Source organism: Cryptomeria japonica, chromosome 11 (genome assembly GCF_030272615.1).
Source record: "Cryptomeria japonica chromosome 11, Sugi_1.0, whole genome shotgun sequence".
Taxonomy (NCBI): Eukaryota; Viridiplantae; Streptophyta; class Pinopsida; order Cupressales; family Cupressaceae; genus Cryptomeria; species Cryptomeria japonica.
In genome coordinates, this window is record NC_081415.1 from 291,783,400 (window position 1) to 291,855,488 (window position 72,089).

The following is a 72,089-nucleotide window of genomic DNA, read 5'->3' on the forward strand; positions in this document are numbered from 1 at the left end:
AAGAATTAATGTAATTAACAGAATCAAAAACATCCACATGAAAAGAACACCATAACACAAGATGTTTGACGAGGAAACCCGGTGTGGGAAAAACCTCGGTGGGATTTGTGACCCACAATATTCACTTACTGGCCAATAAGAGAATATTACTTACAATAGGGGCTTGCACATGCAGAAAGGACAACTGCCTAGAGCACACTGCTCAATAAGAAGTCTCACTGACTTACAATGAGGATTATGCAAATCCAATGATCTGTACTACTTTATAATAGCATCTTCAATGCCAGATTCAGTACCGGTTCTTGCTCTATTCTTTACATATACCCTTGACCTATAATTCGCACATTAGGCCTGCCTTATAATTTTCTTCATGCTTCCTATCCATATCCTACAAATGTCTACAATGATCTCTTTTATATACAAGAGTCATTTTACAATTTGCCAAGTCAGCTTACAATAATAAACAAAATATTACATATCAAAAATCCTGTCGGCCTCTGTGCCAGTATACATCTTTTCTTCTGTGCCGGTGCCGGTGCTGGTGCCGGTGTAGAGTGATCTTGCTGATACCGATATAATGTCTTGCTTGAATAATGCTTTACCGGTAGAATGTCTTGCCGGTGCCATAGGATTGCAAGGTTGCCTGTGTAATGCTTTGCCGGTATAATGTCTTGCCGGTGCCATAGGATTGCAAGGTTGCCATCAATGACAAAACCTTCAATCACACACAATGTCTCATTGGAGTGTCCATATGCCAACAAATATATCAGAACAATATGCAACAACTAGGCTTTTTTGACTGCACATAAGAATACCTATAGAGTTGCAATGTTTTACAATATTCTGTATTTGCATGCATTCCATCCTCCCACTAAATCACTGAGACTATCCAACTGTTACCACATGTTTAGCACAGGTCTCATCTTCTTCCAGTGACAAAATCTCTGAAGGGATCTCAAGGGAAACATCTTTGAGGAGCACTGCCAGACAAGTAACTCCATACAAATACTTGCCTTCCAAAGAATATCCAGCATATCCCTGTCCTCCTGTCCATACAACCAGAGAACCCTGAAGTATTTAAAATATATTTTGGTGTTAGTATTGTATATAGTGAAAATGGATAACAATAATAACAATATTGAAAGGCTAAATGAATTCAACCACAAAACCCTAGCCTAACAATCAACAAAGATCCACCATAACATATGAAGATTACCTAAGACAATGCAAATCAAACGAAATCACAAAGATTATACCATCACATGTCCAATAGGGTTTGGATCTCCATTCTTCCTATCTCCATTGATCTTGTTTGATATATTTGCTCTCAGATTTTATGTGCACAAGAGCTCAACAAAGAACGGAATGTGGTTGCTAGTAGGATCATAATGTAGTCAAGTGCATAAAAGATGATTAGAATGCATAGAACGATTAGGGTTTGATAATGAAGGAATCATCTCCTTATATAGAAGACACTATATGAAATGGAGGGATAAGATTGAGAGGTGTAAAAGGAGGTCGGCTATGATTAGAGGGTAGGTAAAATAAATAATAAAATAATGAAAGGAGTAGGTAGTGTATGAATTAAGAGATGAATGGCATGTGTCATGGGTAGAAAAGGTTAATGACTTAATTAAATAAATAAAGATTTATTTAATTAATAGAGGAAGTGAGATCAATTAAATAAATAAAATATTTATTTAATTTAAGAAAATGATAATTTAAATAAATAAATGTATTTATTTAAATGAGAAATAAGGCTAGAAGAAGATAAATGAATTAATTAAATAAATAAAGATTTATTTAATTAATAGAAGAATTAGGCTAAAGTAATTAAATAAATAAAATATCTATTTAATTAGACATGACAATTTTGGTTGTCTACAAGCATGTATCCATAGTTAGAAAGAATAAAAGTAAGCAAAACAAAGATACAATAAATAAGTCCAAAGATAATTTATTAAATATATGTATGCGTTACTTAGTGCTTGACTAGAGCATCAAAGCTTCAATATCAATGCAAACCTGTAAAGCAAGTTGTGATACATTCCTAGCCATTTCAAAAACAGCTCTCCATGTGTACCTGTACCTTTTGGATCTTCTTGGTATTTCTAGATCCTCAGCATAGCAAATGCTAGGTATTTTTCTCAATCCAACTGTAATTTTAGAATATGAAAATATTTAGATGGTTAATGGGCAAACCAAATATGAGTAATCCAAAGCTAGTATCAATGAGAAGCAAAGTTAAAAACAAATATGGTAAGCACCTTGGCATCCAGCTCTCTGAGTTATAATGTAAGGTAAGAAATTCTGACAATGTGCTCAACCTAAGAGTCTGCAGCCTCTCCACCAGTCTACCCCAAATAAGGTGGCCTCCAGTGAAGCAGGATTTATTTTGTTAGCAGCTCCTTCTAGGGCATCCTCGCTTTGGTGTTTGGCCAGATACACTTACACTAATTTGACTAATGGAGACCCCAGGAGTAGCATCATTGACAGATTTAAACCAATTCACAATAATCTTTCTAGGGCATCCACGCTTTGGCGTTTGTGCAGCTACTTTTGCACTAATTTGGCTAGCAGAAGCACCAGAAGTGGCATTGTCCACAGTTTTACACCAATTCACAAGGTTCTTTCTAGGGCGTCCTTGCTTTGGTGTGTGGACATGTACACTTCCACTAACTTGACTAGTGGAGGCCCCAAAAGTGGCATCATTGACAGCTCTGGACCAATTCACAGAATTCCTTCTAGGGTGTCTTCGCTTTGGTGTTTTTCCAACTACACTTGCACTAATTTGACCAGTGGAGATACCAAGAGTGGCATCATCTACAGCTTTAAGCCAATTTGCTGAAAATGCAATGGGTTTAATACTCAATTCTAGCTGCCAAAAACAAAAGGAAAATGTAAATGAAACACCTACAGGTGTCATATAGCTTTTGTGCTTAAGGATAATGAAAGTGCTTCAAAGAATGTGCTCAAATCTATTTAAGGAAAAGATTCACACAATTAATTTTACAAAGGCACAGTGCCATGTCATAATGATCTTCAATCACAAAAAAGTAATCTCATCTGTTCTGACTTCCAATAGAGAATGCTTGACCTTAGCAATACTTGATGCCTACTCGAGATATTTATGCCAATATTTCCTGTACAATGGATTCTACCATGGACCATCAAGAAGACCATACAATTGATCCTCCATATATAGAATATAGGCAACAATGTCTGGAAAATGACCATCACCATTCTTTGTGGGAGAAAAAACGACTACCCCTCGTAGAGCCTTTGCTGCAACATTCTCAGAAGCCATATGTAATATATGCAACCACTAGGATTACTTGTAGAAGATTTACGAAAAAGGCACCATCCACATTTTTCTTTCTGCACTTCATTATATTTTTTGGTAAAACATGGCCAGGAAAATTGTGCAGTTGCCTTAAAAAATGCTTCATTTGTTCTCTGATTTTCCTTTGTTCTGTGATTGCAGTCAATAGAGACCTTTTTGAAGATCGTTGTACACTATTTTCCTTATCAGCAATATCAACTGCTAAATTTGCAGCAGTTGACACAACCACATCCCCTAAAACGTATTGATTTTCATAAGCATTTACTTGAAAAGCCACTTGTCTCTTAAGAGGGCTATCAACCAAAACCATTTGACCAGGTGCACACACGGTGCAAATCTCAGACTGTTCAACTTGTTGCTTCACCTGGAAAGTTGCATTGTTGGCATCCGCTTCAATTAGTTGTTGACCCTGAACTAAACAGTTTTTTATAAACTCAACACTACAAGGGGCATTGGAACAAATAATCTGTTGCTGATTGTTTTTCTCTGATACTTGTGCATCAACATTCAATGATGTTTCAAAAGAACTTTCAGAACTTACTATTAGAGCATCACCATTACTTTGATATGCATCCATCATTTCAACATCTTCTTTGCCTCCTGCAACAAAGTTCTCAACAGGTCTTCCTTTTAAAAAAGAATAATTCTTGAGGATAGCATTCTTTTGGGAAGTTACAGAAAGAATTAAAGGTGCACTCTCTTGTTCCTGGTGTACAAGAGAATGTGATACAAATATGATGGATGATTCTGAAGTGCACTTCTCAAAAAAATTATCTGCTTTGTCAAGGGATGCTTTACTCATTGTCCTACTTTTATCCCAGGATTGTATCATTGCATTATGTATAGTGCCATATAACGGATTTGATGAATCTAATATATTTAGAACCTTCATAGAATCATATTTGTTGTAATAATAGTAGGTAGTAACTGGATCTGTAGCAGAATCAGCCCTGCCACAATTATACATTTATCCAATAAGTATTGTTCTGAAAAAATTGACCTGTCACTCTACTACTCTAGATTTTTCCATTGCTGTTAGAGAATACAAATAATCAACTCCAAACATGTTGTTTACATTATTAAAGTGAACAAAGCATCCAACCTCATACCCAAACTAACACAGAAATATCTGCTTAGTCAAACTGAAACTAGGTATATATGATACAAGTAATTAAATGTTGAGCTTTGTGTGCTCTAGAGTATTGTTTACATTCAAAGATTCCTTTGAAACCCAAAAGACTACAAAAAAGGTGTTAAAAAGATGTTTTAGAACCCAATAAAGTGAAACACAAATAACAGGCATTTCCAAAACAAGCTCTAGGAAAATAAGCAACTAGTTAAGAACTAAAACATGACTTTGATACAACAAAAGCCGAAGAATGCCATAATAATCTTATCCGATGACAACAACAAGCATTGAAGTAGATCAGTAAAATAATCAATTAGTCAGGAACTAAAACTGAACTTTGATGCAACAAAAGCCAGAGAATACCACAATATCTTTATCGGATGGGAACAATGAGCATTGACGCAAATCTGGCTTGGCTCAATGGAGATATGAAGAACATATACCTTGATTAAAAAAAATCCCAACTAAAAGGGAAGGAGCAAGAACAATAAATGATTGAACATAACTTGTAGTCATCAAAAAAATGTTAACAAGACCTTAATAATGGGACTTGAGCAAGAATGTTTCATCTTAGCCAGTTAAAGAGCATGAATAGCATGTAGAACATATACCAGGATAAAAGAAAAAAAAATCCCAACTAAAAGGGAAGGACCAAGAACAATAAATGATTGAAAATAACTTTCAGTCATAAAAAAAACATTAACAAGACCTTAATAATGGGACTTGAGCAAGAATGTTTCATCTTAGCCAATTAAAGAGCATGAATAGCATGTCTAAATGCATCTTAGTCCATCGAAGTGTGACAATAATGTGTTTTGAGCCAGTGTACACACTACACCTTGAACCTTGAAATGTAACCAGTCTAACTCATACATTGAGCAAAAAAGTCATGAAGCTGAATTCAGTGTTTCATGCAATAGAAGAGGGCCAATATAACCATTTCATTATGTTGTCTCACAAGCCGAGTTATTGGAACTTTTAACTTACACTAGAAAGTAACCACAAATAGAGAAGTATATTCGCCCGTGTGGATCGATTCCCAGAAACTCAGCTCCTTGCAAGCCCTTCAATACCGCAAATCCTCTGGGGGCTTTTTTGACTAAACACTCCGGGCAATACCAATCTCCTTCAAGTAAAGAATTTTATGAGACCCCAACACACCTAGAATGGTATGCAACAGGACAACCATCACCACATATCAAAACCCCATCCATCCTGCAGAGACAACATTCATCACTGTTCAAATTTTCTACAACATTTCCCTCAGATCTTGCTATTTCACAATTTTTATTCTAGATGTGACCTGAATTACCCTGAAATTTTACCATGCTCATTGCATAACTTGTAGTAGCACATGTTCGTGGATTTGATATCGAGCTTTCCTAATCATTTGTTTTTGTTAGAATCTAATATCACACTTGCTTTAGAACAATGTTTGAGTATCCTCCTCCTCCCCCTCCTAGGCTTCTTTTCAACTGCACTAGCCGAAGCACTGATCAAGTTATCCTCTCCATCAATCTCCACATCTCCTAGATGGGTACTGATCTCTGGCCTTATTTCTTCAGTTTGCATCACTTCATTACAGAGAAACTCTTAAACTGTTAGCTTCATGGACACTGATGTAGTGTAGTACTCTCTATCGCAAAGCTTCAGGCAACCAAGTTTCTGGTCAGAAATTTTACTGAAACCTTGACTTATCAGCTATTCAACCAAATAAACAGGCCATGTTATGCTGTCTAGGAGATTCCAATCTGCGTGCCTACACAACAAGAACACATAAAAGTAAACTGTCAGTGTTTATTGATTATTTAAAGTTGAAAGTTGAAGCCTTAGATCATAGCAATCAAATTTTCTGTCAAGAAAATACAGAGACAGAGAAAAGGTAAATCTCATCTCAAAATTCACCTTAATTTCAAGATTATGGCAAGAAAGCAGCATAATTGCAGTGTCAAATGCCAAGACAGTCAAGGTCGAAAACAGTACGAGAAAAAAGGTTGATGTAAAGCAAACTGATAGGCCTACATAAAGGCAAATGCCAGATACTAACATCCTCGAGTTAATATAGAGACATATATGGTATCAGATAAGGATACGGAAAATCTAAAAGGACCCCCTAATATAGATACAATTAGATTTGGTAATTATGAAAATTCAAAATATACCTATGTTCAACTGTTTATACATCTAAAAACATAGAACACAAAATATTTATTTATATGCAGTTTTGTTCTTATATTATTTTTGTGATATCACACTGATATCTTTAGTTGTGTTTGTGTGTGTGTGTGTCTGTCTCAGTGAACAAATATTTGTTTATGTGGGTGTACATTCAATTATTTATACATTTAACCTTTAAAGCCATAGAACATAAAAAAAATTATTTAGATATATTTTTCTTTTTTAAGTTTTATTTTAAAATATTTATTTCTTAAATCGTATTGGTGTGTTCATTTGTCTATGTGTGCATCGCATGTGTTTGTATATCTATGATGTGCATGCACAAACATTATTTAATTTTTTCACGGAATTTTAAAGGTTTTTTCATAACCTTAAACCAGATACAGCACTGGATGATGCACCACTCTAACCAAACATATCACATATGCCTCAAATATGGACTCATATATGGATACATCTGGATTACAGTGTCTGGCAACTCTGTGTCATATCCATTGTGGAAAAGATGGCAGCAGACCTACCTGGGGCTGGTATTAACCGGTAGCCTGCCCAAATCATAAAACAGATATATTTTGTTTGATATTGTGGAAACGGATTTAAATCTCCATTAAACCTTGTGAATCATTGACATTATGTATACCAGACAGAGAGATGCAAGCATAATAAATAAAGAGAAATAATATTAATTCCAATAGGTGACATAAAGTAGGTCAATGGAACTTGAACACATCAATATATAAGCGAAAGTTCTAGGAAGAGAAAATGCTATAGACGCCCCAAAAGAGGAAGAGACAAAAACAAAAGTACAATACAGTTGTAGACCACTAAAGCAGAATCACTGGCAAAGTTGGCCAAAAAAGGAAAAAAACAAATACTAGACTTTCCATAGGCCTCTTCATGTAAATCTTCTCTGATCAATTTGAACTTAGGTAGATAAAATAGATAAAATAATGGCAATAGATCAAATAGCTAATACAATAGTCCATCGAGATAAAGAATGAATTTTGATCCAATTCAGATAATGTAACAAGATGTCAAAATGTGCTGAACTTTGTAATTAGGCAACCCAGGAAACTTCAGCATGGAAGATGAAAGACCAAGAGACATGAGTATAAAATTTCACTAGCAAATTTAGTTTGAAGAACAAAAATCAAATAACTAAACTTCTCATAGGCTTACTAAGAGGCAAGTACCTGATATTGTAAATCTACCAAGGGCATGTTCCTTGAAAAACCAAGCTACCAAAAACTCAAAAGCACGCACAATCTTGACATTTGGCAAGCAGTTGTTTAAAAAAGAAAATTAGAGTTAATGCAGTTTTAATAGCCTCATTTGATATTTGAAACTTGCCACTTGTAATTAAATAGTAAATATAGAAGTGACTGAAAGCTGATTGAAGGTCATTCACATGAGTTTAGAAAATCCAAAGAATTCGCTTGATTTAGTCTCATTGTTAATCAGTTTTATTATAATGATTAAAACCTTGTGACTTGAACTGCACATAACTAGATTTCAGAGATCAAGTCCTGAAGAGTGTTAAGAAATTCCACAGCAAGAATTCCGCGGAGGTCCTGCATTTGAAACTCTTTTGTTGCAATGCATTAAAGTATTGGATTGGAACAGAAGAGGAAAAGGCAATTAGCATGCGATTATAGCCTATGCAAGAAGTAAAACTCAGATCTGCTGTGTATGGAGATGGTGCATGATATAAAAAATTCAAACACTTTGTCACTTGTACGGCACAGTAAATAGAACTCACAACGTGACAGATTTCTGGGCAAACTCTATTTTTCTCAAACTAATCTATACTAGTACTTGCACCAAAACAAGGTGCAATGGTTCTAAGCTGAATTTCAGCTTTTTACTCTCCTTCCAACATAAGCCTGTGTTCTAAAGTTACAAAATTAAAAAATCATCATTATTTCTATCTATAATCTTTAATGAAAATTTTGAAAGTGAAATTTACCTTTATTCTTTCCACGCAATGAAACAAAACTGATCACTCAGATCATTATTCTACAATTTCTAATATTAAAAACGGTTCTTTAAGTATTCTAAAATAGACTTTAAAGACAAATTAATTTAAAAATATAAAACATCTACATAAATGCAAATAAATATATAGACTGGCTGATTATTATTAAATTCTAAAAGTTTTACAAACTAATCCCTCAATCTTTATATTTCGTTGTTTTGGAGTAATAGGTACTGCAGTTGACAAGTCTGAAATGTGTTTGGTGTTTGGAAGAGTCCCATTCAGAGATATGCAGTATTTTTTATCAAGGTGAGATTGAATACAGCAGCCCAAAGCTCAGCTGTAATTGTTTTGATGATCTTGTAATACCAAATTTCGATTATAGAGATGAGAGTACCAGAAGCAACAACCAAACTTACTCATCAAATCCTATTCCAGTGTAAAGAGGAACTTGTAGGTCATGCTAGTCAAAGGGTTGGCCATCTTTCAATCTCAAGGCAGCAAAATGTATTAGTTACTAAATGAAAATGAAAAAAAATAAGCCCACTGGTTACTTGAACTCATTAAGGAATTTCGAATAAGGGGGGAGCGTTTCTGTAAGAATCGTTCAGTATTAAGTATTACTAATTCAAAGACATCTTATGGAGTACATAATTTGATTGCCAATTAGGAAAATTCAAATCCAGAAGTACATAATTTGATTGCCAATTAGGAAAATTTAAATCCAGAAGTAACCCTTTGCAGTTAATAATAGATACAACATTACATACCATAGATGATGCAAAATTGGCAAATAATATATTGAATGCTGATGGTAGCATTGCTATCACCAATACTGGCTTAGACACAGATAAAAAGAGGATAGAAAAAAAAAGGTGCTTGATGCAAGCCATTTATCATGTGTAATGAAACAAGAAGCAACTAGATGCTTCTTAAAATAGCAGGAAGTAATGCAACATAGAACACTGGCTTCCTTATAGTTTCAGTAAAGTACAGGAAAGTAGTGATGGCAAAGCAGCAAAGGAAGACATACGTGCACATGCTAACAATGTTGGCGGTACTTCTGGCCCATCACATAATTCAAATGATCCTTAAATTCGTCAATTGAAAAAAACATTCAAACCTCTAGCTAAAGAGGTTGAGCTGAAGGACTATTTCAATAATATACGTAGGAAATGGGCATCTAATATGAAGAGGCAAAAAATTGTAAATACCATAGACTGCCAAAGGATTTCATAAAGGTTGAAAACTTTAATTTGTTTGAAAAAAATATGGGAAGTTCATAATCGAATGTCGTAAATAAACGAGGTTAGGGAGTTGTCCCATATCAAAAATAAAAATTGGAATGAGTAGAATTGCTCGCATTTGAGATGATTAAGAATTCTTATAAGGTCCCATTCTTTAGCATGCAGAACAAATTGCTTCTCATGCAATTATTTCTTCGTTGAATTTATCTCCCATTAACAAACCTACCTTCTTGGTTGGAAATAATGCTTGGATGTCAAGATTGAAACAGGCTATAATCTTAGTAATTTTATAAGAAAAATTATAGAGAGAAATGGACATTAACCTGTCAAATCTGCAAGCACAAATCCCCCTTTTCTCCAATTAGGTTACACATGATATATGAATAATCAATAACTCATTGTTGCTTGTTATTCAATGAAAAAAACAACACTAAAAAATGGTGAAAGAAAGAGGATGTGAAAACCAAACTTTCAGGTTGAATTTCACAAATCCAAACAATGTGTGACTTTTTTGGAAGTAGCAAAGAAAGAATTCTCCTCTTCCAAACAAGAGTTCACAAACCCAAAAGACTGCTAGAAATTTAATGCAACTGTGGCAGAATTTGTAAGCATAAGATTCTCCCAATCAAGCCTCAAAAAATCTAAATCTAGGCCATGAATATGCCAAACACAAAACTCTAGAAGGCCATATCATCACCATTAAATATGCTCAATGCTATATAAAATTATATTTAAAAAAAATTGATGTATGAAAATAACGAACAAAATGTAGAGAGAAAGAATGATTGAACAAACAAAATGGAAACATATGACAAGTATAAATGGATGATGATTTTTCATTGCCATCATATTAAAATTGTTATATATGAAGTAAAAAGCCTTTTTAATTATCATATTAAAAAATATGCAGCTACAGCTGAACTACAGTTCTGCTAATTTTGATTTTTTACATACATAAATTATGATTTCGCCTATGTCACAAGCTCTCTAGCTTCCAAAACTACGAGAAAGGATTAATAAACTATGTAAACTGCCCCCCTCCGATAAGTTAGTTATGGGTGGGAGGAATAAACCCCGTCAAACTCTTCCGAGAAGCGCACGGGTCAGACAATGATCAAGAGAGTATAATGGTTTGTTGGGGTGGGTTTTAATGTTTGATACTACTATCTCTCCAGAAGGGCAAAGTTTACAGCAAAAATATTACGAAACCCTACAAAACTATTATGATGGGCAAAGTTTACAATAAAAATAGAGCAAAAATATTACGAAACCCTATCTTTGATATAATAAAAAATCTGAGAAACCCTACAAGAGAAGATTTTTTTTGAAAATGAGACAAAAATTACCTAGGGGAAGAGCACCAGTAGCTGTCATAGCTAACTTCGTGCACCCACAGATCTTAAAGGGTACATTGGATTTTGATTTTTTTTTTTAGTTGTCTTCGTATGTGACTTAACTGCTTATAGCTATTGATCTGGCTTCTAGGTAGTAACGATGATTGATAAGGACTCTTACCATATTTATCATTCTACTTATGCTCGGATTTTGGTTAACACTGATGTTTCTAAAGGGCTCCCAACTGAGATTGAGATTGAATCTTCTTTGGGATCTTGGGTCCAACCGCTCGACTTTGAGGGTATTCCCTTCAGATGTCAAAATTGCTTCCAGATTGGGCATGTTGTTGCATGGTGTGAATCAGATGAAAAGAAAAAAAGATCTATTTCTTGGTGGAAGGGTGCCTCTTCTGAACACTACTTTTGTTCAAAAGAAAAGCTTCTCCCAGGTGGTTGTGCAGGTTCCTCAGGCCGATGGTATTGCGCCTTTGGTTGTTGCCCCTGGTTCAAGCGTTGCTTCGCCTCTGGTGTGTGTGGATGCTTGTGGTGGCATCCCGACTGATCATTTGAAGGATGCTGGATCTTCTTCTTTGGTGGATGACCTTCCCGCCTCCCAGATTGCTGCTGGATCTTTGTTCGATTCTCAGATTTCTGTTGTCCCTGCCTCTCCAAATGCTACCTCTGTTCCTCTTGGTGGTGGGAGGTCCTCTATTCTAGACCCGTCTTCTTGGCAAAGGTATGCTGCTAGGGTTGAGGAGGGATGGATTACCGTTAAAAGTAATAAATCTAAATTGTCTCAGTCCTCTTTTGATATGACCTTTTGATCCCACAAGGGTAGGTCAAATTCCTAATCCGTCCTGGTTGGGTTGGGGCTGCTGGTTTTTGCAGCTCGTTGGTTCTTGTTGGGGGCCCTTCTTGTGCTGTCCCCCATCTTTTGTTTGGTTGAGCCGAGTCTCATTTGTGTTCTGTTTCTTTGGGTGGACTTTCAGGCTTATCTTTCGGTTCGGGTTTCAGGGCCTTCCAAAACCTATTTTGTACACTGTTTTTGGTTCCTTCAAAACTTGTTTTCCCTTATTCAAAAATGATGCACATTGTGGAATCAGTTATGCGCACAAAGGTCAAAAAGTATACATTTCAAAGTGTCGCCTAATACCTAATTAAAGATGTTCCAGTAACCGTCAACTCAAAATCGCTAGTACTTGTTGACAAATGTCCCAATAGTGGTGCACAAATGTTCCAATAATGGTGCACAAATGGGCCAATTATGAACAAAAAATTCAAAAAATGAACGGCTATTCGTACAAAACAAATTTATTAATGGTGTTTTCACTATGATGGCTATTGGGGGGTCAACATGACAATAAGGTGATGGTTATTGGAACTATGTTATCTATTGGTGCTCTTCCCCTAGATTTGAATGAAGGCGATTGAGTGGTGGCTGTGAAGAAGTGGATATGTTGCCCAAATTAGACAGTGGAGACCCATGGATCAACAAATGCAATTTTATTATCACGATCCATACACAATGTCCAAAAATTATTTAGCATATACTTGTTTCAGATATCTGTACACAAAATAGATGTAATACCCAATTTTCAAGAAGATATGCAATTTCACTTCCCGACATTGTCTATTGAAAAATCCAAGTCTCTTTTGTCTTAATTTTTAATTTAAGACAATTAAAATGGTTTTAATTTTCAATTAAAAGAATAATATAAGTGTTTAAACAAAATATTGGTTTCATCTTAAAAACAACTGTTCTTTTATGTAGTAGTGAGAGAAAATGAATAAAACAAACAACAACAACAAAAAATTATTATAGATGTTGAGGAAAAATCAACTCTACAGCTCCCAAGGATCACCTGCATGCAAACCTGTCGTAGAAGGAGAGAAGCAAAAACAAAGCTATGGAGGCCAAAATTCAATGATCCAGAAAAGAGGAGTCATATTGATTGTGCAAGAATAATGCAATATAATTACTTAAATTACAAAGAGAGAATCCTTATAAAGGGATACTAGAAACCCTAAAGAATTATAAGATGCCTAAGTTTAGCTTAAGCATAGAGTATAATAGACTAATAATTAAATAAATAATTATTAGCCACAACATGATAACTCTAACACCCCCCCTTAAGATGAACTTAGGGAGTAGCTAAAAACAACTAAGCACTAAAAAATGCATGTAAACAAAATGCATGAAAGTAACAATTGGTCCCAACAACTAGGCCTGATGAGGTACCCAAGTACAAAAGATCTCTCACAACTGGAGAAAAGAAGAAAACCTCATGGGAAAAACTCCTCTCCTAAAGAGAAATACAAGTGAAGGACTGAAGAAGCCTCCAAACAAGAGAATGCCCTAGAAAAAAGGAACAAAGGAGGAATATGAAGAACACCACTGAAGCATGAAGTTGCAAACACTGTTGAAGAATAACTATCAATCTAAAGAACCTCCAATGAAATAGAAGATGATCAGGTAGAGAAGACTGCAATCTGCATGAGTGCCCTCAAATAACACTATTCAAATCAAATGGCAAACAAAGGCAAACAACTAAACTCGAATATACAAATAGCAAAAACAACAAAGTCTAAAGAGCTGATCAATCGAAGATGGAAGGTTGCCTCCAAAAATAGGAATGAAAGAGTGTCCATATGGTAAATGATCCATCTCACCGAAATGCATAGGTAACCAGCCACTGCATTCGCCTAGTACATAGGAACAAATACTGAATACATAGCTCACTCCGATGAACGAAGGAAGCATTAGAACCAACAACCAACAAGAGAAACCCCCCCATAATACTGACAAGGGAGGGGTGACAAGTACACTAAAACTGAATGCCAATAAAAACCACATGACGAAGAACCAGGAACATCGAGAGTGCAACAAAAAGTACAAACACATATAAAGGCTAGTGTCGTGGAAGGAACACTCACTTGACACACATCATGAGGCTAATGTCGTGGAAGGAACACTCATGTGACAAAGGTAGATGACAAACAAATACAAATATCAAACCCCCCCATGACACTTTATAATGGAGTGTGAGTACAATAAGGCACAAGATGTGCAAGATCCCAAGCATGTAAAGCATAGTGGCACTTTATCTTAGTGTGTTTGCAAAAAGGAAAATGTTTACAAAATGATGTATACAGTGCTCAAAGAAGACAAAAGGCTAGAAATACATAAATAATAGCCAAAGATGAGTCATCCCGCACAAAGAAAAGGATCCCAGGAGCCGAAACATCCAAGATATTTACCAGAGTGCATAAATGAAAAACGCTGAATAAAATGTACTTGGAGAAGAATCTGGAAAGAAGACCCATACCACTGGAAAGTGCACTGAACCAACTTTCCAACGATATCTCATGTGCCAAAAATGGAGTCTGGATGCTCAAGATATGCCTCCCGGAGTGCAAAAATGAACATCTGGCTTTGACGTAAAAAAAAGACATCAAAAGAGAAAAAGTAGAAGATCAAACCTCCAAACCTGAAGAGAGATAAGAGAGATCTTTCCAATGCCTATTCATTTGCCAAAATCCGACTCTGTTTGCCCAAGTTATGGCAAAAAAATGACCCCCTATCAAAAAGCATGCAAAGAAGTGCCAGGAGTGGTGACAAGGTGGAGGTGGTAGGTGGGCCAGGTTGAGCGACGGCAGAGGTGGCAGGTGGGCTAGGCTAAGCGGCAACGGAGGTGGCACTGTGGGAGGCTCTGCTATGTCGGCAACCATTGACGACGACGGGACCGCAAGCGGTTTACCTCTGTGATTACTGCTCGCTGTAGCGGTTTAAGAACTGTCGGCGGTAGCTGCTGTCTGCGACGGTCAATAAACCGCTGGCGGCAGTTGCTACAATGGTTGCAAAGAGAAGCAAAGAGATCCAGGAAAAAATGTGCGAGCATGTGAAGGGAAACAATCACTGCGAAATGCATATAGAGTTGCACTCGCCATTCCTCCATATATAGCATTGCCCATGAAATCCACCGCTAAAGCTTTTGTAGAATATCACCGTATTAAAAATCAAAAAAGAAAATGTGACAGGTTCTTGGAGTGATGAAGCTTCAGGAAACCCTAGGACAACACTCCTAGAGGAAGCTCACAGTTCTGGACGAAAACCCAGGACTTTACCTATCAAATCCACCACAGGGCACGACAACACTACATGAATCATTTCCAGAATTCACTACTGAACTTATCCACGGGTTTTGGAAATTAATACAGGAGGCCTTTGATAGATATGAGGGTTTTTTTTAAAGGAGATATTCATTTGATTGGGTTGTTTACTCATGGAGAACATGGCAAGATTGGTGTCGAACTGCAATATTATTATTTTGCCATAGAAATCTGGAGACATATTTGGGACTCGTTGCATACCAACTGAGGGATTGCATACACAAACAGTGTTGCAGCGATGCGGAGGTTATTTCCATTGAAAATGATCACTGCAAAGCACAGTAATAAATTTCTCATCCAGAACAGCCATACCAGGGTTTTGTGGGGAGAGCAAACTGTTCGTCTTTGTTTACCCTAGTAAAAACAGAGATAAGACTGCAATTTCTTGCTCGGTATGGATGAAACTAGGGTTATTGGTGAGTGGGCTGATGTGGGCTAGGATGATCTGCTGCATGTCCCACAGTTGGTCTTCATGAAGGGCAAATGGGTAGATATGGCAGCACATAATTGGTTGAGGGCAGACTTAAGAAATTTCAGACCGATCTCCAAGTATTTTCAGGGCTTTTTTAGAGGTCCAAGCAGTGGAAATTGGCGGAGTATGGCCAAATCTGGTGAAGGGCATCAACGATTTTTGGATCGTAGGCATTTTGGTCAGGGCCTGCGGCAAAAGTTTATCCCAAATCATTTAAAGGGGCTTCCGGGTAAATGATCTACAGAGTTGGGAGGAAAACCATCCTATGCGAAAGTTGTGAAGTTTTCATCTGTAAATGAGGCAATTAGGGTTTCTCAGTTGAACGTTGGTGAAAAGATGGTGGACAAACAGTCTAATAGTAACCCTCTTGAGTTATCTTCGTCACATCAAAGGGGGGATAAGGTAAGGGCATCTTCGACATTAGGAAAAGACAATAAGGTAAGTGAAAATCAAACCGGCTCTAATTTAGGAGGTGGGTCTTCACAGGTATGGGCTCATGTTCCATGCATTGATTTACTTGATTCTGTTGTGGATTTGAAAGCTCGTTGTTTGCATACACATGCTATTTCTGGGGAAATATGGGGGGATGCAACTAGTTTATCTAAATTTCATCATAAATTGCAGAAAAAGTGGTCTGATATGCATTATTTTCAATTACTCTCTGCAAATGCATTTATTATTTTTTTCAACTCTTCTTCTGTTAGGGATGAAATTTTAAAATCTTCACATTACTGGTTTGGTAAAAATTTAGTGTTTGTTTCGGCTTGGAAACCATTTTATGTCCCTGCTTGGTCAAGCTTTAAATTAGTTCCATTTTGGTTTGGCTTGCCCAAATTACCGTTTGAATTTATGGACCCAGAGGTTTTGGAACAAATTGGTAATACTTGTGGTTCTTTCTTATCATCAAGATTTGATTTTGTGGAGGGGGAGGTTTTGGTAAAAATATGTGTCCTGACTAACCCTAATAATGTTTGCCCTCAGACCTGTATCATTAAATCTCGTGAGGGTATATGGAAACAACCAATTAATAAGTTGGAGAAAGACTTTGGTAAAACTTCCTTGCAATTGGATGCTCCTTTTCTTATGGGTTTTTCGAAATCCTCTATTCTGGATAAGGCAAAACATTGCTTGGGTAGTAACGATAACCCATTTCTGGATAAACTATTAGTTAATGGTTCCACTGGGAAACATCCCGCTACTTTTGAGCTTAACCAGGCTACGAGGGATGTTGGGAAGTGAGGGGTTTATGTTGTGTCTCACAATCCAGAGTCTGTAGGGTTATTTTCAAGTAAGGATAAGCCAGTAGCTCACCAGAATATTGTGGTTTCAAGGGACAACGATGTGGATGATCTGCTTCCAAATCTCTCTACCTCGAATTCCTTGGATAAGTCACTAAATGATGGTGGTGGGAATCCTATCTGTCCTGTGAAGTCAAAAGAATACTTAGAAAGTTGTCAGGGGATTGGTCAGATTTTTGCGAAGAATGATGGGGTTGTCTCGGAGTCTAATGTTGGGGTTTCTGCTCTAGGGTTTCCTGATGATGCTATCCTTGCTCAACAAGTCAAAGAATTGGTGTCTAATTCTTCGTAGCATGTTGATGTGGATGTGGATAATAACGTTGGCTTAGGAAATAATATTCAGTTGGGAGACATTCCTGTTATTGTGCCAGATGAAAATCTGGTTCACCAAGTAAATGATCTTTTTAAAGATCACGAGCATCAAATGGATGAGGACATTACGAATAGGGTTATCTGTTCCATTAAGAATGACTTGGGGGGAATTAAATCGACCCTTCCTATTTCTGCATCTGCTAACCCTTTTGAGGTTTGGCCTCATCAAAAGTGGGCATCATAGATAATTTAGTCATGACTTCTCCTAAGTCAAGTAAGAGTTTACCAATTGTTCAAACTACTCTAATTAGGGCTTCATCTGTGGTTTCTCCTGGTAGGGGTAGGCCTCCAAAGAATCGAAAGACTCAATTGGAAATTGATGCTGGGATTCAGCAGATTTTGTCTCTTTCTCCTGGTGTTGGGAAAGGGAAGCATTCGGTTTCTCTTGGTGACATTATGAAAGGAAGTGGTACTCCTAAGGGTAAGAGGAGTAAGAGGTTTATTATCAGTCCTCCTGTGACTAGGTCGGGGGCTGTGAAGCGTAATCTTCAAAGTAGTTTTGGAGAAGGGAAGTCTTCTCCATCTAAAGGAAAGAGGGGAGCCTCGGTCTCCCCTTGAGAGCAATGAGAATTATATCTTGGAATGTTAGGGGCTTAAATGCCCCTAACAAGAGGCACTTAATTAAGTCCTAGATGGACTTAGTTAAGTGTGATATTTTTATGTTGCAAGAGACAAAATTGTCAAAGGAGTCTGCTGATTTGGTTTTTTCTTCTTGGAGAAAGTGGGAATTCCTCTCCTCTCCAACTTGTGGTGCGTCAGGGGGTTTGGCATTGCTTTGGAATAACTATAACATTGAGGTTGAGCTAGTTGCTTCTACTGTAAACTGGATGTTGGCCTTAGTTAAAAGCAAGCTTTCAAAGGTTAAGTTTTGGCTTTTTAACATTTATACTCCTTCTGGTATTCAAAGGAAGACTAAATTATGGGGAGATCTTAAGAGAATTTCCTCCCCTTTAAGGCATGGTCCCTTTATAATCTTTAGGGGGGATTTTAATGCTATCACCGACTTGGGAGAAAAGAAAGGAGGTATTCTTCCTAATAAAAAAATTATGGAAGACTTTGGGATGTTCATTAAGGACATGGGTCTTTTTGATTGTTAGTTTCAGAATGAGATTTTCACATGGACAAATATGCGAAGAGATTTTTCTCAGATTGCGGAAAGGTTAGACCGTTTATTGTTATCAGATGTTTGGATTGATTCAGAGTTCAAATTTTTTTCCTCTATTCTTCCAGTTTCAGGGTCAGATCATTTTCCAATTTCCCTATCAATTCTGGAAGATAAAGCTCCTTTTAAGTCACCCTTTAAATTTGAACCTATGTGGTTTAGAGATTCTTCCTTTTTACCTTTGCTCAAAAAATGGTGGAGTTCTACTCCTTATTGCTCTGGATCCCAAATGTTTTAGATTGCTAAGAAGTTAAGATTTTTGAAATTTAATATTAGAGAATGGAATATCTTGCATTTTAAGAACATCTTTTAGGAAAAACAGAGGATTCAAGATATGATTGAATGTCTTAATTCACATGTGATTCAACATGGTATGGTGCCTCTTGTTTTTGATGAACTAAAATTGCTAAAAGTAGAGCTTGAAGAAGTTTTGTCCAGAGAAGAAATCAATTGGAGACAAAAATCGAGGGAGATCTGGCTTTCAGATGGTGATAGAAATACAAAATTTTTTCACTCTTCAACAAAAATTAAGAGAATTAAAAATAGGATATCTTGTATTGAGTGTCCAAATGATAGACTTTTAACAGAATAGGAGGATATTGCTTCAGAGGCAGTTAGGTTTTTTAAGTCACTATTGTCTTCAAAGCATGGAGATCTTCATAATAACATTTCTTCTAATATTCCTTCTTTGGTATCTTCGGAAGATAATAAAATGTTGATGTCTCCTTTTTCTTTGGATGAAGTTAAGAATGTTGTTTTTTCAATGAACCCTGATAAGGCTCCAGGACCGGATGGCTTTACTCCTTTATTTTTTCAGAAATGCTGGGATTTTGTGGGAAATGATGTTTTATTGGCCCTTGAGGAAGCTGGAAGGAATAGGTCTGTTTTGAAAGAGCTTAATAATACAATGATTGCAATTATTCCTAAAAAAGAGGTTACCAAGACATTTGCTGATTTTCGCCCTATTGCTTTATGTAATACTTTGTACAAGATTTTTACCAAGGTTATTTCTTTAAGGTTGGCTAAAATTTTACCTAAGATCATTTCTTTAGAACAAGGTGGTTTTGTTCCAGGAAGGGAGACGACAGAAGGAGTTATAGTGGCACATGAGGTTCTGCATTCTATTTCTACTAAGAGAATCCCGACCATGATCCTCAAATCAGATATGATGAAAGCATATGATAGAGTAGAATGGGGTCGTTGTGTGTTGTTCTACTTAAATTGCGTTTTTCCAAGGCATGGGTCAAATGGATTCATGCTTGTATTTCTTCTGCAAGGTTCTCGGTTCTAATTAATGGCTCCCCTTGTGGTTTTTTCTCCTCTTCTAGGGGTTTGAGGCAGGGGGATCCTCTATCTCCTTTCTTGTTCATTCTTCTAGCTGAAACGTTCAGTTGGGCTATAAGAGCCGCTAAGCTGGGAGGGCTTTGGAAGGGAATTAGGATTCAGAATGTTCCACAAAGCATTTCACATTGCTTGTTTGCAGATGATACCTTGTTATTTGGTCAGGCCTCTATGGGTGAGGCAAGAGTGATAAAGGGGATAATACAGAATTATGCTTCCTTTTCTGGTCAGAGAATCAATGTTGATAAGTCAAAGAGTTTTTTCCTTCATGCTTCACAATTGGTTCAGGATAGATTGAAGATTTTTTGGGGATTTGCATTTGGAAATCTTCCTTGTTCTTATCTTGGTATACCTTTCTTCATTAAGTAGGATAGAGTTGAGTTTTGGGATAAGATCATTTCAATTATCTCTAGAAGGATCCTATCTTGGAATCATAGACGGTTATCTTTGGCTGGTAAGATTGTTCTTATTAAGTCTGTCCTAAATGTTGTTCCTATTTATCTCATGTCTGTTTTGCAGTCTCCGAAAGCGGCTCTTGTTAGTTTGCAAGATACTCTTAGGTCCTTCCTTTGGAGTAATAATAAAGATGGTAAGAAGAAACTCCCTCTGGTAGCATGGGATAAAGTTTGTTTGCCTAAAAACCTTGGGGGCACAGGCATTAGGAGTCTAGAAAGTCAAAATTTAGCCTTAGGTGCTAAGTTGGTTTGGAAATTGTATGAGAGACCATTCTCCTTCTGGGCACAAATTATGTTTGCTAAATATCTAAATAACGGACCAAGAGAATATGTTTTTCAAGTTTCTAATTTACCGTTTGGTTCAACTATTTGGAATTTTCTATGTAAATGTAGATTAGTAATTTTGCCTCATCTCTCATGGATTATTCATAATGGTAGAAAACTCAGGTTTTGGGAGGAAGTTTGGAATGGACATCCCCCTTTGGTGAACTTGAGGGATTGGTCTCCTTTAATTTCCACTCTTTCTTCCCTTTGGGGTGTCTTTGTGGCTGATTATTTTGAAATTGAGTATAGTGGGAATCTTAAGGTGGCAAAATGGAAATCAATTGAGTTTTTAGATATTGATCAAAATGTGAAATTGGAATATGAAAAGATGTTGGCAGAGAGAGTAATAATTCTTTCTGATGCTGACGATGAGCTTATCTGGACAAGGAATATCTCTGGTAAGTACACAGTTAAGGATGGCTATAATTCTCTCTTGGTTGCTAAAGATTTATCTACTTGGCCATACAAGCTCTTTTGGCATATGGCTTGCCTCCCAAAGGCCGGTGCGTTTGCTTGGTTAGCAGTGCAGGACAGGGTCCTTACAGGAATGAGGTTGGACAGGTTGGGTATTACTGCAGTATTTTCTTGTGCCTTTTGTAATAAAAATTTAGAATCCTTTGCACACTTGTTTCTTCATTGTGATTTTGCCTATGCTTGCTGGCAGTGGTTGTTTGAAAAGCTTAATCTTTCTTTTGTTATTGGTAAGGATCTCCTTTCCCACTTTAGAGCCTGGCCTCTCCTGTTTGCCTCGTCTTTCTATGCATGTCTTTGGATTATTTCTCCATCTATTGTGATTTGGAATATTTGGTTAGAACGTAATAATAGGATTTTCAAACAAACAAGTTCTTCATTGGCTGAGGTTTTATTGAGGATTGAATCTTCCATCTCTGAAGTTGCTTTGTCTTTTATCTATAAGAATTTGGAAACCCTTACCTCTTTTTCTCATTGGGATGGTAGGGTAACTTGAGTTTGGAGAATGTTATTAGTCTTACCTTCTCATGGATCTATTTGAAATAAGACTAATGCTAAAAGTAAGAGAAATTTTGCTTGCTGGAAACCTCCTCCGCAAGGGCACTTTAAATTGAATTTTGATGGTGCTTCTCGTGGGAACCCTGGTCTGGCAGGGGCAGGTATGGTAATTTATGATCATAAGGTAAGATTTATTCAGGGTCGTTGTCATGCGATTGGTTTCAAGTCTAACAATTGTGCAGAATTCTTTGCTTTGTCCTTTGGTTTGGATATGGCTATATCTTTGGGAATTAAGGACTTGATAATTGAGGGTGATTCTATGGTTATTATTCAAAGTGTCATGAAAAAGAAGTCGAATTGTTGGCAATTATAATATATACTTGATCATATTTTGCAAAAATTAGACTTTTTTTATTCCTTCTTGATTTCCCACTGTTATAGGGAAGTGAATAAGATTGCAGATTTCTTGGCTAATTTAGCCATTGACAGTGATGCTAATATGCGAGAGGTAAGTGTAGATGAGATCCCTTCCTCAGTTTTAGAATTTTTGAAGTAAAGAAGGGCATAGTTCTTGTCTTCATCTACCTCCTTATTTGTCGTGGCTTTTCTTTAGGGTGGGTTCTGTTATGCTAGATCACAATGTTTGTTTTGATAGGGTGTCTGATTATGGTTTCTTTTCTGCTATGTGGTATCATTCTAACTAGTGGTTGGAGAATTGTGTTTCATAGACAGGGGTGGTTCAGACTGGTGTTTTTTGGCAGCAATGGATATGCATCCTTTAGTGATCATACTTTAATCTTCCTTTTATATGCTTCTATTGGTGGCTTCTTTTATATCTATGGTGGCTTATGTAATTGGGATGAGTTTTTTGATGTACTATGCCAATGGGCATTTGGTATTGGGTAGGATAGGCTTGTGTCACTTAAGCAATACTAAAGGGTTTTCTTACTGGTTCTTTCCCTTCAGTGCTTTTTGAACCAGACACTAAAAAAAACTTTTAAAATTTAATATAGTTCAGTGGTTCTATCCACTTTTATCCATAAAAAATAAAAATAAAAGTCATTTATATTTGTGTGACTAAGAAGGAGATTTGCCAAGTAATTAAGCTGCTGTAAAAATTTGGGAGTGATTTGAAGTTTCGACGTAAGATTTTGAGAAGCGTGAATAGTTAGGGTGCACAACGTCTATTGGGTCCTCTCCCCTAAATATACATAGAATATTTCTATCATTTACACAAGTACCTATTATCTTTAAGATAAAGTCATAGAATATTATTGTATGTATGTATGTATGTATGTGTATGTATAATGTGTTGGGACTCATTAAATTTGAGTAATTTGAGAGGTCCATTTCAAAATTTTGCTATTTCATTTTCAGAAAGGCACCTAATCTCATTCAGGTGGCCTAGTTAGAGAGAGGGTAAAATGGAGCCAATTGATTTTCAAAGGGTAAGGCTTGGGAAATGTGTCCTACACCTTTCATTTGGCCTATGATGTGTTCTACAACTTTCAGATTTCAGCTTGGATTAGTTTATTAGGTACCCATTTCAAGGGGTGAGCTGAAAGTCCATCATAGGCGCAAATGCATATTTTATTAAGTAGCCTACTTTGAGCTCCTATAACTTTTTCTCTATTGATCATCATGTTAAAATTCAAGGTGTATTGAATTGTATGCATAATTTTGAGTCAACATGTCAAATTTCAAGTTTCTAGCAATCCTTTTGCTTAGTTTGGTAAGCTCAATCCGTTTGCAGTTTATTGTTTGCACAAGTCCCTGTTTCAGGAGCAAGTCAGAGCCTCGGTTTACACATTTGTAAAAGATGCCCCGATGAATGTCATGTTAGAATGTTTTTTCCGGGCCATTGCTAGTATAATGGACAAGCTATGTTTCAAATTTCAAGCTCCTGCCAATCTGTTTGATTAGTTTTCAAAAGGGTTTCTTGAGCCACCTTATTCAGTGTTCCGTACTTTCATTGCCGCATTAGTTAAAGTAGTTATTTTCATGAGTGCACCATTTGCACTCAGTCAACCTTTCGGTCAAACTGAGCATTCTAAGTTTTGATATGTACTTCAAAGTACCTATGCCTCAGATTTGAGGGTCTACGAAGATCGTTTGATATTTTTAAGAAAGGCATCATGTGTTGCCTACGCATTGACTTCATCAGGTCCACAGTACTGACAAAGCCAGTTGGTCATCTTTGACCATTAATATTTCTTCACTCAGGATTCGTCTGGAGAAACGGCTTGGCAGAGTTTATGTTTGTATATCAGAGTACACGCTTGTAAATTTGCAAAGTCTAGAAAGGTGTTTTGACCAGTTTGAAAATGACGTCTTTGCGATTAAATGCGAAAATGTGGAGCAGGTGCCTAAAAGTTGCAAAACTCAGTTTAATGATTCGAAAATGGTGTTGATCGATTCCAGAGGTATGTTTAAGGTTTGTGAGGCATTTCAAAGGTCAGTTGCATGAAAATGATTTTTTTTTTAGCCGGACCCACTTTGGGGCCTGACCTGACTTGCCACTTCATGCATTTTTTTCAGGCAAAGGTTAAATTGTTATTTTAAGCCATATGTTATATGATTTAAGTATTAAGAAGATGTTGAAATGATGGAGTTTAATATCCTTTCAGAATCAGAATATGTAAAATTCCCAAATTTACTCTTCCAGCAGAACTTGGGACTCTGGAGTTTAAAGCTTTCCATTCATTCCATCCAGAAGTTTATGTGCATTTTAAGATTGTATCATTAGCAATGGTCATGTTACTAGAGGAAGGATTTGACGATGGTGTCGTATATCAGGCTTTAGATGAATCTATGAAATCAGATCCATGTCCAAGTGATGAAATGACTGTTGATTCAGAGATAAGGTCACATGGGATATCTCTTTTAAATGCCTTAAAGAAATGGGATGAGGATATGAAAACGTGGTGTTTGAGACTGAAATTAAACCTTAGCAAATTCAATTTGTAGTTCATTGCTAGCAATGTCCTCTTTTGTGCAGTGATAATGGAGGGGGGCATTTAGAATTTCAAACAAATTCTTCTCTTCCCCGTTGTTCGTTGAAAACCCCTAGTGTTTGGAGAGAGGAAGCAATAAATTTTAATGCAAATGTTATTGGCAGGTGTAAGCCAAATTCCACAACTTTTCCAATTTCCTCCCTGCTGTGCAAACATAAGTAAATAGCAATGGTAGCCCTCCCTGCGTGGTTACCATTTGAGATTTTTTTAAAATGAAATGGGCTGCGTGGTTGTTGACTGGGGCATTAAAACCTTTCAACAAATTCAACGTGGCTACAGACCAAGACATGAAACCTTTAGGCAAACACTATTGGTGGGTGTTTGGCCTCTGTGGTTTTGTAAAGACCATAAAAACTTCAGCAGATGTATAATGGCATTTGGAGGAGTTTAAAAAAAAAAACTCAAGTAAATGCATTTGGTAAGTATGAAACTCATTGAAGCTCCCAAACAAATGCACATTGGCAGGCAATAAACCTTTGGCAAATGAAATTAATGCAGAAAATGTGGTGTTTGGAGAGGTATTTTAAAACCTCAAGCAAAGTATAATAAAGGCAACCAATGTAATTCCAACCAAATTCGTTGCTATGTCAAAGCAACAGGCCGTGGATGATTACAAAGGGCATTGAAACCCCCAGGCAAGGTGCCAAAGAAGAGAGCAGCTCCTCCTTGCCATTAAAACTTACAAAAAATGCATTTTCAGGCAAAACCGTTTATCCCACATTGGCTGGGGAGTGGATATTTTTGGTATTTATAAGCAAACACACACTCATCCATAGTGTCAAAGCCTCAAGGGCTTTTGATGGATGGTGCCGGTTGGGCGCCTAGGCGGACCCCATGTGAGCGGGCACGTTTCTTGAGGTGACCAAGGAGGTCAAATGGCGACCAGGTGGACCCCACTCGGGCACAGATCCCGAGGTAGGCAAATTTTGCAGTGAAAGGGCGACTTAACTAGTGAGCAAGTTTGACGCAAATCAACGATGCACGCTATTTCACGAAGTGAAAGTGCTTGCCCGTTAACCATCGTGAAGTAGCGAAAGGGTTAAATATCGCGCAGGTTCATCAAGATCCGACAACCGGCATGGTTTTGTAAGTCGAAGATGCACGCTTGTTACCCTTCATGAAATGGCGAAAGGTGACGTGGCAGGTCCAAGTGGCAGCCCCGCAGAGGTCCCGATGATGTGGCAGCTGAGGAGGTGACAAGCAAGCAGTCCAGTGGCGATCCAAGTGGCAGACAAATGGCAAAAGATGAGGTGTCATCCCAGGTGGCGCTCAGTGGACCCTCCTAGCGAATCCCAAGCTGCCACGTGGTAGGGCGTCAGGCCAAAAAATGAGAAAAATTAAAGTTAAATGTATAGTTTCAACTATAGGAGAAAATTCAAAAAATTTCAATGACAAAGGTGCATAAAAGATTAATTCGCTCAGGGGTTGTTTTTTGCTCGAAATAGCAAGTATTATATACTGTTGGAAAGCTCTCGGAACGAGGGGAACGAGGAATTTAGTTATGCAATTAGTTTCAACAGATCTCAAATATTTTGAGAGCGGTTTTCATGGGAAGGAAAGGAAATTTTTTTCAGTTAGGGAAGAAGGGACACTTGGCAAATTTTGATAAAATTTGATCTTTTTCCCTCTCCTTCATATTCTTAATTCTTTTCAATTGTAAGGGTTCCCAGTTTTTTTTGGAATTTTTCTCCAAGGGAGAAATCCGAAATTGCAGGTTCCAGTTTTATGCATTTTGATTTTCTTGGTTGTAATGGTTGATGTTCCTATTTTGTTGTCGTGGAGTAGATATATTTTGTAGGTTGTATCTTAGTTTCAGGTCACATATATGTAAGGCATATATGCAGTGTAGTAGATTGTCTTCAGACATTTCTTCAAATTCAATAAATTCAGTCTTCAAGGAAGTTTGGGTTTATCTTCTCAATGTGAGAGTGTAATTCTTGTTCTTAGGCATCCTTTACAGAAGGGATTTAAATTCTATGAGTAGAAATTGGGGATTTGGGTTAATGATGGGATTATGTATGATCCTTTGACGAATTTAGAATGTGTTAATGTCAGGCATTAATACAGGGAAACCTTTTTTAATAAATTTGACATGCAACTTGGATTTCCATCTGTAGTTATTTGTATTGACTCTATGCCCAAGATGAGGCACTGATTTGTTACAGCTAGAGGTCATTTACATCATTTTAAAATCAAATTAGAATTTAATATCTTTTCTTTCTGTTTTGTGGTAATGTCCCACCTATCTTAAGCTCCAATGTAGTTGAAAGTCAATTTGAAAGTAGCTAGTTTGCAGTACTTTCCTTATTGTTGAGCTATGTTTGAAATTTCTGCTTTAATGGTGATGTTGTGTGTGAGTTTAGACTGTATTTGAAGTGCATCATAGGTAAACCCGCCTAGGCCTTGCAGAGCGTGAAGCGAAGAAGGATTAAATATCCTTGTTAAGTTGGTCCAGTTAGTCCTTTGAAATCATAGTTGAGGTTGGCTACCTTTCAAAATTTGGCTGTAGATTATATTGGTTGTTGATTTTGTTGTTCAACATAAAAAAGAGCCAACATAATGCACGTATGAATTTATACACAAGTGTTTCCAAAGTGCTACCAAGTTAAGAGAGCATTAATGTGTTGAATACACCTATTGTTAAAGATTAATAATACCTATCATTTTTCTGAGTTATTTTTTTTCTTCAAAGGGTTTCTCAATGTAAATATTGTACTCATATTGTTTGTTAATTTTAATCTTATATTGATCGATTTTATGCAATCAAATAATCATCATTTGGTAAGAAAATTTAAATTTTAGATTTGCATACACTTGTAACATATATTATCTTAGTAGTTTCACTTTGTTTCCCAATAAACGTGTTATCAAATGAGGGATACCTCATGACTAATAGTATAGAGGAGTACTAGTAGTCATTTATTTAGTCATTTTTATTTATGTGACAAATCACTTAGTTGTGTTTCTTACCTAATGACCAAATTAGTCATTTATAGTTGTGTTTTCTTACCCAATGACCAAATTAGTCATTTATTTAGTCATTTATAGTTGTGTTGTAAAAAATGACTAAAATTTGGTCATTTTTACTTATTGTGACTAAAAATTTTAGTCACCTGGTCATTTATTGGCCATATTTCTACTAGTGTGTGTATCTGGCATTTCTTTCATTTCTTAACAAACTGATAAGTGTCCTTCTCCATAGTAGGCTAGTAGTAACTAGTATGCAAGAGTTTTGTAGCTAGGGTAGGACCGCTCAAATATGCCCCACATATACCTTCATGCACCTCTCACAAGGCAATGTTGGCTTCATCATGCTCAAGACATCGAAGTAAGGTACCATCAAGACCTCAACGATATAGGGTATCAAATAAAATGGTATAATGGGAGGCTGGACGAATAAAGGTTTTTTCGGGCTTTATTGGATAGATCAAGAGGTAAGGTATCATGTAAGTAGGCATAAATATCTCCATACCCTTGGGAATTAGGAACAACACACTACTATATTTGGCACCAATTTTCGATGCATGTTTGTTGAAATTTCGATGAACTATCATCGGATTACTGACGAAATACCCAACAAAATTTCGTTGCTTGTTTGATGTTCCCATTTTCATTGAACTCTCGACGAAGTGTTGTAGGACGATGTCGCAAAAAAATGCGAGCGGTTTTCGTCAGAATATCGACAAAAATTTCGTTAGTCTTGCGATGAACAATCAACACAAAACTTTGGTGATTATGACAAAAAAAATTGTCGCACATACAACTTCGTCGGATATTTAAGTGGTTTGTCACAATTGTGATGATGTGGAGCATGCCAATTCGACGAAAAATATCGTTGCACATACATCAACATCATTGGATGTTGATTTCGCAAGAGTCAAAAAATAAAGGATGAGAAATGGTAAATATTTCGTTGTTTCGCGTAGTCTAAATATGAAGGATGCGAAATAGCGAACCTGTCGCTGTTTCGCGAAGCTAAAATAACGATTTGCGAAATGGCGAATACATCGCCATTTCATAAAAGACAAAAGTGAGGATTGCGAAGGGCATCAACTACCACTTCAGAATTGGCAAAAAGGTCACCATTTCGAAAGGAGGAATAAAGTGGGTTTACGAAATGACGTCAAAACCTTTAATGAGACAGTGCACACATGTGGATCGGTCCGAAAAGAATTAAATGTTGTGAACTGTCTTGAATACATTTGAATGAATTGTCTTGTGTTATTGCCTTGTGGTGATCGAGAATACTGATATGAAGAGATATTGCCTTGTCGTATGCATTGAATGGATAATATTTAGATGACTTTAATGTCGACTTGTGCTGATGAACTAAAACATTCAGAGGAATGATGGTAGAGATTGTGATAAATGCCGATGGCAGATGGTTGTCATAATTGAGTGTGAGGTGTTTAAATATTGAGTGGACTCGATGGAGTGTTGTTGGAGTGCCATTTTCTTGGTATCATACTATAGCAGAGTCGTCTTGGGTGCCTTACGCAACATGGAAGCCAATTTATCCTTCCATACTGACAAGAAATTAATCCCATTTTTTGGACGATTCACAAATAGGAGGCTGAAAGGTTTGTTTTTGTTTAAGGATGAGCACTTGTACGAGGTTGTGAAGATGCTACTGGGAGAGGAAATTGTCCATGTAAGTCATCGCTACAGGACAAACATGGAGGCATATTCATTGATTGCAACTTGGGGTTTTTAGTTTGAGGCTGAGGTGGACAAGGTGAAAAATGCCTTGAGAGTTGTAATTGACTCAATGTATCTGTTAAACCTGTATAGTGTGTGTGCTTGTGTGGTCCCAATGGTGGGCATTGTTCCCAAGGTAGGGGTGGTTGGTCCAGTGTTGCCGCTACCACTCATTCGATGGGTTGATGATGATTTGAAGGTAAGACGAAAAGCTCTTGCTTTTCACGAGTGGCAGACATTCAAAACTTTCAAAAGGTTGAAGCAATGTGATGAGGTTTTAGGGATTCTTCATGAAGTGGCATGAGAAGAGGTGGGTCGAGAGTTGTGATCGAGACCCCAGACTTCCCAAGCAATGAAGCGGCTCTTACAATTTTATGAGGACCTGGAGGATAGGTCGCTTATGGGTTAATCTTGCCATGGCCAGTGGAGTTTGTGTTGTCTGTTTGTATCTTTTTGTTCTATGTCTGTTTTCTCCCCAATTCTGTATGTACGTGGGGATTTCTGTTAGTAGTTTTGGTAGGTCGATTTTGCATGTAGTAGGGTTTGGTTTTTGCTAGGATGGTGGTTTTGAGGGTGGTTTTGGGTTTTTTTTGGGGGGTGGCATAACTTTTGTGGTTTTTCAATACCACCTATACTTGCATATTTGTAATATTTTATTTCCAAGCAATACAATACACAAATTATCGATCAATATTTTTATTCCAAGCAATAAAATACATAGATTATCGATCAATTATGGATCAATATTTTATTTCCAAGCAATACAATAATGAATGCATTCTAACCAATAAGGGTCTAACAATGCGTATATTCATGTGTATACTTTGTGTATGCTCTATGTCTTCATATATTCATGTGTATGCCTTGTATTTTCAAGTGTATGCTCTGTGTTTGGCTCTATTAATTTAGTTAATCTAGAATATGAGAATAACAAGAGTGAACCAAAGAGGATATGAAGGTCATAGATGTGTCATGCTTCTCACCTTTGTTTGAGAAAGTTAAAATTAACATTGCTTGAGGAGAAGCAAATTTGGGAAGGGTGGACTGTAATTTCCCTACTTTGAAATATAATTTAATAATTTAATAATTTTAATAATAAATAATAATAAAATTAAGGATTAGAAGTTGTAAACTTATTTCTTGGATTAGAAGAATAAAGGTATTTCCTTTGCATAAATTTACACGATTTAGCATGAGGCTTATTGTACATGTGCTAAACAAATTTTGTACCTAGAGCTAAATTTATCACTGAGATGTTGTGAATACCCAATCCACCTTTAGACTTATCTAAACACATGTTTTCTAATGAGATTCGACGGATTTTTATTTTTTTATCTAGATTTACTTTCCAAATGAAATTTCTGATAACTCTCTAATTTTGAGACTACTGATTTAGGAGCTTTTAAAACAACCATGTAACAATTGGGAATGGTGTCAAGAGCTGATTTTATCATTTGTATTCTAGATGCCATTGATAACCATTTGCCTTTCCAATTAGAGATCCTACTTTGTAAGCTTTGAATGACTTTTTGATAGTCTAAAGGTTTATTTTGAACCATGAAGAAAGGAATGCCAAATTGCTTTCAAGGTAATTCTATCATTGGAAGCGTAGGACCCTAGTAATATTAGCTTTTACAAGACAATTAGAGTTAAGGATGTATACCTTGGATTTGGATGAATTTATCTTTTGACCAAAATCTAATGAGTATCTTGCCTTAAGAATTGAATAGGGAGAACTGCTATAAGGCAACCTACAAGATAGCATTGAATAGGGAGAACTGTTATAAGGCACCCTACATAAATATATTTTGACCACTATCTCATTGTATGAATCTTTCTTTAATAACTAATTTGACTATACTTGTTTATATGAGCAACCCTTAATATAATTATTAGTATCTTCCGAGTCTGTTTTGCAGTTGCAGATCAATAGAGGTTAAAGGTCTTTGCTTCCAAAATCTGACCAACATCTAAAATCATAACCTTATTTAGTCATTTACCTTAGGGGACATTACAAATTTGTAAAATCAGAACCTTATTTAGTCAGAACAAGATAGCGTTGAATAGGGAGAACTGCTATAAGGCACCCTACATAAATATATTTTCAACACTACTCATTGAATCTTTCTTTAATAACTAATTTGACTATACTTGTTTATGCTCTGTAGTACATCATTGGGTACTTTCTCTTGAACAAAATGCTGAAGTTTGAAGGAATGCAAAGTATGGTTGTACAATCTGATGACAAAAATTGACATAAAAAAAAATAAAAATGTAAGAACCATAAAATTTCTGGGCAAATTCTGAGAAAGAGAGAGTTGTATGCTCAAGCCCATACAAGTTAGGCAATCTCATGAAGGAGATGTATGCCTATGGACTCCATGAGAGCTAATACAAATTTTCTGCCCCAAAAAGCCTTACCCATTCAATGTAAAAAGCCATAGTACTTCAGTATGTGCATAAGTTGGCTCCTCGAGGCATTTATACAAGTGGTCATGGAAGTTTTGCAGTTGGTTTGATTGCTTATGTATCAAAGGATCCTGAAACTAGTGAAATAATTATAGAAAGTGGAGAACTAGTATTGAGTGATAGGGGTATTTGTTGCATAGACAAGTTTGACAAGATGTTGGATGATGCTCGTAGCATGTTACACGAAGTTATGGAACAACAAAAAGTGTCAATTGCAAAGGCTGGGATCACAACATCTCTTAATGCAAGTACATTAGTTTTAATTTGTACCAATCCTAGTGGTTCACGCTACAACCCTAGACTTTCATTTATTGATAATATCCAACTTCCTCCAACATTGCTTTCCAAGTTTGATGTGATCTACCTAGTGCTTGATAAAGTTGATGAACAAACAAATCGGTGCCTTGCAAGGCATCTTATTACATTGCATTATGATGAGCCCGAGGACCAAACATTGGATGCATTGGACCTCCCAACCCTCACTTCATATATCACTTATGCAAGACAACATATACATCCTAAAATATTTGATGAGGTTGCAGAGGATCTGATCCGTGGTTATGTTAAAATGCGTAGGAAGGGAAACTTCCCTGGCAGTGGAAAAAAGGTTATCACGACAACACCTTGTCAAATTGAAAGGTTGATAAGAATTAGTGAAGCACTAGCTCACATTTGATTCTCAGAGTGCGTCAAAAGGTATGATGTGGTAGAAGCATTCCGCCTACTTGAAGTTGCACTTCAACAATCTACCACCGATCATTCAACTGGGACCATTGACATGGATCTCATCACTATGGGAGTTTCAACCAGTGAAAGAATAAGACGAGCCAATCTTGTTTCATCAGTTAGGATTCTTATCATGGAAAAGATGTAGGCAAGGGGACCATAAAATTGACATTAAAAAAAATGTAAGAACCATAAATTTTTTGGGCAAACCGTGTGAAAGAGAGAGTTGTATGCCCGAGCCCATACAAGTTAGACAATCTCATGAAGGAGACGTATGCCTGTGGACTCCATGAGAGCTGATACAAATTTCCTGCCCCAAAAAGCCTTACCCACTCAATGTTAAAAAACACAGTACCATTTCAACCTTGTTTAGTAAATTGGAAGGATTTTATAGTAGATTTGATGATTAATGGGAGTTGACCAAAATATAGAATACAACACTTACAGTTGATTTGTTGGCACTTGCACTTGTTCGTCCTCTCTCTCTCTCCATTTTTCAATTTCCAGCAGGCTGGATGCTTTATGGGCGGCTAAGTATTTCAATTGATTCTTGCAGTCATTATGCCAATGGGGGTTCTGTTATGATTGCTTATAGAACTGGATTATGCCTTTTGTATCGTAGCCCCAACTCTCTTCTCCTACACGTGCAAGATTCAAATAAAAACGAGCCAAATAGACTAAAAGTTCATTTTTATACTTTCAAAATAAAATTTTATATTTCAAATTTAAAATACAAATTGGAACCAATTATTTTCCTTTGTTTAAATTATTATGTAAAGTTGAAGCACAAAATGTCTACAAAACACTTTATTTGAACACCTCCTAGAAGATATGAAGACCTAAAAATAATAATCTAATAATAATGCAAGTTTGGGTGCATTGTCATTAAAAACTATGGTATGTGGGAATTTAATAAGGTTAGCTTCAACTGATTTTTGAAATACTACTTTGATAAGCTCCCCCAACGAAGTGTACATATGTTTTGGATGATTTTGGATTATTGAATATCCTTGTGGTATAACAACATGTGTTAGTTGTTGGACATTTTGAAACATTAGGATATTTTTATTTAGGTACATGTTTGTGCTCTAAATGAATTTGGAGTTAGTTACCCCATCATTTGATAACATTTTATTTTATCCCAAGTGTGTTTTTTCATTGGTTTAGTTATTATGTTATCTTTGTCTTTATTATAGTTCTCAACCAAAATGTTGGTAACAAGGGATTTCTAGATGGTGACCCCCTTATCTATAATATCATCAAAAGTGGGAACACAATGGAATTGTAGATGAAAAGCCATTCTAGAATTAATATTTATGGTGAAAATATAGAGAATTTGTTTTTTGGTTAGGCCAATGAAACAACCTAGAAAGGTAACTCCATAATTTAAGGAAGGAAGAAAAAAATCCCCATTTTGTTGTATTACATTTGTATGCCCTTCCCATTTGTGGCTTGGAGATGTGTTGATCTCATTAACACATTATTCTAAGGTACTAAATATATCATTGATCTTCTTCATCATCCAACTCATTGTCGATATCATCTGATCCAAATTCGATATTGTAAGGATTGGTCATATCATCATCATTGTCATTGATATCAATCGGAATATCGTCGGAATAGCGATGATAATTATTATTCGTCAAAATTTCGATGAACATCGAGGACCAGTTTAAAAAAAAAAGTGAAAATCTCACATTAAATTGAAAGGTACTCGACGAAATAATAAGTTAATTCACTTTCGTCAGATTTTGACCTCAAATGAGTTAGTGAGACATATCATTTCACATTGTGGTACATTGTACGCAGGCGCTAAGAGAGGTTCAACCAAGAACTCACAATATTCAACATTACTTGACATTATTACAAGGGAGGTGATTGTAGCCATTGCATCAGCTACTCTATTGTTATCTCGAGGAATTTGCTCAAATGTGATTGTGGTAAAGTAAGCCTTGAAATCATCCATCATCCTCTTGTATAGCATAGGCTTTTCATCTTTTGTCTTTTAATCATCATTAACCTGTCTAATCACTAACTGAGAGTCACTAAGAGCACACAACTCAAAGATTTTCCATTGTACAACCATACAAATTCCAGAAAGTAATGCTTCATATTCTGCAATATTGTTGGTACATGAAAACTGTATCTTATAGGCCTTAGGAATACAATCCCCTTAATGTGTAACAAAGAGAATTCCAACACTAGAACTACCATGTGTGAAGGAGCCATCAAAATATAAAGTCTAGAGATGTGAATATTCCATGTTGAATATTGACTTATTGGGCAACTTTGTGATAAGTGGATGATCATCTATGACATGAGAATCATTGAGTTGATCTTTTATTCTTTCTACACTTTCAATGTCAAACTCATTGAGAATTATGACCCATTTATCTAGTTGTCCTGTAAGAGATGCTTTACTCATAAGATATTTAAGTCGATCAGTTTTTGCAATGAGGTTTGTTTGGTGTGTACGCATGTAATGTCATAATTTTTGTGAGGCAAAAACTACAACATGACACTCTCTCTCAATAGGACTATAATTGAGCTCATATCCCACTAAAGTACGACTGATGTAATATATTGCATGTTCTTTTCCTTCACAGTCATGTTGCGCCAAAAGTGCCCCCAGTGTTGTGGCAGTTGTGGATATATACAATAGTAAAGGCTTGTCAGCTGAAGGAGGTATTAACACTGGTGGTGACATCAAGTATTCTTTGATTTGTTGAGAAGCTTGTTCACACTTGTCATCCCATACGAATGAAACATTTTTATGTAGCAGGTGTTGGAATGGTTGACATTTATCTGGTAGTTGTGTTATAAAATGACAAATAGATTGGAGTTTCCCTTGTAAAGATCTCAACTAACAGATACTCCTTGGTGGCGGCATCTCAAGTATGACTTTTACTTTTTCAGGATCAACTTCAATTTCCTTATATGATACTATGTATCCAAGGAGTTTCCCAGAGGTTAGCCCAAAGACACATTTCTTTGGATTTAATCAGGCTTTATATTTTTCCAACCTTGTAAAGATTTTATCCATGATTTCTAAATGTCCTTTCCTCATGTAATATTTTCCAAGCAATTCATCTACATAATCTTCCAAATATATATGCATCATGTCATGAAAAGATAGTGGTCATTGCACGTTGATAAGTAGCTTCGACGTTCTTCAATCCGAAGGACATAACATTCCAACAAAAAGTTCCCCAAGGACAAGTGAATGTTGTGTTGACATGATCCTCAGGAGAAATTTTGATATGATTGTAGCTTGAGAACCCATCCACGAGGGATAACATCTCATGTCCTACTGTAGAATCCACTATCATGTCAATATTTTGAAGTGGGAAGTCATCTTTAGGACAAGCTTTATTTAAATCTATGCAAACACAGACATTCCCATCAGGTTTTGATTCTGGTACCAAATTTGAAATCTAGTCAGCATAATCAACAAGCCTTATAAATCCAACATCTAGCAACTTTTGTAGTTCTGTCTTTACCAATAGTGCCACGTGAGGATGCATTCTTCTCAATTTTTGTTTGACAGGTTTTTTCCCTGGTGGCAAAGACAAGTGATGCATAACTAAATCAAGGTCAAGTCCAGACATGTCTGCATAAGACCGTTCAAAATTAACCTGTCTTTCCTTGTAAAACTAGATATGCTCTATTTTCTCTTCAGATGTCAATGATTCTACTAGATGTATAATCTTTGGTTCCTCTTTTGTGCCCAAGTTTACTGGTATTGTCTTTTTCACTAACATAGATGACTTCTCATGATATAATGCTAAGGGAAGTGTGTCACACCTTCCATCCTCAAGTGCCTCGGAGAGGTTTTCACCTTTGGATACATCCTTTACTTTTACTTTTTTCGAGTCTAATAACACCATTGCACAATTTTCCCTAGAAGACCTATTGATATTTTCCATAATTTTATGACTAAAAGGCTTCACTTTCTCCAAAGTAAGCAACACTTTTGAGTTCTATGGTGAGTCCAGCCCTATGATCTCCAATGGGTAACTCACTTCATGCTCCAAGAAAATTTATGATTGCCTCATCATTTTGAAAAACATCTAACTGGAGTGGTCCTAATTGTTCCCAATCAATATGTTGTAGGTGAACAAGGGGTAAAGGATCATGATTAGGCTCAAGGTTATAAATAGGCTCAAGGGTATAGATAGAATCATAGTCATATATATCAATGAAATCTTCAAAGTCGTCAATGGTACCTTCCTCGTCAGTCTATGTTGCATTATAATACTCTCCTACCTCACTCGAGTTACCCTTAGTACTCAAGGTCTTATCTTTATGGATATCATACCCTAGACCAAGAACCTTATGTCCATCATCAGGTTTGATTGGTTCAAGTATACCTTGTTTGTGTAAACCAAGGGGACTGTGACCATCATAGCCATATCTTTTCATTAGCTTTAGTCCCTTTCCTATTGCTCGGCTAGTATTTTGAATTCAAGTTCTACAATTTGTTCTTTCTCTCTATCTTCATCTTTGTATAACCATCTCAAGAGATCCTTTTCCTCCATTTCATGGTACAAAGCTCCCCATTTTTTGAAAACTATAGGTTTGTAGACTATATTAGTGGTGTCTGATGTGGTTTCAATCATTTGTGATTTTCCATAAGTGCAAGGGGACAAAGGTTGCTTTCAAATGCAAAGAGCACGACGCATAGAATATTCCCCTACTCCATGGTCTTTTACTTTTATTTTGATCTCAACTTCATTGTATTTCGAAGTGGATGCTTTTAAGGAGTTAGGATCAATGTATGCTTGGGAAGGAGGTGCTTCACGATTGCTTGGAATGATGGATTTTGTTAGGGTTTCAAGCAGATTCGAAGCAAATATGAACTAACAATTATATGCAGATTTAAATACAAAAGATAAAGAAATAAAACAGGACACAAATAACACAGAGATTTAACGTGGTTCACCCAGAATGGGTTACGTCCACCATACACAGTCCTCCAATCTTTCTTATTATCTAGCAAAACTAGTACATCAACCTTACAATGCCTTAAGCATCCCAGCCGCTTATAACATGCATTTTTAGGGCAACAAACAAAGTCGGCCTTTTTAGGGTTTTATTACAATGTCGGTTTTCATCAATGAAAAACGACAAAATTTTTTTTCTCGGGGGCTCCTGCCCCTAAACCCCTGCTTTTCTCAGGGGCTGTCGCCCCTAACCTTTTCCCGGGGCCTAGCTCGGCCCCGGACCCTAACGATGATATGTGCTAAGTGTACATTACTTTGCTGATCAGTCACCACATTTTAACAATCTCCCACTTGGAGACTGATCAGGCTCCACACTGAACAATCTCCCACTTGGAGACTGATCAGGATCCACACTGCACAATCTCCCACTTGGAGACTGATACTACACGACACCACTGTACATGCAACATCCACTGGATAAAACACTAGGACTCGACTAGTATAAATTCCATAATTATCAATCAAGAAGACCAACAGAAACCGATGAAGAAATCAGCTTCTCCTGTGGAACTGCCTTCGTGAACATATCGACAGGATTCTCACTTGTGTGAATCTTCTTAAGCCGTAACTGAGCCTCCTCCAAAACAGTCTGGATGAAGTGGTACCTGAGCTGAATGTGCTTTGTCCTTGAATGAAAAGTAGAGTTCTTCGCAAGATGAATGGCACTCTGGCTATCAGTATACAATGGGCTATCCTCTTGTGTCTGACCCAATTCCTCCAAAAAACATTGCAACCAAATCATCTCCTTGCTGGCTTCTATAGCAGCAACATACTCAACTTCAGTGGTTGAAAGTGCAACAACCTTTTGTAGCCTAGACATCCAACTGACTGTAGTTCCCCCTATAGTAAAAACATACCCTGTAGTACTCCTCCGTGAATCAATATCACCCGCTAGATCAGAGTCAAAAAATCCACTCAGAGCAGCATTAGATCCTTTGAAACATAATGCCTTTGTAGTAGTTCCTTTCAAATACCGAAGAATCCATTTCACAGCATTCCAATGTTCCATACCCGGATTACTCATAAACCTGCTCACAACTCCCACTGCATGTGCAATATCTGGCCTTGTGCATACCATTGCATACATCAGACTGCCAACAACTAATGAATATGGGATGTTAGACATTTTATTAACCTCTTCCTGTGCCTTTGGGCACATCTCCTTAGTCAATTTGAAATGACTAGCCAAAAGTGTACTAACTGCTTTTGCATCTTGCATGTTAAATCTTTTCAACACCTTCTTTATATACTCACTTTGGGACAAATTCAAAGTTCTATTTATCCTGTCCCATGTAATCCTCATACTGAGAATTTGCTTAGCTGCACCCAAATCCTTCATAGCAAATGACCTGGCTAATTTCTGTTTAAGATCATTTATATGTTGCATGTTAGACCCAACAACAAGCATGCCATCAACATAAAGAAACAGGATAATATAATTGCCATTATCAAATCTCTTAAAATATACACAATGATCAGAATGACATCTATGATAATCGTGTTTAGCCATGAAGCTATCAAATTTTAAATACCATTGTCGGAGTGCTTGCTTTAGGCCATACAGACTTTTCTTCAACCTGCACACCAAGTTCTCCTTACCTTTGACCTCATATCCCTGTGGTTGCAACATGTAAATTTCCTCCTCCAAATCTTCATGGAGAAAAGTTGTTTTGACATCTAATTGTTCAAGATGTAAATCATCTGCATCCACGAGACTAAGTACAGTTCTAATTGAAGTCATTTTTACAACTGGAGAAAATATTTCATCATAATCTATACCCTTTTTCTGTGCAAAACCTTTTACCACAAGTTTGGCCTTATATCTTTTCTGACCTCCTTCCTCCTCCTTCAGTCGATAAACCCATTTGTTAGGCAAGGCGTTTTTTTTTGCAGGTAAAGGGACTAAGTCCCAAGTCTTATTTTTCATCAAGGAGTCCATCTCCTCTTTCATGCCTAGCTCCCACTGTTGTTTGGCATCTACCTGCATTGCTTCTTCATATTCTTCTCGTTCACCAGAATCCGTTAATAAAATAGAATACAAAGAAGGAAAAAATCTTTCAGGGGGTCTACTTGTCCTCGTAGAACATCTAACACTTGCAGGATTTTGTGGGACAATCTATTGTTGCTGAGCATCAGGTACCTGTGGCATTTCATTTTCAGGAATCTCATCCAACACCACATATTCTTGTTTGTCCTGTTCATGCTTCTTTTCCTGCATCTGTTCTTTATACATAACCTTCTCATTGAATATAACATCTCTACTTCTAATTATTTTCTTATTTTCAAAATCCCATAACCGATAGCCATATTCATCTATCCCATATCCAATGAAGGTACATTTTTGAGATTTAGCATCAAGCTTGGTTTTGTTTTCTTTATCAACATGGACAAAAGCTTTGCAACCAAAAGTTTTTAGAAAAGAATAATTTACCTTTTTACCAGTCCATGCCTCCTCTGGAATACCACCATTCAAAGGGGTTGAAGGTCCTCTATTTATCAAATAGACAACAGTATGTACAACATCTGCCCAAAAATGTAAGGGCAATCCAACATGCAATCTCATGCTCCTCGCGTGTTCCATGATAGTCCTATTCATTCTCTCTGACACACCATTTTCCTGTGGAGTTCCTGGAACTATCTTCTGCTTTCAAATCCCATTTGAAGAGCAGTAATCTTCAAATGATTTGCTTCAATACTCACCTCCATTATCTGATCTGAGACACTTCAACTTTTTTCCTATCTCATTCTCAACCAAAGCTTTTCATTTCTTAAAAGTTTCAAAAACATCTAATTTTTGTTTTAGAAAATATACCCATGTTTTTCTGGTTGAGTCATCAATAAAAATAACATAATAACAAGAGCCACCAAGAGATGATACCTGAGCCGGTCCCCATACATCTGAATGTACAAGCTCTAACTTCTCACTCTTCTTCTCTTTCCCAACCTTGAGAAATTTGACTCTTTTCTGTTTACCATAAACACAGTTTTCACAGAACTCTGAATCAATCTTCTTTAGTCCTGGCAATAGATTTTTGGAGTGAAGGGTTTTCATCCCTTTCTCACTCATGTGCCCAAGCCTATGGTGCCACATTATCGAATCTGTTCTTGCAACATTTATTGTTGTTGTCCCTGCAGTAACTTTATCTGTAGCAGCTAAGTTAGAGTAAGTGTTATGAGTACACAGATATAATGTGCCTACCTTCGCACCTTTAGCTATTACTAATGATCCTTTAGTGACCTTCCACATACTGTCTGAGAGGGTAACTATGCAACCTTCACTACCTAGTTGCCCTACAGAAATTAAATTTCTTCTTAAATTAGGAACATGTCTTACCTCCTGCAGAAACCAGTCATTTCCATTTTGCAACTTGATCTTTATCTTTCCTTTTCCAACAACTTGACAGGGCTCATCATCACCCAAATATACCTATCCAAAATCACCTTGAACATAATCTAGAAAATATTTTCTATGGGGTGTAGCATGAAATGAAGCCCTAGAATCTATTACCCAGGAATCATTAACATTATCCAAACATAAGATTAAAGCATCTTGTAAAGTATTACTTGCACTATTAGCTTCCTTACTGTCATTTTCATTTTTGTCTCCTTCTTTGTTTTTCCGAGACCAACAGTCTTTCTTTAGATGACCAGGCTTTCCATAGTACCAACAATCTTTCTTTCCTCTAGATTGAGAGCATCCTTTCTTTGACTTCCCTCGTGACTTCTCATTCCCAGGGCCTTTTCCTCTTTCCTTTGATCTTCCTCTGTTCTCCACATTCAAGACACTACTCGATGATGTTGGAGTCTCACCTGTGCTTTTCCTTCGCATTTCCTCGCTTAGGATAACACCAACAATATCGTCAAATACCAAAGTATTTTTACCAGAGATAGAGTTACTTATAGCCATAACCAAGCTATTTCAGCTTTCTGGCAAAGAAAATAAAATCAAGAGAGCCCTAACCTCTTCTGCAAAGGTAATTTTTACCAAAGACAATTGACTGGTAATTGTATTAAATTCATTTAAGTGCTCCGCTACAGATCCTCCCTCACTCATTTTCAAATTAAACAAACGCTTCATAAGAAATACCTTATTCGAAGCCAAGGATTTCTCATACAACTTAGCCAATGTTGCCATCAAATCTATAGCCATTTTTGCTTCTGTTATATTGAATGCTATAGACGATGCAAGGCACAATCGAATGGATCCCAGTGCCTTTCTATCTAAAATGTCCCACTCTTCATCTGACATTGTGGTCGGTTTCTTTGCCTTTCCTTCCAATGGCCGCCACAAATCCTTTTGATACAGGTAATCCTCCATCTGCATTTTCCATAACTGATAATTCTGGTTGTTAAACTTTTCGACCTTGAATTTGGAATCCTCCATTGCTCCCACTCAAATCTGAAAGTCCTGCCAATTTACAGAAAACCTCACTCTGATACCAATTATTAGGGTTTCAAGCAAATCCGAAGCAAATATGAACTAACAATTATATGCAGATTTAAATACAAAAGATAAAGAAATAAAATAGGACACAGATAACACAGAGATTTAACGTGGTTCACCCAGAATGGGTTACATCCACCATACGCAGTCATCCAATCTTTCTTATTATCCAGCAAAAATAGTATATCAACCTTACAATGCCTTAAGCATCCCAGCCGCTTATAACATGAGTTTTTAGGGCAACAAAGTAAGTCAACCTTTTTAGGGTTTTATTACAATGTCGGTTTTCATCAACGAAAAACGGCAAAAAAAAATTTCTCGGGGGCTGCTGCCCCTGAACCCCTGCCCAGGGCTCGGCCCAACCCCAGACCCTGACGAGGATACGTGCTGAGTGTACAATACTTTGCTAATCAGTCGCCACATTTTAACAGATTCAACCTTAGAACTTAGGTTTTTTCAATACATAAAAGGGTTTGGATCTCTTGGTATTGTTACTTCGGCACCATTGTGCAATAAATTTGATACATTGATGGTAGGTAGAAGGTACAACTTGCATTGCATGGATCCAAGGCCTTATGAGGAGAATTTTATAGGTCAAGGGGAGATCAAAGACTTGGAAAACTACATCCTTCACCACAGGTCCCAATTTGATAGGTAATGTAACTGATCCCTTAGACAAGCGTTCCTCTTCATCATATGCCTTTATCATAATATTTTTCTTTGGATAAACTTCACTTTCATTGAACCCAAGCTCTCTAATCAATTTTAAAGTACAAATATTTAGACCTGCTCCTTCGTCTATCAGAACTCGCTTGATCTTAACTCTATGGACAAAGACTTGAATGTGTAAGGGTGCATTATGTAGTTGTTGCATGGATGAATCATCATTTTCGGTGAAAGTGAGGGTATGAGGGGAGGAAATATGTACCACCATAGCTTGAAATTGGTTGACATGCAGGTCTGTACGCACTGTAGCAGTAGTAGGCGCTTTATCAAGGGTAGCTTTATGTTCAGGGGATAGGAGTAGCAACTCAAGTATAGAAATATGATTGGGTGTCTTCCCTAAATGTTCTATAAGGTTGTATTGCGATGATGGTGCAACAGATTTAGAATTAGGGCCTCTAAGGATAAATGTGCCTCTGTGGGTGGTAACATTACAATCAGTTTCTTTGCCCTTTATGATGAAAGAGTTCACATGATTGTTGGTCTCACTAATGTTGTTTATGGTATAATCATATTTAGCATTAGTATAGTTCACATCATCACCAGCTTTAGGGGCCTTCCCTTTATCCTTGTCATGCTTAGGGAAAAGATTTTTGAATATCTCACGATCAGAGTTACTGGAAGGAGTATGTCCATCAATTGAAATTTTTCCCTCATTAAGAAGGTCTTGTATCACATGTCGAAGTTTATTGCAACTATTAGTCTTGTGACCCTTGTGTCTATGATAGTTGCAAAAGTGATCGTTGTTCCACCATGGGGGTTTGACTTCTAGATTGTATTCTATCATCTCAGGCAATGTTATAAGATTATTTTCAAGGAGTTCCTTCAATGCTGACTCAAGCGGTTGTCCCAATGGTGTAAAATTTCATTTAGGGAAGCTTCTTTATGGAGAAAAATAATATATTGAAAATATATGGAGCAAGATCCAAATTTATTTCAACATCCTCAATAGAGTACCTGCAAAACACACACAATGCAAACCAAAATCTAGACTAGAAACACATGCATGCTCTAAAACTACTCCATTGCACTCCTATTCCTCAAGATTTGTGTTTTGTGATAATATTGCTCTTAGAAGCATGCACAAAGGCTATGAGGAAACAAAGATTTGAAATATGATGGATGTAAGATAAGAATGCTAGAATGCAAAAAGTAAGCTCCAATACTAGATTGCTAGATTTCTTATTGAGATTGATGAGATTGACAAAATCCTCTTATATAAAGAACATCTTAGAAAATGGAGGGATATGATTAAGAGGTGAAACGATAAATGGTTGGCTAGGATTAAAGGGTAGGTAGGAAATATAATAAAATAATGATGGGGTTAGGTAGAGGAAAATTAAGAGATAAATGATGTGTCATAGAGTGAAAAATCTAATGAATTAATTAATTAAATAAAGATTTATTTAATTAATAGAGGAAGTGGGACCACTTCAATAAATAAAATATTTATTTAATTTAGGGAAAAGATAGTTTAAATAAATAAAAATATTTATTTAAATAGGGAAAAACTAGAAAATGAAGTGAATTAATTAAATAAAAAAAATTAATTAATCAATAGAAGACAAGATAAAATAATTTAAATAAATAAAAATATTTATTTAATAATGCAAGACAATTTTTGGTGTCTACATTAGTTAATGCATTTTAGTTTCATATTCATTTTTAATGACAATACTGACTGAGGCGGAGATTAAGACAAAAACTTTATTGGATTTGTTTATGGAATCTTGTTTGTTTTAAATGCTTTGTAGAATAGATTTCTAATTTACTAAGAGTATAAAATAGTTTTCTTTTTCCTGCAAATAGAATAGATTTACCTTTCCAGCAAGTAAAATAGGATTTGAATTTCTAAGATAGCTTAAGTGTGTTTTATTCATAAATAGATGATTCCATGAATAAGTTTTAATTGAGTTTTGCTTAAACCTTACTGAAAGCATAAGAGTCTTATTTAGGATAGACTCAGTCTCTTTAATTTCAGTTTGGGAAATATCATTCGCATGAAATTTTGTCTTGGAAAGAGATCTTGAGAGATTCTGATAGAGCATGACTGAAACAAAAGTCATTGTTTTTAGTACAAAAACCCCTAATCTTAACCCGTCCTTATCACATACAGCTCTAAGACATACCCGATTTGATATTAAAAGAATTAAATGATGTGAGTTGTGACACCAATGACCTCAATCATCATTTTTGGTGTCGTTGCTGGGGATCAAAAGATCTGGCTACCAAAGTTTGAAGCCTTAGTGTTGACAAGGAAATAGTTAAGCAGTTGAGGAGAAGAGCTAGAGATCCTTTTGGAAGATTTCTTCCAAGGCATTATAATCTTGATCAATTGCAAGAAGAACAAGAAGAACAATTTGAATAACAACAAGAAGAAGAAATGGGTGATCGAGTAGTAGCTGAGGATCCTCCACCTAATAGGACATTTTCATATCCTATTAATTTTAATGTGGGAGATCATGAGCCTCCTATAAAAAATATTTCATCCTTGGTATTACCAACTTTTAGAGGAAAAACTTCTGAAAATCCTGACCAGTTTCTCTTTGAGTTTAAGGTCCTTTGTCAGACTTATGATTACACATCTAATAATCAGAAGTTGAAGTTATTTCCTTCTACTTTGAAAGAATCAACATTACGATGGTTTATGGGTTTACGAACTGGTTCTATCTTAACGTGGCAGGAAATGGAAATTGTATTCTTGGATAAGTGCCAAGATTATTGTCTAGTGAGAGATAGGAAGGATGAATTGTTTTGAATGAAGCAAATCGAAGATGAAAGTTTGGAAGATTATGCTGATAGGTTTCTATTTGTATATAAAAGATGTGCTGGGGGACTCAATGATGATATTAGTAGGACAATTTTCTTAAGGGGAATTGATGATGAGTCTCCAAAAGCTTTGAATTTGATGGGAAAATGGGACATCAATAAGATTCATTTGGAATATATTATTGGTATATGCAAAAATTACTCTCGAACTAGAGGTGGAACTAGGGATTCTATAAGAAACAAAGCTTTAGGGCCTAATGTATCTCAAGTAATGGAGGAAATAGAAATTTTGAAAACTAATACACTCCTTCATCTTAATACTTAGGTAGACAAAAAAAAATGAGCCCTTAGTCATTAACTGTTCAAAATGTAGGGAAAAACATCTTTTGAGGGAATGTCCATTGAATCATATTGATCTTTGTGATTTTTGTGAAAAGAATCATGAAACAAGCTCCTATAGTCTCTTACCAGAGATTAAGAATCATTTGAAGAAGCTTCCTATTATAGAAGAAGAGCTTAATTATGTTGGACAAAGATCTTAGAATTTAGGATTTAATGCCTATTCAGGACAATATAGTCCTAGAAATAATTGGAATTCAAATCAGTGAAAAAATGTTAATCAGTGGGCCTCTCCTTATGCGACACAACCACCTCCTAAATCATGGGGACCTCAAAATTTGGTTAGTCCTCAATGGAACCAACCAGAATGGCAACCAAATCAACCACAGTGGCAACCCAATCCACCACTGTGGCAACAAAATCAACCTCAATTTCAACTTGGGCAGAATCAAGGTCCAAAATGATCTTGGGGGAAATCCCCACCTCTTATTAATGGACTAAATACTACTAATGATAAATTTAATCAACGTCAGATACTAGCACAACCAGTCCCAAACACTAAGAATAATCGTCCTTAGAAAACATTTAACACTAATTCCAATCCTCTTGGTTTGATTGTAATAGAAGTTAATGATATCCAACTAAGAAATCATAATATTCCTTCAAAATCGAATACTTTAGACAAGGAGGAGGGGAATAATGAGGAAGATCGGGGAAAAGATTAGAGTTATAATAAAACAAAGGAAGTAACAGGTGAAGCACCTTATCCAAAACATTTTAAAACAACACATGTAGCTCTTGATTCCTCCCAACTTGATCATATTGAAATGACAAATTCTCCACTTCTCCGAGAACTAAAAAAGATCAACATAGATCCCTCTATTACAAGCTATTAAGGACATATTGGAAATTAATCAACTTATTAAGTCACTTTGTATGAAAACACCTGGAAGAAAAATGAAGTTTCCTTCCACAATCCAAGTAGGAACTAAGCTCACTGATGTATTATTAGGGAGATTGCTTCCTCATAAATATAGTGACCCTGGGAGTCTAGTAATTACTTTGAGCATAGGAGAAGTTGAGATACCTAATGTGTTGATTGATTTAGGGGCAACTATAAACATTATCACTGTTGATACTATAGAGATTATGAGAATTCTACGAATTCAACCCACAACAACTATTCTTCAGTTGGCAAATCAATCTACTGCTAGACCTAGGGCTGTTTTGGAAGATGTGATAGTTACAATTGATACATGGGATTACCCAGTTGACTTTTTGGTACTCAAAGCTAGGAAGAAAGGATCAGGATATCCAATTATACTAGGAAGACCTTAGCTAGCAAGTGCAGTAGCATTGATAGATTGCAAATCTGATAGTATGACTATTTCTAATGGTCAAAAACAAAAAGAGTTGACACTTTATCCTCTAGCCAAATCAACATTCCATGTTGACACTCAATATTGGGTTGATGAGGAAATGGAGTCAGAAGGGGATGGAGTGGTTGAGTTAGCCATGGTTACCTTATCATAGCATGTTGAGGAGTATGAAGAGTATGTGGATCAGGGAGAGGAAATTAATGACAAATGTGACGAGTTCAATCAAGAAAATGAAGAATGTTCCTCTCATGAAGAAGTTAAAGGGGAAAGTTACAAGAAAATTCTACATTATGATAGGTTACATCCTTTTCCTCTTAATACACTTATAGGAGATCCCTCTGAAGTGAAAAGTGACACAAAGGAAATTATAGTCTCGTTAGACAAACCTCTCTTTATCAATTCATCTTTCCTTCAAACACAAGAAGAGGAATTGAAACTCACTTTAGAAAAACATACAGAAGCATTTGCTTGGGAGTATAAGCATATGAGAGGAATACACCCTTCTATTTGTACACTCATATTTACTCTGAATATGTTAAGCCTATAAGACATGAACAAAGGAGAATTAATCCAACTCTGAGAGATTTTGTTAAACAAGAAATAGAAAAATTGTTGCAAGTAGAGTTCATTTACCCAATTTATGATAGTCAATGGGTTTCACCATTTGTTCTTGTACCCAAGAAAAATGGTAAGTGGCGTGTTTGTGTGGATTACAATAAATTGAATAAAGCCACTAAAAAGGATTATTTTCCTTTATCATTTATTGATTAGTTCTTGATAACCTAGTTGACAATAATTATTTCTCTTTCTTAGATGGATTTAGTGGCTACAACCAGATACAAGTGGCTCTTGAGGACGAGGACAAGATACCATTTACATGTCCTTGGGGAACTTATGTATATAGGGTCTTGCCATTTGGACTCTATAACACACTAGCCACTTTTCAAAGGGCTATTCTAGCTATTTTTGCAAATTTAACAACTTCATGTGTTGAAGTGTATATGGACAATTTCATAGTGCATGGAAAGTCATTTGACAAAGCACTAGAAAGTTTGAATAAAGTGTTGCAAAGATGTAAGGATCACAAATTATCACATTGAATCATGAAAAGTGTTCCCTTATGATGATGGAATTGTTTTGGGACATCATATTTCTAAGGAAGGAATCAAGGTTGATCCAAAGAAGGTGGAAGTTATTCAACAAATTGAAATCCCAAAGACTCAAACTGACGTCAAAAATTTTCTGGGACATGCAGGGTATTATATAAGATTCATTGAAGGGTTTAGTAAAATTGTTGAACCATTATTTACATTGCATAAAAAGGATATAGAGTTTTTATGGACATTCGATTGCCATAAATATTTGGAAGCTATAAAACATTCCTTAACTGCTTCCCCTATTATTAAAGGATATGTTTGGGGAGAACGATTTCACATTCATACATATGCTTCCAACTTAGCTATTGGAGCAGTGTTAGGACAAAAAGATGAAAATGGAGCGATGCATGCTATTTATTATGTTAGACAAAATTTGAGCCCCACAGAGAGGAACTACACAACAACTGAGAAGGAATTTATAGCTGTGGTTTACACAATTAATAAATTTAGACATTATATTACTGGTTACAAAGTGTTTGTCCACACTGACCATGCAACTATTCGGTATTTAATGAACAAAGTTGTTGTAGGTTGCCGAATAATAAGATGGTTGTTTCTTTTACAAGAAATTGATATTACCATTGTGGATGAGCCAGGTAAAGATAATGTTGTTACTGATTTTCTCTCTAGAATGGTTTTGCAGGGTAATAATGAACCGGTGGATGACACATTTCTGGATGAACACTTGTTTTCTATATCTATTCAGTCTCCATGGTTTGTTGACATTGCCAATTATCTTGTTACAAGAAAGTGCCCGAATTATTTTAGCCCTAAATTGAGGAAATGACTTATCCGTGAGAGTTCTAGATTTAAGTGGATTGATGGTCTTTTGTTAAAAATGTGTCCTGATCATATTCTTCATTGGTGTGTACATGAAATAGATGTTTATGACTTTATAAATGCATCTCATAATGAACTTGAAGGAGGGCATTACTCCGTGATTAGAACAGTTCACAAAATCTTGGGGGCGGGCTACTTTTGGCCTTCCATGACCTAAGATGTTTCATTTTATGTAAACATTGTGATGAATGCCAGTGCATGGGAAGACCTACACTAACAATGAAGATGCCTCGACAACCCCAGATAGCTCTTGAGCCATTTGAAAAATGGGGAATTGATTTTGTGGGACCTGTGGACTCGCCTTCAAAAGGATATCACTACATTCTTGTTTGTACAGACTAGGTTACAAAGTGGGCATAAGTAAAGGCATTACTAACAACAAGGGAAGACAAAGTAGTTGATTTTCTACACAAGCACATCCTCTAGAGATTAAGAGCACCTAGAGAGATAGTTTCTAATCAAAGACCACAATTTATGTTTACAATGATGGAATCCTTCATGCACAAGTCCAAGATGACACACAAAAAATCTACACCATATCATCCTCGAAGGCAAATGGACAAGTAGAAGTCATTAATAGAGAATTGGAGAATATTTTAACAAAGAACATTTCTTTAAGAAAAACAAATTGGTCAAAAAGATTGGATGAAGCAATTTGGGCCCACAATACAACATGGAAAACTGCTACAGGGTTCTCTCCATATGAATTGGTATATGGAAAGACTCCTATTATGTTTATTGAATTTGAGTTGAAAACATCACAAACAACATTGGAAGTTGGGATTGATTTATCTGAAGTAGAAAAGATCATAATTCTACAGTTGAATAGGTTAGATGAAATGCAGATGGAAGCTTTGGAGCAGACATAAATAAAGAAAATAATGGCATGATAAATATATTGTTTCCAGACAATTCAAGAAAGAAGATTGGGCATTATTATTTGACTCCATATTCTAAGAGTTAAAGGGAAAGTTTCACATGAGATGGTTAGGTCCGTATGAGATTGATCAAGTTTTTGACAAAGGAGCAGTTCAGTTGGTACCTATAGATGGAGAAAGAAAAACTATGCTAGTAAATGGCCATCGTCTGAAATTATATCATAAACCAGCCACAAAGGAAGAATTTATTTTAGAGTTGTAGTCCAAAATTGAACATTTATCATGGAAGATATCACTTCTAGAAGTGATATCTAAATCTGAGTGAATCCAACAAAAATATAGAATAGAAGAGGTAAATTGAAAACCAAAGATGGCGGTTAAAAAATAAAAAATAATTTTTTTGGGGGATGATTGAAAACCAGAAATGTTGGTCTACCTCTGGAGTGAATTAAAAACCAGAAATGGCAGTTCATACCTCAAGGTAAAGTTGAAAACCAACTATAGTAGCTTTACCCGGATCAACTTCAGTTCACTCCTAATGACTCTTGATAACTCTCAATGATTTATAAATGTCTGTTGCAGGTTTTAGCATTAAAGTTCCAGTTGCTCTTGATTGTTCCTAAAGAAAGAATCTCACCTTCAAAGAAGATTGTATTAAATTATTTAATGCATTATTTAGTCCATGCAGGGAGAGCCCTAAGTAACTCCTGATCAACTCATTGGTTTATCATTGATTGAGTTGATACATATGCTCCAGATGACTCCTAATCAAAATGCTACCTTGTCTCTTTGGTGAAATGGGTAGTTCTGCATGGAAGCTCCTGAAGAATATGCATTAAATAATAAAAAGGTATACATTTATTCCAAATGTTATTTTTGAAGTATTATTTACTAATTTAGTAAGGATAAAGTAGAAATAATAAATATTGTTTGTGTAAAAAACCTTCACTAGCTCATTATGAGCATTATTATTATAAGTTTTAAGTATTAAATTAATAAAGATGGAGGGATAAATTAATAATGATTATTGTAGTAAAATGTACACATACTATGATCATCGCCAACTGACAAATTAAGAAAATAAGCACATAGCAGTGGCGGGCGGATCGTCCGGTTAAGTCTGAAATTAATGAAGGAATGTGTGTAATCAATTATCACTTGAGCTAAATTTTTGGTCTTAAAAGTGGAAAATATTCATTCTTTTTCTATAATCAAGCTTAAACATTTAGTGTTGAAGAAGTAGTTCCAAGTTACAGAGTGAAAAATGGGGGATAAGAGAAAAACAAAACCAAAGAATTTTAGCTTAGACCCTCAAATGGAGAGATTGTTAGAACAAGTGGTTTGGTTGAATTTTATTAGAATGTACAAGGGTTTTGAGCTGGACTCAGTGGAAGAATTTGTAAGGAACTTTCATGTTAATGTCACCAAAGTTGGCAGAGAAATTATAGAAGTAACACCTCAAGTAATCAGTGAAATGTCAGGGATTCCTGCAAAAGGAGAATTAGTAAACAAAGGGTATATCGATTTTGATGAATTAATTAATGCATTTCATGAGGGAAATGGACCACGACCTGAGTTACAAATCCACAAGGGAAGCACAAAAGGAGTAAGTAGAAATAGCTTAGAAGAACCCTGGAAGACAATAGTACTATGGCTAATTAAATTCTTCACCTATGAAGGCCAATATGGGACTTTGCTAGGACTGGGTATGCGGTTGTTAACACATTTGAGGTATGGAAACACCTGGCTAGATGCCATAATTAATCTTCTAGATTTCTTGTTTTCCAAAATTTCCTCCATGATAGCTAGGGTGAAAGAAAAGGGTAGTCCAATAAGATATCATAGTTTGATTCATTTAATGTCAAACATCATTTCTTGAAAAAAGAATCTAAGAAAGAAGGGTGGCTACAATTTATGTCTCCCCCTGTTAAGAAAAAGGCAAAGAAGGAACCCACAGTGAAAAGGGTAAAATAGAAAAAGGGGAAACCTGATAGAAGAAAACAAAGAGGGAAATTTAGAAACCTAAGCTCACAAAAGGGGAAATATCAGATAAGAAAAAGGAAGTACAAATTAATGAACCTAGGTCCACAAGAGTTATGTGTAGCTCTATGAAAAGGGTAAATGAGGTGCATATAAAAGAAAAATCCAACCCTATTGTTTCCACCTAGCAAGCTATTGACAACCCATCTTCTCAAACCCTTAGTGACCCTATTTCACAAACTCCTATGCAAACCCCAAATGTTTCTCGACTCCTTGAGACTCAAGAACCAATACCACCTCATGCCTTTGAATCAGAAATTGTTGATGTAACATTTACTGAGCAAAGAAATGAAAATCTTTCTGAAAAATCTCCACCTAAAATTATTGCTATCGATGATATTTTCTCAGATGATTCTTAAGCGCAACAATTACTCCAGCCATCTTCACCTTTAGGAATGAGCATATTACTACTTGAGTCTCTTGAAGAATTTCAAATTGGCCAAAGCCAACCATTCTCCTCTTATCCTCCTGAAACTCAATTACCTTCATCACCAAAATTGTTTGTTAGAAGAGAAGGGAAGGAAATTATGGTTGAAGAAGAAGTTATTGAGAAAAAGGATGAAGGAAGAAGGAATGAAAATGAGGAGCTGATAAGAGTTATGGAATTGTCTAGGATGGAAATTGAGCTTTCTAAAGCTAAGAGAAAAATGTGGTTCTTAGAATAAAGTCTAAGACAAAAGAATGAGGAATTACATAAAGCGACTCTATAGACAAAACAAATTCAAAAAGATGCAAATGAAAAAGAAGAAAATCTGAGAAAATAAATGAGTGAAACAGAGGAAGCACTCCACCAAGCTAGTACTCAGGCATTACATAATGTAGAAGAATTAAGGAAGTTGAAAGAGGAGTTAAAATAGAAAGAATGACCGTTGGAGAGCCAAATGATCCAGATTTATGATTGTGAAGCTTCAAATTCCTTCGCTCCTCCAAGGTTTCTTTGTCTAACTGCCATGAAATATAATCAACAGAATGTTAAGTTAACTAAGCAACTTGAAGAATTACAAAAAAAAAGAAGAAGCTACTCAAAGATTGGAGCAAGTAGCAGAGTTATCTCCATCTCTCTTGGCAATGAGAAAACCTTTTGGAGTCTATGCTCTGTTTCTACAGGAAAGATTCTTACAGTGGAAAACCAATCAACTAGTGTTGGGTAGGAAAATTGAATATGACGATGATAATGATTTTCTTGAATACTTCTATAGGAGTAACCATGCCTATCAAAATAAAATGTGTGAATACTATTTGCATGGTTTCCTTCTAGGTCATTATTATCAGTCTTTCCTTAACATTTTTGGTAGTAAGGTTTAGATTAGAGTATTTGTATCTTTGTTACAAAATCAGGTTGAGTGGGAGGATAGATTAAATCAGTACAGAGAAACACAAAATAGATTAGGTGTAGTACCCCTCCTCGATCAACCTCTTTTGTATGTTTTGAGTTACTTCAGTGATTGTTCTGTGGAACATTATTGTATTTTGATTCAGATATTATGTGATGTTATTTCATGCTTTATCTGAATTTATGGTGTATGATTTTATGCAGTATCTCAGTGCTTATGAATAATGTTATTTTATAGATCTTTATCATGGACTAACACTTTTCCCTTATATTGCGATGCGTTATTTATATGTTGTGTGTTTGCAAGTGTATTGGGATGTGAGGGGATGATTTTCCTTCACTCACTCCGGTGAGATAGGGAACGTCACGATTCTCCTTCATCAGTGTGTGTGTTGTGTCTATATATATATATATTGGTCTATATGCACGTGTGGTTCTTTGATGTAGGACATTGCGGGTACTAGTACCGAGTAGGTATGGGGTATCAACTCCACCTGGTTTTACAGGTCTGAGCATGCTTGATATATTTGATGGGAGTGGAGGAGATAGTTGTGGTACCCCATCTTGACCCACAATTACACTCGTGTGAGTGTTTTCAGTCGGTTGTGTTTCCCCGTCTGGCTGTTATGCGTATCATGGTGCCTTGGTTTGGTCATTTGTGAGTTGTCATTTGATCGTCCCTTATTTTGTGTGCTTCCATTTATTTAAATGGTTATTTAATTTAAATGGATGATGCTATCTTGTGTTGGCGTAATCATTTAATTAATATGCTCTATGATTATTGATTTATTTAAATTAATGATTGCTAGATTAAATGGTTAAATGGCTTAATGTATTGTGTAAAGTTGCGTTGATAGTTTTTTGAATTAAATAAATTGTCTAGCCATTTAAAAAGGTTAAATGCTTATGTTGAAGGAAGTATTTAAGGAAAAAGAAATAAATAAAAGTTTCCTTTTTTATTTTTCCATTTGGCCTTTTTAATTTAATCATTGGAAATAAATAAATCTGATTGCTTTTTAGTTTTAAAATATTTAAATTTGATTGGATGTAAACTTTAACCTAGAGGCTTAGGTTAAAATGATATTTTTGGGGCATCCATTCTGGGCATTCACAACAAGAGAAGAAGAGGAATTTGGAGAGAAGAAAATATTTCTAGAAATCTTCTTGGAAGAGCTGGAGATTCGACCTGGGTTGTAAGACTGGTGTTCCTTCATTCCCTTACTTGCCTTTGCTTCAAGTTGGATAATCTATTCTGATGTTTTGATTTGATTTTGTATATTTTAGTTTTCTTCCTACGTGATTGGGAAATACAATTTGCCTGTAGATTCTTTTTGGAATGTTGAAATGGAAGAAATATTGCCTAATATAGTTGATTTTGTGATGCTATTCGCATATGGTTGCATTCAGGAAAGGAATTATTCATTTCTTCTTTGTTGTGTGTTATTTGTTCATAGCAAACAACTTCTTGATTTACCTCTTCTTTTGAAAGAAAGAATTTTAGATTGGGTTTGCTGGGTGCATCCTTGTTTCTATACTATCAAGAATTGGCTAGTGATTCTTTCCAGTGTGTTTATTTCACCATCTACCTTGCTGGTAAACTTTTCCTTGAAATTTTGGAAATTGGCATTATATGTGTGTGCTCGTGAAATAATTATGGAAATGGAATGTTCTTTGTGGTTATTGATTTTGTGACGCTTTGGTTTTAGAATGCTTGGAGGCATTCTTCTTGTGCCTCTCTTGTGGACTTTACTACTCCCTTGATGGGCTTGCCTCATCACGTGGGTCGGTAGTGTTTGCTACCTACAGGTATCAAAACTACCGGTTGGTAGCACCGCTACACAGTAGTAGTGCTACCGATTGGTAGGACTGCCACCGATTGGTAGTAGTACTACCGATCGGTAGGACTGCCACCGGTTGGTAGTAGTGCTGCAAGTTGGTAGCGGCACTACTAGTCGACAGTACTGCTACCGGTTGGCAGTGGCTGTTACCGGTGGTAGCAGCACTACTGGTCGGTAGGGCTATTACCAGTGGTAGCAGCACTACCGGCAGGTAGTGTCTGTTGCCTCAACAACAACACTACTGCAGGTTGGCTTTTGCCACCGCTTGACCATGTGCCTTACCGATGCAAACCGGTATATGTTATAAATTTAATTTAATTTTATTAAGTGAACATGTTGATGTGGTTGTTTTATGTTAAGCATAAATGGTGAATTTTCATGTGATTTTTATTATGTGGTTAATAAATTTATCAATGAAAATCAAGCCATGAATTAGAGATTCAAATTGGTAGATTTGGATATATTCTAGAAATGAATTAAATGTCTATTAGGAATTCATGTTATAACCAGTTGAATGTTTAATGTGGATTTCATTCCTGATAAAATATTGATTTGGAAATTGAGTACATGTGACTATTGCAAGAGTGTTTTATTTCATTTTTCAATCAATGAGGTTGCAAGTGTATTATGTGTTGCATTGGTCTGTGGTTCAGTCATCCTGTGGAGGCGTATTTGGTACCTTTGACCAGAGATATATGTGGCTTCATTGTCTTAACCATGTAGTGTTCTTGCCTTATGGTTAGCCAAGAATCAATATGTCCTTGTTTGACCACTTGTTTCTGATTGTGGTGTTATTGTTGTCTGCTTCGCCATAGGGTCCTCGAGGAGTTACCATGTTTGTTTAGTGTCATTTAAGAGAGTGGCTTTCGCTTGGGGGTTGCGCCCAAAGTGGTAGGCATTACGACCCAACGGAAGTCAGATAATAACTAGTAATCTAATGAATTGATTAGGTGGGTAGTATCATAACATTAAAAAGATAATTATACCTCATGCATAGGTGAGTGCTAGTACAGGGCTTATAATGTTGCGAGAAGGCCTGGAATGGCAAACCAACCACCTTGTTTTCATGAAAGGCTGGTAGGGTTTGCATTAGACTTAGTTGGAACTGGAGGTTCAGGAGAGGTTACCAGGACAATGATTCGGGACCCATGGAGGCTGTACCATGGTATCCATCTTAAGCTATGCGATGACACTCTCTCATTTGGTTCACTTGTGTGTTTGTGACGTTGAGTCACCTAGATTTTGTGGGGTCTTTTTGTGCTGTCATGGAGGCGTATTGTTTTGTTGACCATGTCATGCTTATGCTTGATTGAGGGTCCTCAGCTATCTCCTAGCACGGTGGGGTGATTCCATTTGGGAATTACATGGTCGGGTGGTAGTGCCACTTCCCACCGGATGTTCGTATTTATACCTTCATGCGAGGTTTGGCTTCGCAGGTATTCCTGTGATTCGTGGCTCATGCTTCATCTCTTGTTTGAATATTATTGTTATTTGGAGACCCTTGGGGTCATTGTAATATTGATCTTATGTAAGCTTGTAACTGGATGAGATCTATCCTTACATGTTTATTGAGAAGCTATGTATTGGAAGAGCAATGTAATCCTATATTGGGATGTTTTTATTAGTTTCCTTGATGATGTTAGTAAATGCTTATTGAAGTGGAAATTATATTGTATCCTTTCAATCTTTCTATGATGAATATTTATTTGCTTATGTCTTCTTGTGATCATTGAGTTAATGATGCATATGTGGATTTATGATTTTGTGGAATTTATTCTTGAAGTTAATTCTTCGTTGGTAACCCTTAAGGTATTCTGGTGTAAGTCTTCTGCTTGTGTTATCGTGCATGTTGTGTAAATGCACTTATGATGTTTATACTTTAAAAAAAATTTAAAAATGTTTCATCCTTGTTGTGGGTTTTCCTTGGGGGTTCCTGGCGGGGCATTACATTTGGCCTCCCCATCAAAAATGAAACCCCTAGATCAATGGCATTTAAAACTAAATTCGCTTACATCTCCCAGATTAACAAGGTAAAGCCAGTCTACCAAAGAAATCTAGCTGCAAGTATTCAATCCTTCAGAGAAGTGTAGAATCAAATTCTCTATAGAGATTTGCAAGCATCTAGGGTAAGATTCAATACCATCCCAGTATAGTTTAGAAGGAGAGAGCCTATATCTCCCCATAATATCACTTGAAGCTTGAATAAAGTGAGCTCAATGGTCAGAATTATAGAAGAACAACAAAAAAACTTGATAGGGATGAGATTTAGGCTGCCATTAATTATTATGCCATCACCATGGTTGGATGCACTAACCAACTTTGCAAGAAACATTTTAAGTGATTGGACCGAAGAAGTAGAAGAATGGAATGGATATGTTCCTCCTAGAGCCTACCATGAACATAACTTCAACTGCCTTGATTTAGTCCTCTAGATTGAAGCACAAAATAGGTGTCTTTTAGAGCCACAACCATGAGGATGTGGTTTATATCAGGAGGGGGAGAATGATGAGCTCAAAATATGATACTTTTAATTATAATTTATGCTTAAAAACTTTTAATGTTTTGTGAAATAATGTTTTTGGTGGAAGACTTTATGCATGCATGTTTAATCATTTTACTGTTATACTCTAATAATTAGAATATATATTAGAAATAATAATTTGTGATTAAATGTGTTACTTTTGGTGATTATCAATGATGAATAGTCAGTATTGTTATCATTATATCTTGTTATATTTTCTTGGATATACTTTTAGACGTGTTTAAAAGTTACTACCAAACAAGGAGTTACAAACTTCATGTTCAACCAGCATAGGAATGCTTGGTTACCTTTGATCACTCCAGCTGGAAGGATACCTCTGTTTTTCTCCAAGTCTATTTCATCGGCTATTATGTGGAACTTCAACTTTCTTTTGAAGTAATAAAGTACATTGTAAAATCTTCCGCAGTTAAGTTAATGGTCATTACTCAGTTAGGAGGGTAACTTTGTATTTTAAATTCAAATAAGGATTCGTATATATATCCCATTGCTTTCAACATAAAGCTAGTTAGATAGTTAGTAAGTTAGCTAGTTGACAATTTAGAGTGTCATTGTTGTAGTTCAAACTTGTTTTACTTCCTTTTGGAAGCCAATTGCAATGAAAATATGAAGTTGATCTAAGATATCTGTGTTCGCCGATCCCACCAGAGGAAGAGCATGTCCCACTCAACCGAAGGGAGGTGTTCCTTGTTTGGTTTCATTTTCATTTCAGTTTTGTATGCTGACTCTGTTACATTTCTTTCTACACATTTGTGGTAATATTAAGAAGTTGAAAAACAATTGCAATTTGTAGTTTGTTTATATGTATGCAGTAGCTCTTTGATAGATTAATTCATGTCTATTTCAATTTACAATTTGTTAGTTTAGCTCAATTTTATTTGTTAATGCATTTTAGTTTCATATTCATTTTTAATGACAATAGTGATTGAGGTGCAAATTAAGACATAAAATTATTAGATTTGTTTATGGAATCTAGTTTGTTTTAAATGCTCAGTAAAATAGATTTTTGATTTACTGAAAGTGTAAAATAGATTTCATTTCCCTGCAAATAGAATAGATTTACCTTTCCAGCAAATAAAATAGGATTTGAATTTCTAAGATAGGTTAAGCGTGTTTTAGTCATAAATAGATGATTCCATGAATAAGTTTTAATTGAGTTATATTTAAACCTTATTGAAAGCACCAAAGTCTTCTTTAGGACAGACACTGTCTCTTTAATTTCAGTTTGGGAAATATCATTCACATGAAATTTAGTATTGGAAAGAGATCCCGAGAGCTCTTGATAGAGCATGATTGAAAGACAAGTCACTATTTTTAGTGCAAAAACCCCTAATCTTAACTTGTCGTTATTGCATATAGCTCTAAGACACACCTGGTTGGATATTAAAATAATTAAATGATGCGATTTATGACACCAATAACCTCAATTATCACCATCATAAGTCTATACAAGCACTCAAGGTCATGGGAAAGACACCATATTATCTTGTTAATGTATTTTTATCCCATTGTTTTAATTATGTTATCACTTGTATTAAGAAACCCTTCAATGAGTTACCCTAGTAGCCACTTTGAGCCTCAACCCCATTGAGATTCACTTTCCTTTTGACTCTAGATACCCATACCCTACGGTTCATAACCAAGGAATCATAATGCTTAAAGATACTTACATAACAAAATAGGGAATAATTATGAACCCGATAATAAGGATTATATCACAAAGTCATAAACAAAGGCTTTATAAGGCCTTAACAACAAGGATTTAGGCCTGAATCAAAGTCAACTTACAACTTGATTGAATACTTATTACATAACACAGGAACATGTAAATAATCATCAACAACCTTCCTTAAGAGACCAAATCAAACCTTGAATATCATGTAAAACAAGGTAAAAAACGTAAAAGTGTGTCTAGATGACTTGGGCATAGAAATCAAACATAGACAACAAATGCGAAACCCAATTCCATAAATATGGAAATCTAAGTTAACAAATACAAAAATCTAAGTTAACAAATGCAAATATCTAAGTTAACAAATGTGAAAATCTAAGATAACAATTGCAACAATATGAGATAACAATTACAAGAATTTGAGATAACAATTGCAACAATTTGAGACAATAGTTGCAACAATCTGAGATGATAATTGCAACAATCTGAGGTAACCGTTGCAAAAATCTTAGATAACAATTGCAAAAAATTAAGTTTGGGAACAACTAGGGCATCCAAATTGGCACAAATGGGAACGAAAAAGAAAAATCAAAGCTCAACCCATTTGAGAATCGCCTGATAACATTCTAAAAAAATACTGGATCATTCACAAGGGTTTTGCATAGAAATCTAGGGTATGCGTTCCAAAAATAGCTGCTTTTACATAACTCTAATGCATTTCAAACCCAAATGAACCCAACAAAGAAAACACAATTTCCAAAATGATTCAATCATCATAGCAATCATGAAATACAAGAAAAATCAAAAGTAAAACAAAGGAAGAAGAGGCTCCTACCTCAAAATTTGAAGAACAAATGAAGAAAGGAAACCTCCACTTCAAGCAATCTACACAATCTCCAAGATTAGCAGCACTTCCAACAAAAATTAATCCAATCCCAATCAACAGTCTCCAAAAATCCAAGCCAATAATTTTGCCAAAAATCTCCACCCACCATTTCTCCAAAAAAAACTCTCATACCAAAAGGCTCCAAAACAAGTACGAGAAAAACCAACTCAAGCAATTCAAAAACCAAATCAAATATAGTTTATTTAATGAATAATTTATTAATTAAATCTACTAAAAATAACTCCTAGAATATATATTTATATTCCACACCAAACATAAATGCACTTATTAGTTGTTACAATATCAAGATTGAGTTAATTACAATGCTAATAATATGTATTCAAGTTTTTTCTTCTTCTTTTTTTCATTATCTTGTTTCTAACTCGTTGGTTGTAAATTTCATTCCTTCCTTTTAATATTGTTCTTGTCCATTCTTATTTGTCCTCTTTTTAACCATTCTTTTTGTCATCAATTTTGTCTTTGACACCTTATTTTTGGTGTCATTTTAGTTTCTTTTTATTTTTCTTTCTTTCAACATGCCTCTTGTTATTTAAATGTAAGTGGAAAAGTTCAAGTTGACCATGACCATGAGGCTAGAGAACATTTGTAGTACCCCTCCTCGATTGAACTTATTAGACTCATAATTTTCTATTGTTTACTTTTTGTGGATACATTACCATTATGTGTTATTTAGACTCATATGACATATTTTCATGTTTTATCTGGATATGAGATGCATGATTTATTTACAATATTTCAGTACTGGTGATTTGTGGTATTTTATGGATTATTGCTATGTATTGACACTTTACTTTATCTATGCAATGTGTAATTATATGTTGCGTGTCTGTGAGTGTAATGGATGCAAGGGGACGATTTTCCTTCACTCACTCCAATGAGACAGGGAACGTCACGATTCTCCTTCATCGGTGTGTGTGTCATGTATTCTATATTTGTATATATGCATATGTGGTTCAATGATGCAGGTCATTGCAGGTACAAGTACTGGGTAGGTATGGGGTATTGTCTCCCCCTGGCTCCACAAGTCTGAGCATGTCTTACTCGGTCGATGGGAGTGGAGGAGATAGTGGTTGACCCTAATTGTACCTCAGTTACACTCTTGTGAGTGTCGTCAGTCGATCGTCCCTTTTGGTTTTGTTTGACCATCGAGTCAGTTTGTTTGACTTTTTCAAAATCTTTGTTTGGGTCTTCTTAGTTTGTGTGCCCTAGTAGATTGAATTAATTAATTGAGTTATGGCGTCACTTTATAGTTAGCATATTTAAATTATGAATTATAATGCTTTAGTGATTATGAATTTAATTAATTAAGGGAAGTGATTAAATTTAGTTGCAAATTGCATTACATTAGAAATATAATTTTATATAAATTTAGTAGAAAATAAATTAGTTGCATTTATTATTCTCTAGATTTTAAAAATAAAATATCCTTACTTTATTAGTTTGCAAATTTCATGATTTTAGAAATATAATTTTATTTAAACATTAGGGGTAAATAAATAAAATTAAATGTATTTATTGTACTCTAGACTTTTTTAAAAATAAATTGGAAATAAATAAAATAAGTTAAATTACTTTCCTAAATATTGTTTTAGAAAGTTATTTAATTGGGCATGAGAGAAGAATAAAAGAAAAAGGAAAGTGTTGTTATTAGAATAATGCATTTTTACTTGCCTTTTTGGAAAATTAGAAAATAACTTGAAATGATTTTTAGTTTGAAAAGAGGAGTATTATTATTTTGGGGAGAGGAAAATATTTTTGGGGAAAAAAACCTAAAAAGTTTAGGTTAAATAAAATCTTTATTTTTCATTCCAGGGGTTCATGGGAGGAAGGCGACGGTGTGTGAAAGAATTGTTTTGAGATTTCTGGAATGCATGTTCTTGGAGAAGGCCAAGATTTTGGAGATTGTTTGGGAAGGAGGTTATGATTTCAGGTTGGAAGCTTGTTGCAGGATAGAAGCTCTCCAACAAATTTCTTCTTGGAAAGCTCTACAAGTTGGACAACCTCTTCTTGTTGTTTTAAGAAAATCCTTTTATTTCTTCCCTTCTTCTGAATGCTGTTTGTTTTTAAAAAATAAAATAGATGATTAAATGCGTGCAGTATTGTTGGAGTATTGGTTATGAAGTTATTGAAGATTTCAGTCCATTTGGTTTTAAAAATAAAATGCAACTCCAGACCATTCCTTTTCATTTCTTGTTCCTGGCTAAAATCTATTCTGGTTATATTTTTGGTTTATGAAAAGAATTTATTTCCTTGTTTATTGTAGATTAAAATTTATGAAATTTCGAGGAAAGTTATGTTGGCAAAATTTTGCCAAAATTCCCTATGCATGAAAGTTTTCAAATTTGGGGAGAAAAATTGGGTTGCCAGAATAATTAGTTTTCCAGCTATTTTGGTTTTGTTTCAAATGATATGGTCTATATTTGGGGTTTTTCTCTTCTCTATTTTGTCTTAGAGGTTGAGCCAGAAATTTTAGATTGTCTCTGTAAATCTTGATATAGTTGTTTATTTTATTTACCTCAATGAATTTTGTTGTAGATTAATTTAATTTACTTTTGGTATTAAATTTAATCGTAAATTAAATTTAATTGGAAAAATGCAATTGAAATTCTGTTTAGGCTATGGAAAAGGTTTTTTTTTTTATAAAGTCACAAGTTAAATTTATTGGGGGAGGCGGAGCCTGCTACCCCACGACAACAAATGCTACCCACAGTAGCAGCTGCTACCGTAAGGTAGCAACACTACCCCAAGGTAGCAACTGCTACTTACGGTAACAGTGCTACCGTAAGGTAGCACTTGCTATCGTATGGTAGCAGGCTACCTTGCGGGTAGCCTATTGGTTTTTTTTTTATGTTTTAAATAAATAAATAAATATATATATGAATATAATTACATAAAAAGCATTTTTATGCTTTGGCTAGAATATGACTTTGTGTAGTTTTTTAAATGTTAGTTATTGAAAATTAAATCTCCATTTAGCATGTAGATTTTTGTTTATTGGAAAGTAAATCTTCATTTTGGTATGTAGATTTTTATTTAGAAAATTAAATCTTCATTTTAGCATGTATATTTTAATTATGATATAATTATATCGTTTATATTCGAAGAATATATACTCATGTAATTATATTATATCATTATATATATTTCTAATTTGGAATTTAATCTATGTTATGAAAATCATTAAATTGGGATATTTGGTAATTATTCTTGAACATATGACTAGGGGAAAATTATTTTAATGTCGTAAAATTTAGCTTTTTGGACAAATGACAATATGGAATTTCCTTTATTATATAGTTGTATTTTCATATTCTCTGAAGTAACTTTAATTGCAAGTTATTTATGCCTTGGTTGTTTAAAGAAAAGATTGCCTATTTTAGAATCTCAATGTAAATGTTAATTGTAGTCAAAGCTTCATTTCGTTGCAATTTTAGTTGTGTTGTCGTCTTGTCATAAATGGATATACCCCTTGGTCAGATGTTGTTGAGTAAACCTGTCAATGAGAGCCATTGTGTATTTTATTCCATATGGTCAATCATGGTTTATTGATAGTGTACCTTTCACATGCTTTTGGTCAGGATTAGTTATGGTTGTCAGTTTCGCCATAGTGTTCTCATTGAGAGAAACCTTTCCTGTTAGTGTCCTATGAGAGAGAGTGGCTTTCGAGCAGGGGCCGCACCCAAAGAGGATGGGAGGATAACCCCTCGAAAGTCAGTTAAGAAGTGATAACATAATAATTGATTAGGGGGTGGGTAGCTAAAATATTAAACTAAGATAATGTGCCTCGCACATGGTTGAGTGGTTGTATAGGCTCAGGATGTGGTGAGAAGGCCTGGAATGGAAAACCTACCACCTTGTCTTCACGAAGGGATTGGTAGGGTCCACATGATGCTTAGATGGAGGCGGGGGTTCAGGAGAGGTTACCAGGATAACCCAAGAAGGGGGCCGAGACCTATGGAGGCCTACCTAGGGTAACCACCTTAAGCCATGCGATGACACTCTCTCCTTAGAGTCACTAGTGTTTATGAGTTGAGTCACATGGATGTTTGCGGAGTCATGTAGTTCTGTCATACTTGTCTTATTTCATTTTCTTGAGGGTCTTCTACTATCTCCTTGCACGGTGGGGTGGTTCCATTTCGGGATCACATGGTCAGGTGGTAGTGCCACTTCCTATCAGATATCTGTGTTCATACCTTCATGCGAGGAAAGGCTTCGCTGGTGTTTCTTGGTTCTTGGTTCATGTACTAGCTCATGTTCATGATCATTGTTCAGTTGAGACCTTGAGGTCATGGTATCAACATTTATGTAACCTTGGCATTGTAACTTTTGTATTCCATGGTATTTTTGGAAGCCATGTATTTATGGATATTGTAGTATTATATCAATGGAATGTATGTTAATTCAGTTGCTTTAATCTTTTGTATAAATGATCTATGGAAAAATAAATGCATTGGAATACTTTTATTCTTTCATTATGGAAATTAGATGTATGAGTATGTATTTTAATTTAAGCATTTAATTTTCCTAATTAGATGGACAATTGGATTAACCATGGTGTTAATATAATTTGCGAATTAATCTTCACTAGTAACCTTAGGAAATCATGTGTTAGACTTCCGCTTTGTTATTAAACCTGCAATTGTTATAATTAATGCACTTAGCTTTTTTTAAAAAAATATTTCACCCTTTATTTGCCTAGATGTGTTGTTTTCCTTTAGGGTTTTTGGCGGGGCATTACATTTGGTATCAAAGCCCAAGTTTCAACACTGGGTATTTTGGGTTTGTAGTGAGCCCATTTAGCTTGACCTTTTTGCTTAGGTCTTAATGTTTGTGTTTCCCTTGTTTTATCCTTGTCGTAGATCTGAATCGTTTTCTCTTTTGTAGTGTTAAGTCATGGCTAGGAAAGCTAGGGGAGGTGGTCATATGGGTGGTCGCAATAGAGGCAGAGGTGGAGGATGGGTTTGTGGTTCTAACCATCACAGTCCTTCACCACCACCCACTCATGTGAGTGACGAGCCAAAACAGTTTGTTCATCAGGATTCACAACATGAAGGAGAGCACGTTCCCAAAAGGGAAGAGCTAAGACAGATGTTTCAGGAGGATCTAGCCAGGTTAGGCCCCAGGCCAAAGGTTGATCAGCCTATTCATGCTCAGGTCGAGGAGTCACATCAGCAGGAGAGAGAGAGAGAGAGAGAGAGAGAGAGAGAGAGATCCCAGCTGACCAAGATCCAGCTTCCTTGGGTCACATAAACGACTTGATGAGGTCCAACCCTCCCTTCTTTGATGGTAAAGGTATCAGTCTCAAGGCAGAGACCTGGCTTATCAATCTGGATCGGTGTTTCACTATGTTCCCATACAGTAGCAACACCAAGGCGAGATGTGCTATTATGCGTCTCAATAGTTTTGCATCGATCTGGTGGAGGTTAGAGGAGGAGAAGATCGGTGTGTGCATTAACATCGTATCATGGGAGATATTACTGGAGAGATTTCGGGCATGGTTTCTCTCACCCCAGTGGAGGCAGACTTGGGCTGATGAGTTCTACACTTTGCGTCAGTATGGTTTGTCAGTGGATCAATTTGAGCATAGGTTCTATGAGCTTAAACAATATGTCAGAATTGGTAACAATGAGGCTATGCTTGTCCAACACTTCTTGAGGGGTTTGAATGACCGCATCAGCGGAGGAGTGAGGGTGTTTGAGCCAGCTTCAGTTGAGATAGTCATGGTGAAAGCCAGATTGGTTGAGTAGAACCTTGGCTGTGCACTTGGTGGTCAATCTAGTGTGCAAATAGGGAGTGCACCTTTAAGTGGGAATAGAGCTTGTGGGAATCAGTCCCAGTTAGCTACACCATCTAGGACTCGTCAGGCACCCGCTAAGGGTGGACAACAACAACAACAACAACCATCGAGACCGAAATAGTTCCAGGGCCAACAGGGTGGCAACTCTCAATATAGGAAGAATAGGAACTGGCAGAGGAGCAGACATGGCCCTTTAGGACAGTCCTCGCAGAGTTCATCTCACGCCCCTAGCCGGGGGAGTTTCCAGCAGTCTAGTGGGTCATCAGGTAGTAAAGGACCAAGTAGGGGAGCTTGCTTAGCTTGCTTCTCTTGTGGGAAGTTTGGTCACATAGCCGCACAGTGCCCTCAGCATTCCGACCATACAAGTAGTCAGAGGCCAGTAGCATCAGAGCCTATAGTAGGAGATGCAGGTAGATCCCATAGAGTGTTTGCAGCGATGGATGATTGCTAGGCTGATCATCAAGGTACAGTTATTGAGGTAGCATGTGTGTTGTGTGGAATTCCTATCTCTATGCTTTTTGATTCTGGTGCTTCAAATTCTTTTATTTCTTCGTCCATTGTGGAGCGGTGTGGACTCGCGTCTGCTAAGCAGGCGGATAGGTGGCAAGTAGAGTTGGCTACAGGTGTGTGTGTTTCTGTAGATGCCTTTATTCCCAGTTATGAGCTGGACCTAGGAACCATAGTTACCTCAGTTGACCTTCGGGTCATTCCTTTGGGTTCTTATGGAGTTGTGTTGGGGATGGATTGGCTTTCATCTTACAGTGCTTGTGTGGACTATCTCAAGAAGATAGTGGAGTGTTTAGATGACCTTGACAGGGAAGTGGAGTATGTTGGAGTTTAGAGACTGATATCCCTACGTATGATTTCCGCTATGCAACTTAAGCGGTGCATGCATAGAGGGTGTCAGCTTTTTGCAGTTACTCTTGAGGGTGTGGATGAAAAAGAGAGTCGAGAAATCACTCTTGATGGTCACCCTATTCTTCGAGAGTATGCTGATGTGTTTCCGTTGGATATTCCTAGTATGCCTCCAAAGCGAGACATAGATTTTCGCATTGACTTGGTTCCTGGTGCAAAACCTATTTCGAGAGCTCCATATCAGATGACTACTCAGGAGTTGAGTGAGTTGAATTTGTAGATAGAAGAATTGTTGGCCAAGGGATTCATTCGTCCTAGTGTTTCCCCTTGGGGTGCACCTATTATCTTCGTTAAGAAGAAGGATGGTTCTCTTCGGTTATGCATTGATTACCGACAGCTAAATAAGGTAACCATTCAGAATCGATATCCATTGCCTCGTATAGATGATCTTTTCGATCAGGTAAAAGGAGCCAAGGTGTTATCTAAGATTGATCTGAAATCTGGGTATCATCAGTTGCACATTCAGGATGCAGACATTCATAAGATGACATTTCGTACTCGTTATGGTCACTTTGAGTTCACAATGGTGCCATTTGGGTTGACAAACGTGCCTTCAATTTTCATGAGCCTCATGAATGGGGTTTTTCACACCTATCTTGATCATTTTGTCCATGTGTTCTTGGATGACATACTGATTTATTCTAGATCTATGGAAGATCATGAGGTTCACTTGCGTCAGGTGTTACAGTGCTTGAGAGAGAATCAGCTTTATGCCAACTTGGAGAAGTGTGACTTCTTCCAGTCAGAGGTGAACTATCTTGGTCATGTGGTTTCAGGAGAAGGTGTATCCGTGGATCCTTTAAAGATCCAAGCCATTGTTGATTGGCCAACACCGACCAATGTTTTAGAAGTTCAGAGTTTTATGGGTTTGGCCGGATATTACCGTCGCTTTGTTCAAGGATTTTCCCGGATAGGACACCCGATTACTTCTCTTCAGAGGAAAGGGAAGAAGTTTGTTTGGTAAGAGCAATGTGAGTCAGCTTTTCGTACCTTGAAGGAACTCCTTGTCAGTGCTCCGATTTTGGTAGTTCCTGATCCATCTAGAGATTTTATGGTATGCACATATGCCTCTTTGGAAGGTATAGGTGTAGTGCTTATGCAGGATGGACGTGTGGTTGCCTATGGGTCTCACAAACTCAAGAACCATGAGTCAAACTATCTAGTTCATGATTTGGAGTTGGCAACTGTAGTGCATGCTTTGGTTAGATGGCGACATTTCCTGTTAGGGCATCAGTTTGAGCTACATAGTGATCACCGTAGTTTGCAATATATCTTCACGCAGCCGAACTTGAATGCTCGACAGTGGAGATGGATGGAATTCCTCTGCGAGTAGGATTTTGAGGTTCATTATATTCAGGGGAAAGAGAATGTGGTGGCAGATACTTTGAGTCGTAGGTGGCATGAAGTTTCAACATTGTCCCTTGGGGTAGACTTGAGAGGGAGGATTCTTGGAGTTCTTCCTCAGGATTCTTGGTATCAGGATGTTAGAGCCATGATAGAGTCCGAAAGGCCTTTAGAGGGTAGATTTTCAAGATATAACCTTGAGGCAGATGGACTTCTTCGTCACCTTGGATGGATCTATGTACCTCCTTTAGAGGGTCTTCGCATTTTGATCATGACTGAGGCCCATCGTGCACCTTATTCGGCACATCCAGGTGTCAAGAAGATGTACGCAAATCTTAGACAAATTTATCATTGGGCTGGTATGAAAGGCGACATTGTTGATTTTGTGTTGAAGTGTTTAGAGTGTCAGCGGGTGAAGATGGAGCATCAACACCCGACAGGGCTTTTACAACCTAATTTGGTACCAGATTGGAAATGGGATATCATTTCCATGGATTTCATTGTTGGGTTGCCTGTCTCTTTGCATCATCATGATGCCATCATGGTCATTATTGATAGATTGACAAAGGTTGCTCACTTTGTTCCTATTCGAGCTTCTTATATAGCAGCAATGGTGGCACGAGTCTTCTTGGAAGATGTGGTGAGATTGCATGGGATTCCAAGGCGGATCATCTCTGATAGAGATCTTGTCTTTACCTCAACATTGTGGACCTCACTTTAGCATGCTTTAGGGACTCAGTTGAATTTTAGTTCAACGTATCACCCAGAGACAGATGGTCAAACCGAGCAAGTGAATCAGGTTTTGGAGGACATGCTTTGCATGTATGTTATGGACCAACAGTCGCACTGGGAGGATTATATTTATCTAGTGGAGTTTGCTTATAACAATGGATATCATAGCTCCATAGGTATGTCCCCCTTTAAGGCATTGTATGGTCGTCCTTGCGACACTCCTTTGAGTTGGGATCGGCTAGAGGACAGGGTGCTTATAGGACCAGATATTCTTTGAGAGATGGAACAACAGGTTGAGTGGATTTGTGAGCATTTGGTAGCTACACAGGATAGGCAGAAGAAGTATGCAGATGCTCATAGGGTAGATCGTCAGTTTTCTGTTGGCGACCGTGTGTTCTTGAGAGTGCGTCCGCGTAGGAGTCTGATCTGTTATGGAAAGGGTTCTAAGTTGGCACCTCGGTTTGTTGGCCCTTTTGAGATCCTGGAGAGGATAGGACTTGTTGCCTACCATCTTGCCTTGCCACCGAGTCTATCCCGCATCCACGATGTCTTTCATGTTTCAGTTCTTTGACCTTATCATCCTTATGTGACACATGTTCTTGATTGGAACTCTTTGCAGGTCGAGGACGAGAATCTTTACATGGAGCCCATGCGTATTCTTTAGCATTGGGATTTGACCCTTAGGGGTCGTACCATCGACCAGGTAAGGGTCCTATGGGACCCAAACGATGAGACCTCGATGACTTGGGAGGATGCAATGAAGATGAGAGAGCTCTATTCTTATCTGTTTTAGGCTTCCAGGAGTAAGCCTAGTTTTGGGGGGGAGAATGTAGTACCACTCCTCGGTTGAACTTATTAAACTCATATTTTTCTATTGTTTACTTTCAGTGGATACATTACCATTATGTGTTATCAAACTCATATGAAATTATTTCATGTTTTATTTGGATATGAGATGCATGATTTATTTACAGTATTTCAATAATGGTGATTTGTGGTATTTTATGGATTATTGCTATGTACTGACACTTTACTTTATCTATGCAATTTGTAACTATATGTTGCATGTTTGTGAGTGTACTGGATGCAAGGGGACGATTTTCCTTCACTCACTCTGGTGAGACAAGGAACGTCATGATTCTCCTTCATCGGTGTGTGTGTCGTGTATTCTATGTTTGTATATATGCATATGTGGTTTGATGATGTAGGTCATTGCAGGTACAAGTACTGGGTAGGTATGAGGTATCGTCTCCACCTGGTTCCACAGGTTTGAGCGTGCCTTACTTGTCCGATGGGAGTGGAGGAGATAGTGGTTGACCCTAATTGTACCTCAATTACACTCTTGTGAATGTCGTCAGTCGGTCGTCCGGTTTGGTTTTGTTCGACTGTTGAGTCAGTTTGTTTGACTTTTTCAAAATCTTTGTTTGGGTCTTCTCAGTTTGTGTATCCTAGTAGATTAAATTAATTAATTGAGTTATGGCATCACTTTATAGTTAGCATATTTAAATTATGAATTATACTGCTTTAGTAATTATGAATTTAATGAATTAAGGGAAGTGATTAAATTCAGTTGCAAATTGCATTACATTAGAAATATAATTTTATTTAAATTTAGTAGAAAATAAATTAGTTGCATTTATTATTCTCTAGATTTTAAAAATAAAATTTCCTTCCTTTATTAGTTTGCAAATTTCATGATTTTAGAAATATAATTTTATTTAAACATTAGGGGTAAATAAATAAAGTTAAATGTATTTATTGTACTCTAGACTTTTTTAAAAATAAATTGGAAATAAATAAAATAAGTTAAATTACTTTCCTAAATATTGTTTTAGAAAGTTATTTAATTGGGCATGAGAAAAGAATAAAAGAAAAGGGAAAGTGTTGTTTTTAGAATAATGCATTTTTACTTGCCTTTTTGGAAAATTAGAAAATAAATTGAAATGATTTTTAGTTTGAAAAGAGGAGTATTATTATTTTGGGGAGAGGAAAATATTTTTGGGGAAAAAAACCTAAAAAGTTTAGGTTAAATAAAATCTTTATTTTTCATTCCGGGGTTCACGGGAGGAAGGTGACAGTGTGTGAAAGAATTGTTTTGAGATTTATGGAATACATGTTCTTGGAGAAGGCCAATATTTTGGAGATTGTTTGGGAAGGAGGTTATGATTTCAGGTTGGAAGCTTGTTGCAAGATAGAAGCTCTCCAACAAATTTCTTCCTGGAAAGCTCTACAGGTTGGACAACCTCTTCTTGTTGTTTTAAGAAAATCCATTTATTTCTTCCCTTCCTCTGAATGTTGTTTGTTTAAAAAATATAAAATAGATGATTAAATGAGTGCAGTATTGGTTATGAAGTTATTGAAGATTTCAGTCTATTTGGTTTTAAAAATAAAATGCAACTCCAGACCATTCCTTTTCATTTCTTGTTATTGGCTAAAATCTATTCTGGTTATATTTTTGGTTTATGAAAATAATTTATTTCCTTGTTTATTGTAGATTAAAATTTATGAAATTTCGAGGAAAGTTATGTTGGCAAAATTTTGCCAAAATTCCCTGTGCATTAAAGTTTTCAAATTTGGGGAGAAAAATTGGGTTGCCAGAATAATTAGTTTTCTAGCTATTTTGGTTTTGTTTCGAATGATATGGTCTGTATATGGGGTTTTCCTCTTCTTTGTTTTGTCTCAGAGGTTGAGCCAAAGATTTTAGATTATCTCTATAAATCTTGATATAGTTGTTTATTTTATTTACCTCAGTGTATTTAGTTGT

General features: G+C 36.3%; 1 protein-coding gene and 1 pseudogene across 3 annotated transcripts; one reads left to right on the forward strand and one right to left on the reverse strand.

Moving 5' to 3' along the window:
* Window positions 1-2,670: 2,670 nt before the first annotated feature.
* On the reverse strand, window positions 2,671-11,079 carry LOC131061440 (uncharacterized). 3 transcript variants are annotated; one of them, XM_057995166.1, is made up of 4 exons: window positions 10,827-11,079; window positions 5,798-6,231; window positions 5,460-5,687; window positions 2,671-4,293 (listed from the first exon to the last, which is right to left on the reverse strand). In XM_057995166.1, exon 4 carries the CDS (start codon window positions 4,233-4,235, stop codon window positions 3,297-3,299), a length of 939 nt encoding a protein of 312 aa, XP_057851149.1. In that variant the 5' UTR covers window positions 4,236-4,293; window positions 5,460-5,687; window positions 5,798-6,231; window positions 10,827-11,079; the 3' UTR covers window positions 2,671-3,296. The 3 variants fall into 3 exon arrangements, with proteins under 3 accessions (XP_057851149.1, XP_057851277.1, XP_057851225.1); XM_057995294.1 differs by having other exon boundaries at window positions 5,785-6,231; XM_057995242.1 differs by having other exon boundaries at window positions 5,460-6,231.
* Window positions 11,080-15,869: 4,790 nt separating this feature from the next.
* LOC131063130 (DNA replication licensing factor MCM4-like) lies at window positions 15,870-32,824 on the forward strand (annotated as a pseudogene).
* Window positions 32,825-72,089: the final 39,265 nt, after the last annotated feature.

Excerpts from the sequence above, each read along its gene's own strand:
- LOC131061440 (XM_057995166.1), bottom strand. The coding sequence starts at position 4,235 with ATGAAGGTTCTAAATATATTAGATTCATCAAATCCGTTATATGGCACT.